This window comes from Neltuma alba, unplaced genomic scaffold, assembly GCF_004799145.2.
Source record: "Neltuma alba isolate B1F8T4 unplaced genomic scaffold, ASM479914v2 tig00002462_pilon, whole genome shotgun sequence".
Classification (NCBI taxonomy): Eukaryota; Viridiplantae; Streptophyta; class Magnoliopsida; order Fabales; family Fabaceae; genus Neltuma; species Neltuma alba.
Window position 1 is genome coordinate 1 of NW_021632871.1, and position 68,908 is coordinate 68,908.

At 34.5% G+C, this 68,908-nt stretch overlaps 8 protein-coding genes across 17 annotated transcripts; 5 read left to right on the forward strand and 3 right to left on the reverse strand.

The window, feature by feature from the left end:
* Positions 1–6: 6 nt before the first annotated feature.
* On the forward strand, positions 7–1,173 carry LOC114729156 (O-fucosyltransferase 1; the record flags this gene model as incomplete). Its single annotated transcript, XM_028916133.1, has 2 exons — positions 7–126; positions 251–1,173. Coding segments are annotated over 2 exons (648 nt in total), but the record flags the coding sequence as incomplete, so codon positions are not given.
* Positions 1,174–1,700: 527 nt separating this feature from the next.
* On the reverse strand, positions 1,701–6,448 carry LOC114729138 (putative tRNA pseudouridine synthase). 3 transcript variants are annotated; one of them, XM_028916124.1, is made up of 8 exons: positions 6,136–6,448; positions 6,020–6,055; positions 5,566–5,678; positions 4,677–4,825; positions 4,224–4,368; positions 3,337–3,756; positions 2,170–2,588; positions 1,701–2,084 (listed from the first exon to the last, which is right to left on the reverse strand). In XM_028916124.1, the coding sequence occupies exons 1-7, from the start codon at positions 6,383–6,385 to the stop codon at positions 2,175–2,177; spliced, it is 1,527 nt and encodes a 508-aa protein (XP_028771957.1). In that variant the 5' UTR covers positions 6,386–6,448; the 3' UTR covers positions 1,701–2,084; positions 2,170–2,174. The 3 variants fall into 3 exon arrangements, with proteins under 3 accessions (XP_028771957.1, XP_028771951.1, XP_028771942.1); XM_028916118.1 differs by having other exon boundaries at positions 2,157–2,588; XM_028916109.1 differs by having other exon boundaries at positions 1,701–2,588.
* Positions 6,449–16,349: 9,901 nt separating this feature from the next.
* Positions 16,350–22,096, forward strand: LOC114729167 (histone acetyltransferase MCC1-like). 4 transcript variants are annotated; one of them, XM_028916160.1, is made up of 7 exons: positions 16,462–16,596; positions 18,958–19,203; positions 19,299–19,443; positions 19,993–20,092; positions 20,171–20,399; positions 21,441–21,533; positions 21,788–22,096. In XM_028916160.1, exons 2-7 carry the CDS (start codon positions 19,085–19,087, stop codon positions 21,789–21,791), a joined length of 690 nt encoding a protein of 229 aa, XP_028771993.1. In that variant the 5' UTR covers positions 16,462–16,596; positions 18,958–19,084; the 3' UTR covers positions 21,792–22,096. The 4 variants fall into 4 exon arrangements, with proteins under 4 accessions (XP_028771976.1, XP_028771993.1, XP_028771987.1 ...); XM_028916154.1 differs by having other exon boundaries at positions 21,703–22,000; XM_028916143.1 differs by adding an exon at positions 16,350–16,445 and having other exon boundaries at positions 16,542–16,596; positions 19,993–20,399; positions 21,441–22,000.
* A 3,438-nt stretch (positions 22,097–25,534) lies between these two features.
* LOC114729237 (uncharacterized) lies at positions 25,535–29,403 on the forward strand. 2 transcript variants are annotated; one of them, XM_028916227.1, is made up of 4 exons: positions 25,535–25,674; positions 26,255–26,308; positions 27,195–27,298; positions 28,641–29,403. In XM_028916227.1, exons 1-4 carry the CDS (start codon positions 25,599–25,601, stop codon positions 28,749–28,751), a joined length of 345 nt encoding a protein of 114 aa, XP_028772060.1. In that variant the 5' UTR covers positions 25,535–25,598; the 3' UTR covers positions 28,752–29,403. The 2 variants fall into 2 exon arrangements, with proteins under 2 accessions (XP_028772060.1, XP_028772069.1); XM_028916236.1 differs by lacking the exon at positions 28,641–29,403 and adding an exon at positions 27,733–28,108.
* Positions 29,404–30,421: 1,018 nt separating this feature from the next.
* LOC114729212 (cell division control protein 48 homolog C-like) lies at positions 30,422–37,185 on the reverse strand. 2 transcript variants are annotated; one of them, XM_028916207.1, is made up of 11 exons: positions 36,942–37,185; positions 36,049–36,843; positions 34,770–35,374; positions 34,254–34,406; positions 32,713–32,829; positions 32,497–32,601; positions 32,072–32,137; positions 31,897–31,961; positions 31,454–31,655; positions 30,757–30,891; positions 30,422–30,575 (listed from the first exon to the last, which is right to left on the reverse strand). In XM_028916207.1, the coding sequence occupies exons 1-11, from the start codon at positions 36,997–36,999 to the stop codon at positions 30,528–30,530; spliced, it is 2,349 nt and encodes a 782-aa protein (XP_028772040.1). In that variant the 5' UTR covers positions 37,000–37,185; the 3' UTR covers positions 30,422–30,527. The 2 variants fall into 2 exon arrangements, with proteins under 2 accessions (XP_028772040.1, XP_028772032.1); XM_028916199.1 differs by having other exon boundaries at positions 36,049–37,185.
* Positions 37,186–38,318: 1,133 nt separating this feature from the next.
* Positions 38,319–41,915, reverse strand: LOC114729228 (protein KRI1 homolog). The gene is given in 4 exon segments (XM_028916217.1): positions 38,319–38,429; positions 38,605–38,833; positions 38,835–40,565; positions 41,746–41,915. Coding segments are annotated over 2 exon segments (1,947 nt in total). The 5' UTR covers positions 40,563–40,565; positions 41,746–41,915; the 3' UTR covers positions 38,319–38,429; positions 38,605–38,614.
* Positions 41,916–48,521: 6,606 nt separating this feature from the next.
* LOC114729189 (stromal processing peptidase, chloroplastic) lies at positions 48,522–64,995 on the forward strand. 3 transcript variants are annotated; one of them, XR_003738716.1, is made up of 26 exons: positions 48,523–48,773; positions 49,199–49,442; positions 50,118–50,344; positions 51,170–51,368; positions 51,578–51,625; positions 52,135–52,242; positions 52,331–52,519; positions 52,620–52,916; positions 53,221–53,322; positions 53,810–53,944; positions 54,300–54,524; positions 55,085–55,288; positions 55,609–55,779; positions 57,366–57,515; positions 58,647–58,784; positions 58,970–59,197; positions 59,292–59,444; positions 59,593–59,719; positions 59,820–59,934; positions 60,655–60,775; positions 60,900–60,980; positions 61,156–61,257; positions 61,471–61,621; positions 62,713–62,850; positions 64,135–64,313; positions 64,701–64,995. XR_003738716.1 is itself a non-coding variant. In XM_028916176.1 (25 exons), exons 1-24 carry the CDS (start codon positions 48,577–48,579, stop codon positions 62,802–62,804), a joined length of 3,804 nt encoding a protein of 1,267 aa, XP_028772009.1. In that variant the 5' UTR covers positions 48,522–48,576; the 3' UTR covers positions 62,805–62,850; positions 64,701–64,995. The 3 variants fall into 3 exon arrangements, 2 of the variants coding, with proteins under 2 accessions (XP_028772009.1, XP_028771998.1); XM_028916176.1 differs by lacking the exon at positions 64,135–64,313 and having other exon boundaries at positions 48,522–48,773; XM_028916165.1 differs by lacking the exon at positions 64,701–64,995 and having other exon boundaries at positions 64,135–64,699.
* A 1,800-nt stretch (positions 64,996–66,795) lies between these two features.
* LOC114729205 (S-norcoclaurine synthase 2-like) lies at positions 66,796–68,870 on the forward strand. The gene is made up of 2 exons (XM_028916188.1): positions 66,796–66,979; positions 68,692–68,870. The coding sequence occupies exons 1-2, from the start codon at positions 66,796–66,798 to the stop codon at positions 68,868–68,870; spliced, it is 363 nt and encodes a 120-aa protein (XP_028772021.1).
* Positions 68,871–68,908: the final 38 nt, after the last annotated feature.

A 68,908-nucleotide genomic window follows, 5' to 3' on the forward strand; every position in this document is an offset into this window, starting at 1 on the left:
TTGGATATATTTTCTTCTGACGAACAACAGATATTGAGAAAATATCGAGAAGAAAATTTTGCACCCAAAAGACTTGTCTACAATGAAAGAAGAGCCATTGGGAAGTGCCCATTGACCCCGGAAGAGGTAAGACAGTTATGCTTATTGCCGTTTAATTTGTGTCTGGTGATTATACTTTTCAGACATATCTCATGAATATAATATTAACAATATTAGTTGGCCGACCCCATCAATATATCTCTCATGTTAGGTGGGCCTTATTCTGCGTTCAATGGGTTTTGACAATGCTACCAAGATATATTTAGCAGCTGGTGAACTATTTGGTGGGGAACGGTTTATGAAGCCATTTCGAAGTCTGTTTCCACACCTTGAAAATCATAGTTCCGTAGAACCTTCTGATGAACTTGCTGAGAACACTAGAGGCTTGGCAGGGTCTGCTGTGGATTACATGGTCTGTCTTCATTCTGACATTTTTATGCCAACATATGATGGCCCTAGCAACTTTGCCAACAACCTCCTTGGACATCGCCTCTATGAGGGCTTCCGGACCACGATCAGACCCGACAGAAAAGCTCTTGCTCCTATTTTCGTTGATAGAGAGAATGGGAAGACTGCTGGCTTTGAGGAAGCTATCAAGAGAGTCATGCTTGCAACAAACTTTGGCGGACCTCACAAGCGCATCACACCAGAGTCTTTCTATACAAATTCTTGGCCAGAATGCTTCTGCAAATTATCTCCTGATAACCCTGCTGACCGATGTCCATCAAATGATAGTTAATTATTTAGAACGATCAGATGCAGAACGAAGCATTTAATTACTAAAATGCGGCAATGTCTTCAGCAGAAAGATGAGAGTTGCTTCTCTACTTGAGCTAATGTTTATATTATTCCCAGTGATGAGCTGCTTTGCGCCAAGTTGAAAAGTAATGGATTCTTGTGATCAGATCCAGAATGTCAGGTTGTCTTCTCTTTCTTTTTTAGTCTCAGAAATTACACATTAATGCGAGAGATGCTGATTTGTTTATTGGTCTGAGTTTCACTTGGAACATGAAAGGAAGATCAGAAGACACTAGTTCCTCGTGCGTTAAAATGCTATCAGTGTCGCCGTTGGTACTTATTGTACTGCTAATTTATTAGCCAAACTTTCTCATGAAGTTTTGGATAATTTTTGTACTTTTGATCATTCCCCACCTTGTTGTAGGAAAGTGGCGAAGGACGAAAGTGTGATAAGAAATACTAGTGTAAGATTGTTGGTTGTGAGTCTTTTTTAATTCCCCCGAGTGACATTGCCTCTTTCCGTGCAAAAAATTGACATGAGAGTTTTTCTTCACCATCATTCTTATGGTCAATCTCTTATTTCTCCATATCCGCTTACTTTACCATTCGTACCAGGATACACATTATACTAAATCTCTCACCAATTCAGGTCTTGCTTTAGCATTATTTAACTAGACATTCAAATGACGCTTAATTCACAAAAATGTAATAGGAAAAGAGGGGGGAAAAACTATGAGAATATCACAATTTTACTCGAAAATAAAGGTGCCTCGGCAACTTTTCCCCAGATTCTCATGTTACGTAGTAACCAATACTGATAATGAATGTAATACATAATTTATAACTGGAAAACTATCGAACACACACGTCCACGTGCATTAAGATCAAATTAATCGCATTAAGATCAAAACCATTTATCCAGGAAGAGTATTCATTCCATAAAATAAATCAGTCTACTAACAGACAGAAACTCTCTAGACGAAGCACCCTGGGTATAAATACAATTATACATCATGTATAAATCAATAGCACTTGAAACTAGATTACCACTACCTGTGTTGCGTGTTAACAGACGAAAGTAGCAAATTACATCACCTTGTGTTAAGATATCCTTTTCACCAGTTTGGAGAAAGAAGAGTGCTTAATACCTGCTGGTACTATTTTCATAATATGCAGTTAACAGTTAGATTAAGAACTGTCTTCCGCCAAGCCCAGGCAAATACAAAGATCTACAAACAGGTGAGTCTACTCATCCAGATGACCAGATCATATTCTGCATTATCTTCAATGTCTGAGCTCTGAAGACTCTGCGAGTGACAATAGCAACCTTCAATGCCATTAACTTGCAAGCAACAATAGATAGGTTGGAAGATATATACCTCAATTACATACATTTACTATGAATCTAGTGCAGCATTTGATCTCTTTTCCTTCCATGTTTTCCAAGCTTTTCTGACTTCATCTAGTTCAGAATGTGGAATGCTTGAGTTCCTATCCAATTTCTCAACCCAATCTGTCCAAGGAGAATTTGATGAATCTAGGAACATTGAAACTTTAGGCAGCATAACAGATAAATAGAAGTCATCAACTGCCTGAAGAATTTGTTCCGATTCAACCATAGACACCATTTCTGGCCTTGTCATGTTTCCAGCACTTGCTCTCATTCTAAATGTGTTTCCCCTTAAAATTAAAACTTCTGCTGGGGCAAGAGGGAGGACAATTCGAGAAAATTTAACCAGCGACAATGCAAGGATGTCTCTAGGAAGCAAGTCCCGCTTTACTGCCACTGCAGTTCCAATCATTTTGCGGATCTGATGAGTTACCGAGTTAGTTTGTATATGATTAATCATTAATGTCATAAGTTTGAGCATTTAACTCTCTACAAAGGAATCCATTAAGCTATTTCATTCCATCCTATAAAAGAGAAGCAACCAGTTACCAAATGGCAGTTACAACCTAAAGTAAAGCAACTAGGCACCCAATGTGGACAGTTGATCATAATCATGTGAAACGAAGCATGCAAGCGTATTAACCACTGTTCACTGCTATGTCATGTGAAAAGGACCTCTGCAAAAGTTTCAAAGGGTCCAGTCTCAATGAGGCAGACTCTAAAAACCAGGTGATAAGCCACACAATTGCGTTAAATAAAGGCATTCAAATATCTTTAAATTCCTCCAATTACATAACTTTTAATTGTGGGTCAGTTATTCTGTTATCCCAACAGCCACTAAGAAAAATGTCGTGCAATGAACCACTGAGCATTAGAAGACTGCTAACTGCTGTCATGCTTAATTTTACGCACCACCTGAAAGGATAAGCATAAATAGACAGATCGATTCAAGCTGTCATAATACAATGGTTGCTGCTGGGGTTAAATCAGTTTTTTTCCACTTTTCTTTCCACTACTCATGGATGATGTGAAGCAAACCAAACAACTGATTTTTATCTTTTGGTTGGGGGGAGAGGGATTAGCAACTAGAGTGAGATATGAAAACAACATAAACCAGCCTCGAAATATCCAAAGAGTATGAATAGAATCTAGTCGCAATAAAGACATACTTGATGCAACATGAATGACTCCCCCCATATGTTGATCTCAACATAACCATATCCGAGTGAATTTTCCAAGTTCCCACAAGAACAATGAAAAACCCTTCTGAAATGGGAAGCATTTAATCTATCAGTCTCATCAGGCTCATATAACCATCTTGCATAGACAGCTGAACGGGAGTTTTTATAATTTAAATTAGAAGCGTCAACATCTAAAGATTTCTCCTCCTGTTCCCTGTTGCTTGAAGTGGATGGTTCACAACCGTCAAAATCCTCTCCATCACTTTCCTCAGATTCTGATCCAGAAGCTGAGATCATACCAAGAGAGTCTCTTCTGCTTGACATGCCAACATTTCCAGGTGATTGCCTTACCTTCAATTTTTTCCTGTACTTTGACCTGACAGTATAATTATGGAAAGGATGTTCTCCCTACAACAAAGCATAACAGATGAAAAAATAACTATAGGGGTAGCTATCAAAATGTTACCCTTACATCGTTCTTTTTTTCAGTTAACAATAAAATGATAGTGATGGCTGGTGAGTCACCAGTAACTATGCCTCGTACGTGCACAGCAACAAACAAAGAAAGGGTTAGAATTTCTGAACATGAATGGGACAATTTGCTTAAATAAAGATTCCAGCTTGGTGATGGAGATTTGGTGACATTTACCATGTATTTCTTCAATGTCTAGTAATTTTTTTTCACCTTCATAAATATAATTTTAAGAAAAAAAAAAAACAGAGCAATTCGGAACTACAGGAGGTTAATAATGAAATAAGTCTTTTACCCTATGCAACAAATAAATCTACTATCGTCATGGTTATGTTAACTACATTAGGTAGATAAGGCAAATGGGATCTTCACGTTATATGAAGTGAAAACTAAAATAATATACCTCAAAGGCGCTAAGTATAGTGTTGAAGTCCGAAATATGATATTGAATTTCATTCTCACTAAGATGACTTTGGATTCCTATAATATCAGCAGGGAGGAGGTAAGAGTACTTTCTCAGATTGCACTCTCTTCTAGGATCAAATCTCCTGAGACAAACCAAAGCCATGCGGTCAGGGAACAGGGTGAGAGAGGGCATTGAATAACAAGGAAGTATGCCGCTTTTTACTTAACATGAAGAAACGAAACAGAACAATTCTTTAAAAAAAAAAAAAAAAACTCTTATAATTGCAATCTCTCCTCCCAGTGGATACTTGTTTTCTCATGGATAACAATTTTAACTTGAATGAATCTAGGGTCTTTCATATATTAGTTGCATAATATACGAAATCAATTTTAGATTTTGATGCTACAACAGATTAGTAATAGTTGTAACACGTGAGACTAATGATCTTACTTTTTCGAAGGCAGAATACTAAAGACTTTGATAGTATGAGGAAGATAAGAGTTAATACAATTAGCAAGCAAAATGCCATAAGGGTCTCCTTGCCATGCATTCTCAGGAATCTCCATCTTTAAGGAGATCATAGTTGCCAAAGAGTGGACCTAGCACATCCGTCACATCAGACAGTTATGAAGTCAAATAAAGTGTATGTCCCCTCATGTGCAGGCATGCAAAAAGAAAAGAAACAGGGGGAAATTGCTCAAAAGTCCCTAATTAGAAAATTAATTGTGCACAAGTACCTGGAATCCAGTTAAGGACTAAGGTCCTTTAGGAGAAATAGATATGCATAAGAAATGGCAATCTACCCTTAAAGTAAACATTCCAAAAAAAAAAAAAACAAACATAAACGAAGCTGAAGGGAAAACAAGGATGAAGGCACAGGTGAAGAGCGAAGGTGCAAGGATGGAGTAGACGAGTGAGCAAGGAGGGGACAGTGACTAAGCGTGATTCCAACGATAGAGGTGGCAGAAATGATGGGGGCAAGCTATTCCGGAGAAGGAAATGCCTTTTAAGTATTATTTATTCATAACTCCTTTTGAAAATTTCACTCCATTTTTGTGATCTATGAAACCAATAAGTTTCCATGGCAAGTAACAAAGATTCTTCCAATTTCAGTTTGTATTGTAGCTGAGTGCTGGTTTAACCTTTTCCTTTTTCATTTAATGCCCTTGATTTATCGTCATTTGCCGTGTTTTCTTCTTGTTGAAGCTTGGAATGTATGGATAGTCCTTAACATGATTCCAAGTACTTTGCACAATTAATTTCCTAAGCAGGGACTTTTGAGCAATTTTGCCAAGAAATAGCCAATTTATAAATTCACAGATGAAAATAATAAGATTACTCCTTTGTCAGTTCTGCTACTTCGACCCCAAGCAACTTTGTACAGATCCCCATAATTGCTATCAAGGATGCCACCGGCCTTGAAAATAGCAGTTTCCAGTTCTTTCTCAATAGCTTCATGTCAAATTTGCAATGCTTTAGCAAGACGCCATCTGATTTATGAATGCCAGAAGCCACTTTTTGTTTTTTAATTTGAAAAGAAGTAAATATGTAAGGCTTGTACTCATTAAAACTTCTTACATAATCATTTCACATTAAACCAGCTTTTACTCAATGCAGCTACTCACATAAATGTACATGGAACACTGATGTACAGCCAAATACATTACCGTTCCGGAAAAATACATTGAATAAATATATAGAAGTTAAATTTCCAACGTATTTACTTCACGAGCTAGCATAATCATTTCTTATTTTCCAGCATAACCGAGGGAAAATAAGCAGAAGTAGCTTACTGGATAATCTGTGTTCATCTCGTTGCATTTGCAGACCTGAAAATAGCCATGTGAGATCACGCCATTCCGAACATTTCAAAACACATGCGAAATCCGAAAGATGGGAAATAGGGAACCTCTATAATCGGTGCCGACGTATCCGACACGCATTACGACTTTTTTCTTCATAAAAGGATGCCATTTGTTAGGAGAAAGGAGAGGCGAAGGGTTTGGAGGCAATTGGGCAGAGGTTTCAGTTTCAGTGGAAGAACAATAGCATCTAAACAGTGTAGGAGGCAGAAATGGAAACTTCGCGATAGGGTTTGGGTTCGGGTTCGGGTTTGGACATGGAGATAGTGGGAATCGCAGAGCATATGAGACCACCATTGCTAATCTTCATGAAGCTTCTGAATGTTAAGGAAGCGCTCAGTTGCTTATCAGCTCGAAGTCTTCCAGGGATTATCCCATCAGCACTAACTGCCGACCAACGGTTACTTACGGAAGATAAATCTTGTTATCAAGAAGAAAAAAGATAATTTTAGACTGGGAAAAAAAATTAAATTAAAATTATAAATGATACCGCTCGATTTAACCCACCAAACACCATCTATCTAATCAAACAGAGAAAAATATCAAATGAAAATTGAAAAATAGACAAGATATAATATAATAAGAATCATTTAGTAAAATCATATGCTGCTGATCTTAATTAAGTCATTATTATGATTATTATTATTATTTTGATAATATAAGAAATGCACGCAAAGGTGCATTGGGAGAAATTTGACAGAAAGGGTGTTTGGATACCCCAATAATCACTTTTCATAAGTATTTTTTTGTAAATCGAGACAAATTCTTCTATATATTTATCTCGTATACCTTAAAAGCATGTCTAAAACTATGATTTTAATCTTACCCAAACACGCCCTAATCATATTTCCAATTCCTTGATGGTATAACGAGAAGAAACGAGATGGCTACTAATTTGATTATTACTATTAGAGTTCTTTTCCATGCTATGATAAATCTTATTCTATCAATAACTACTTCATCATATTAAAAAAAATTAGTTAAATTAATTATTTAAAAAATATTTGTTAACTTTTTAAGCTAACTTTTTTCAATTATTTATCATTTGTATTAACACTATTTGTGATAAAAATTCTTTTACTATATACATACAATAGGAATAGTTTGAAAAAAAATTATAAATTTAAGAAATAAAATAACCTTAAAACTTATATTTAAAATTGAATAGGATGAAAATAACTATTTGGTTTATTAAGAACATCTTGTCAGAGATAAGAATATTATTATGAATTACTACAATCAATGAATATTCAAATTGGTTTGCTAAATCAATTACTACCTCCTGTCCTTCATATAAGACCTTGTTTGACTTTTATGTTGGTCTTAAATAGAATACCCTAATATATTTTATCTCTCATATTTATGCATTTTTTCTTAAGATAGTCATTTTAATAATGGTAGTTCTAGCCAATATAGTTGATTAAAAATGATATTTTAGAAAAAATAACACATATTTATTACAAATAACTAATTTAACTTATTTTTTTAATCTCCTCAAATTAATTAACTGGGTCTTATAATTAGGATCGGAGGTAATACGAGTTCATGAATCATGATGGTGTGGTCATGTCGAGATTTTGTATTTCATTAACCCCTCGTTGGCTATAGCAGATTGGTCGAATTAGATAAACATACGTTCTCAGGGTCATTGCATAGATTCATTAAATAGAATGTTTCCTTTATTTTTTTTTAAAAAAAAAAAAGAATAAATGCATGTCATAAGATGACGACTTTATTTCTTGGAAAAAAGATTTAACTTGATTAAAATGGGCCAAAAAAAAGATTCATGACACCGATGTAACTACATTAAAAATATTTATTTTCCAAGCAAAAATATGTTTATTTGAATTATAATTTTTGTTGTATTTTATTAAGAATTAGACACTTTTTTCATTTGATGAGGATTTTTAATTCGTAGTATTCATCATTTATATATATGTTGTAACTTTATATAATTTTTAGATATTATATTAATATTAAATGATTTAAAAAACCATGTGAAAATGCCAAAAATTTACTTATTAAAAAAAACCTAGGATTAGAATTTTAAAGCTAGCCTGTAAAAGAGAACAAGCTTGGATAAGTGAAAAACCTGCTAGAGCCTGAACTATTTTCACCCTAGACTATATTGAGTGTGCAGGTTGGCTAGCTAATCAATCCTTCTTCTCATGACCCACTTAACCTTCAAAATTTCAAACCTTACCCTACTTAAGTTAAAACCCCACTCACATACCCTACTTAAGTTAACACCCAACACACACCAAAAAAACTAACCCATAAACCAAAGCCTAATTAATCAATTTTCAATGTAAAATTTAATTTATTTATTGATTTTTTTGAAAAAGCCATGTCCTTGCTTGAATGTATGGGGAAAAAACAGATTTTTTTTTTTTAAAAAAAAATTATAGGCGAGTTGGCGGGCTCAAGTTGGTATTTTACTAACCTGTCAAGGTATAAACTATTGACCAACAAGTATTAGTCCAAATAGAAGGGATTTGGGTACCTTAAATATCATATCCTGAGTTTAATCCTTGTGGCGGTATGTATGAAAAAAAACATTGTTAGGAGGAGTCTCCGCTGCGGCACCTGATAGTACCATGAGAGATTAGTCTCTTACCATTCAAGTGGAGGGATACTCTATACAACAACAAAAAAAATACAAACTACTTTAGTCCACATCATAATAGGCCAATCCGCAACCTATAGGTTGGCCTTTTTTACCAACTCTACATATAATGATTTTTGTTGTTTTTTTTTTTTGGGTATACAGGAGGGCTGGAGTCCAAAATAAACACAACTAATTAATCAAGGGATTAAATCCCAGCAAATCATTTTCGCAAATGTTCTTCAAGTGAGTAGGACACGTGCTGAACAAGGAAGAACACGAGAGCCCATCTTTAGCAAGTGAATCGGTAAGCATATTCGACCTTCTGGGTATATATAGCAAGACCAGATCCCATGCATATCTCATTAATGACCGAGTTTGCATAAACACGAGGCTGCTTGAAGACGACATTTCCACCTTTTGTAAAGCATCAATAGTAACTTTCAAATCCGATTCTAAAACAACTTTTCTAAAACCAAATTCTCAGGCTAAATTTAACCCCTTTAAGATTGCCCATTCTTCAGTCTCTATAACACTACAGTCCCCTATGAAATGAGAAAAAAACAACAATCCAAGAGCCATTAGTGTCTCTAATCATTCCACCACATCATGCTTTCTTAGAGGACAAAGAAACAGCCGCATCAACATTGATTTTAACCCAACCACTAACTGGAGGTTGCCATCCCCATATATGATTAGATAAACCTTTTAAAATTAAAGTAATCGGTTCTGAGGATTGTGCATAATTTTTCCAAGTATTCAAAACAACTATGGCAGGTTCGTTTGGCTTTTGAAAATCTTCTTGAAAAACATGTTTATTTCTCCAGTTCCATAGCAACCAAATTGAGACTCCCCATATGAAATTCAAATCCATGGTCACAGCAACTCCCACATCATTAGAGAGATTCTAGGCCACCCATTCAGTTAAAAAAATGAGAAGAAATGAGATAAATACCTTGGATGAACAAGGTGCAGCCACACTTCTTTGGCATACAAACAATCCCATGAAATATGAAAAGCAGTCTCAATCCCATCATTACAATGAGAACAATTAGGAGAGCTTATAGACTATCTACTCTTCCATTCTCTAGTAGGCAATCTGTTATGAAAAGTAATCCATAAGAAGACTCTTATTTTCTCAGCCCCATGCCACTTCCAAATATGCTTAAAAACAAAATTATAAGCATGAGAGTTGGTTTTCTCAATCATTTGATAAGCACTCTTAACAGGAAAGTTTTCCATGAGTAGAGTTTTTCCATGTCATAACATCATTTCCTGCATTGTCAAAGGGAGGGATTTGAGTAATCAATCTCTGCATCACTTCCTGGTTAACCACATTCTGCAAGCAATCATAATCCCAAGTTCTAAACTTGGTCCAATCGGCCACATTTGAATTTTTTTTTCATGGGAGTTAGCGGGTGCTGACACATATCTTTAATCTTCTTTTGCTGGAACAGCCTAATATCATGAAGAAACTTATATGCTCACCATTTCTAAGCTTCCACTTAATTCCACTATTAACAAAATTACTTTGCTGACAAATAAAATGCCACAAACGAGAATCACCCTTCTGCACATTGAGTATTTCTTCTTCACTCCTCAACATATACTTATGTATTAAAACATCAGTCCATAGAGCTTTTAAGCCAATGATCAACTTCCATGCATGTTTAGCACCAAAAGCCTGATTCACTGAGCACAGTTTCTTAAACCCGAGTCCTCCATGGCTCCTTGGCTGAGTGATTTTGTCCCAGCTAATTGGATGGTAACCACAGTGTTCCTTCTTCGCCCAAATAAAATTCTGCTGCAGCCTTTCCACCTCATGACAAATACTCTTTGGAATCATGGTGACCTGCATCAGATACAAGGGAACTAAACTAAGGACTAATCTTGCTAACGTGATCCTACATACTATTAAGAGACAATTAGCCTTCCAAGTAGCCAATTTAGAGTTCACTCTATCAACTATATATTGAAAAGTATCTCTTCTTCTTTTATCTCTAGTTAAGGGAAAGCCTAAATATTTGCCAATCTCTGTTGTGATTTTCATTCCAATGATATCCATAACTAATCTTCTCATTGTAGTATGAACTCTCGGAGAAAAGAAAATGGATGACTTTGTTGTGCTAACCTTTTCGCAAGCGGCTAAATAAAATTGATTCCAGCACTGTGTAACATCCTAAGTTTTATCGGGTTTTAATAGCCTCTTTTTGGTTGATTTTGAGGATAGATTAGTGATTTGATGTTGATCTTGGTGTTCGGGGTGGAATTGAGATATGTTGGAAGAATAGGTGAACATACCCCTTTCAGGGTATGTTCGCCGCGGCGAAGCGAACCGGGAGTTCCAAGGGGGTTTGTCTTTTCGGGAAGGTTTGGCCGCGACGAAGTCATAGGGATGCCGCGGTGAAGTTGTTCAGGTGAGCGAGGTTTCCCTCTCGGGAAGGTTTCGCCACGGCGAAGGTTTTCTAGGTGAGCGAGAGTTTCCTCCCGGGAAGCGTTCGCCGCGGTGAAGTCAGGTTTTCAGGCGAGTAATCCCTCTCGGGATTAGTTCGCCGCGACAAAGTTCTGGGTTCGCCGTGGCGAAAGGTGCGGAATCTATATAGTCGCGGGAGGGTCTGTTGGTGCGAAAATTAGAAAATCTAAAGGAGGAGAGAGAAGCTCTGCTAGGGTTTCGGTGTTGTGGCTTGGGAAAGGCATTTCTAAGGATCCATTACCTCAAGTAAGTGATTTTAACCTCTAATCTACTTTCTTTCTTGGGATTTCTGAGGATTTATGGTGAAACTCTAGAGTTTTCTAGGTTGTTATGGAATGAAGGTTTTTGACCAATTGTTTTGAGTTTAATTGATTGCTTTAGATTAGTCTAAGTATTTAATCGGTGTAGTTTTCTTGGATTTAAAGAACTTTGAGTTTTTGAAATTGGGGTTTATGGAAATGGGAGGTTTGTGATTGAGGATGATAATGTGGAGGTTGATTTTGAGTTTTGTGATTTGGGTTATGTTAAGGAGGGTTAAATTGGATGTTTAATCGGTTTAGAATGTTGTTAAGACTTCAATTGTTCAAATGGGATGTTTGGGTGTTGAATTCCTATAGTGGGTCCTTGAGATTATGAGTTTTAATTGATGTTTGGAAAGGAATTAAGGTTTTAAATGGATTTTATGACCTTGGAGTGTTGCCTTGATAGTTATACCCTTTGAGTTGGGTAGAGTTCGGTTGGAGTTAGGAATTTTTGTGTCCCCAAGTGTTGTTTTGGCCACATTATTAGTTGAAAGCTAATACATGATGGTTGTGTGTTTGTGTGCTTGTGTAGACCGGTTGTGAGCCTTGTTGGTGCACGTGGCCGTATTGTCGGTTTGTTATTCCTTGCTCAGGTGAGAGGTAACCACTTTCCAATCCTTTGTACATGCTTTTGTGGTATTGTGAGTGAATTTATGTTTTGTACTCCGAGTAACAACTGTGTTCAAAGTGTATGTTGTATATTAAAAAGAAAAACCGTCTTGTGGGGTTTCCGTTGATATTGAATGAATTTGGAACTTGTGAAAGATAGGCCACTGAAAGAAGTTATTTGTGAAGTGATTATTTACTCTTGATTACAGATTGAGCATGATGCATGAATTGGGAATTGGTGAGAGTTTTGATTGTTACTACCACGTGGTAAGGTCTCCATTAATGCATGATGGTTAGCTCTTTACGTCCCTCATAGTGAGGGATAGGCCTTTTATGGCTCCTTACGTCCCCCATAGTAATGGATAGGCCGGGTTCGGCTCTTGAAAATCCCCCAAAGTGAGGGATATAGTTATTGGGATTGCATCATTGCACTTGCATGACTTGTGTGGCTATCATTTATCATATTACTTGTGAACTGCCCCACTTGACACCTCACGAGCACCTATTTAGTAGTACCTTGAATTGGAAAGATTGGTTACTGGAACGTTTGTCTCACCCCGTGGTTTACAATGTTTTCAGGTGAGGGTTCCGAGCGTGTGCCATCGGGAAGAGACGCAGAGGCTTAAGCTTGGTTAGCTTTAGGCCTCTAACCCTTGTATATGTATGGCTAGTATATATTGCCATATTTAGGACCCCTTTTGAAATATTTTGATTACCCGGCCTTGTTGTAAACTGGAGAGAATGTTATCTCCTTATTTTGGTTGGCCAGAGGCCATTTCTAGTGCTTTGTGAAACTTTGATATACATGGTTGAAAACTAATTGGATGGGCTGATTTTGATGTTTTTTGTTACCCGAGCCGGAGGCTCAGAGGCTCAGTGGTTGTTAATGAATGATTTTAGTTGTATGCAACAGAGTTCGAGTTTGAACCGAGTTTAAATGTTAATTTCTAAAGTTATGCAATTTCTTTCTACTATGGTAGTTTGTTGTAACAGCTTTCCTTTCCTATCATAGTAGTGAATTTTATGACGAGTTTATAATGTTTTTAGAAAAGGGTTTTACACACTGCATCACATACTCTGCTTGTTCTTTAGTTGCTCCCCCAAAGAGCAATAAATCATCAACAAAGAGCACATGTGAAATTTGTGGCCCATTCTTACTCACTCTTATTGACTTCCATCTATTTGGGTTTATTGCATCATTAATGATGTGTGAAAGCCTATCCATACAAAGAATAAACAAATACAATGAAATAGGATCCCCTTGCCGTAAACCCCTCTTTGGAGAAAAATATTCAGTCAAGGATCCATTCCATAAAACATTATAGGAAGTGTTGGAAATACAACACATGACTAGATTATTGAAATTGTCATCAATTTTTTCATCTATCATAACTTCTCTCATGTAGAGCTCTATTTGATTTTATCATAAGCTTTCTCCAAATCATTCTTTAGAGTCAGAAACCCTTTTCTCCCCCTAGCTTTATTTTATCCAATTCACCTAAACTTTTTGTTTAAAAAAAAATATTATCCATAAAAACAAACGTAAAGGAACAAGGCACCACAGTTCCTATACTCTAGGTTCACAAAGGAGACTAACCACGATTTGGGCTTTCACAAAACTCTGAGAGCTCCTATTTTCTCCTAGGTCTAAAGCTTCAATTCCTAGCTCACTTGGGTCCAAAGGAGTAGTAGAGGAAGGGACATTCTCTAACATCACCTTATCACAGGCATCCCTCGAACATCCACCTCTTTTTTCTCCCTCTAAAATCATTCTCCCATCATCTTCACAATCAGTATTTTGTCCCATTGTAATCATAAGAACATCCCCTTTTGTTCTCCTATCCAAACCCGACTTTTCTCTTGTCCGTTTCTCAACACTCCTCGTACATTGTCTTTTGGTACGGTGGGCACCACTCTCTTCACAGTCTCGGCAGTAGTTGTTGCTCCATTTTGCTTGCCTTTTGAAGGTTGTACATGAGCTTTTTTTTGCTGCACATTTCGTACTAGAGTTGTCTCTGTCATGGTCAGTTCGCTAATCACTTCATTAACCTCATTATTTTTGCCTTCTTCATTTGCTAATACACGTAATCTTGTTCTCCTTGTTTCTCCTTGTTTTTTCATGGTCTTCTAGTCTTTTAGACTACTCTCCATTGCTCCTTGTTCCACCCAGCATTATTAGCTTCCTGCACATTAATTTCACAATGACTAGGACCATTATGATTCGTCTCCTCAGTTTGCTAAGTTTTTTTTTTTTCCCCGTATAGAGAGCATATATCATGTCTATGCCCATATACGCCACAACTGGTATAGAGCAGATGCAAGCCTTCATATTCGAAATAATCTTCCTCCCCATCAAGCTTGAAGCCCGGCATCATCTGTAGCTCTACCAAGATACAAATTCTCGCAAAGTGACCCCTTAGTTGATGGGAAACATGTAATGATTTTAACGGAGCAAAACAACAGCTTCACTTGACATGTGAGATTGAAAATAAAATATGTCAAATATGGGCCACCACATGATGCCACCAAATGTATTCTTTTGTGGGTTCGATATCAGAATCCAGCCCATGTGAAATAATTCGGGCCAAATTCAAATTGGAGCCCACAATAAAAAGAAAAAAGCTAAATAAGGTCTCACTTAAAAAAATTAAATACAAAAAATCTCTTGAAGTTATCAAATTATTTTGAAATCTTGAGGAATCTTGTTGTAATAAATTTTTTTATTTAATTACCAAATTTTTTTTTTTTAAAGTATGTATTGACAACTAAAAAAAAATCGTCAACAACTTAAAGTATAAGAATTAGCAACTATCGCGACAAGTATTAACAGCATATTTTCTCAAAGCATTACAAAAATATAATACATGAGTTGTCAATATCTGTGTTATAGTTGTTAATCTTTACACTTTAAGTTATTAATGATAGTACTTTAAGTTGTTAATGCATACTTTAAAAGAAAAATAAGGACAATTTAATAATTAAACAAATAAAACCTCTTGCAAACGAGGTTCTTTAAGATTTCAAAATAATTTGATGAATTTAAAGAATATTTTTGTACTTAATTCTCTTAGATGAGAACTTATTGCAATTTTCCCCTTTCAAATCAAGCGCTATTATTCACCGTTAACTAATTAACTTGATATAATTATTTTGTATTATTTTGTATCATTAATTTCCTTAATTTAGTAATAAAATTAAATTAGAAGAAATATTTGGAATAAAAATGAAATGAAATTAATGACTAAATTTTCAAGATAAAACTAAAAATAAATAATATAATAAGAATATAATAAGTAAAACTTTTCATGCTTTGTATAAAATTGGAGATCAACATTTATTATGAGTTATGAATAGTGCTTTTTTTTCCTCTTGAGAGTCTGCTGTTGTTGGTTTTTTTTTTTTTTTTTGGGTAATGGGGATTTGCTGTTTTATGTTTATATAGATTTTCGACCTTCATAGTAATGATTATGTTGATAACTTAATATTGATAATTTTATATAAATGAACTTAATATTGGTATTGATAATATTTTGATTGAAAAATAAACATTAAATCATTAAATTAAGGGATAATTATTTTAACTCGTTTGCAACTCAGTTTTTATATTTTAACTCGACGCAACTTAATTTTTATAGTTTTTACTCGGTTCACTTCTTAAAGTTTGATATGTTGTAACTCATCCCCATGCTTTTAATCATTTTATACTTTAGTTCATCTCTTTATTAGATATATAATTTTATTTAAAACACAAAGATTAAATTATAAAATAAGTAAAATTTTGAGGATCGAGTTGTAGTAAGTCAAATTTCAAGAACTAAATTACAACTAAATCAAAATTATAAGGATTAAGTTATGTTGAGTTAAAATATAGGAACTGACTTACAAACGAATTATAACTATACAGGCCAAAAGATTAATTCTTTCTTAAATTAAAATTAAGCAAAAATATGCATTTGGTTATGTTTATACAATATTTCAATTTAATCTCTTAATTTTAAGAAATATATTTTTGATTCTTTAATTCTCAAATTATTAGTCTCAAATGATATTTTTTATAATAATCATAATTATTTTGAAAATTAAACTCAATATATTAGTATTGGAGAATGTTTTATTATCACTCAAGATCTTAATATTAGTTTTTTTAAAATAGTTTTAGAATTAAAAAAATAAAAATATAACTTTAAAAATTAAAGGAGTAAATTAAAACAAAGACTAAAGTATACCTTAAAATTAAACCTTAAAAAAACATGACAAATTGTACAGAGACAGAGGAGGAGAAGTAAGCTCGGTTGTTGATGCAGATTCGTTGTCCAGAATCAAGATCGAAGGCATTCCTTTCCAGGCATCTTCTAACTTGCTGTTTAGGTATAATCTTTCTCTACAATTACGCTATCTGCTCTGTGATCTTTCGTAAATTCACCGATTTATTATAGCATTTAAGAAATTCTTCTCTGAAATCAGATGCCTTGCAATCCTTGACGAGTTTTCGGTGAAGATTGGGATTTTTCATGTCCTGGTCAGTTTTTTTTTTTTTTTTTTCATTCTCTCTATTATTCTAATATATATGATCCTGCGTCTTTTCCTTTTTTTCCTGGGTTAAATTCATATTAGTCGTTAACGGGTTTTCTCATTTCATCTCTGCCCAAGCTGTGATTTTTATCAGTTTAACAATTTGATTTGATTATTTGGCCTCCCTCCTGTGCAAACTCGGAGAGGAAGCGTATAAAAGATGAGGTTAATTTCCATGTTAATAAGGATTCTTAGAATTATACGTCTCAAGAACTATTTGAATTGTCCTAATAATTAAGACTTCTAACAGAAGCATTATGAGGGCCTCAGAGGTGATTTAGACGTGAAATGCAGCTGGAAGATAGAACAATGCTCTGTTAATCCTTTTTGAAGCGAACAAAAGAACTCATTACTAAGTTACGTTAAGGGAAACGCAAATTTTCAAGGTTTGTGTGTCCAAATTCGGCCTGAACCCTGGCATCCGATGCATTTTGCTGATCAACTTTGAAGGTTCTGTTTTATGGGTGCCATGGTAATTTTCCTGTAACAGTCAATTTTAGCTACTAAATTACCAATATCAAAGCGACCTTCCTTCTAAAAGAAGCAAAAATTCCTACAAGTACTCTTTCCTTTACCTAAACATGGACTTTGCCTCTCTCCAATGTTTCTGTTACCCTTTGCAAATGATTGCAACAAAGGTAAAAATAGAAAGTTTATACAACAGCACGACTCACAAGAGCTGATTAAAGTAATACTGATAGAATTACAACAAACTGATTGGTATATTTCCCCTTCAAGAGACTATCTATTTATCAAATTTTTTCTCCAATGAATTTCATCCACCCATTTAATTGCATTAAAATATACTGAACAGATTAATTTTTTAAATTCATTACTCATATGCAGTATTAGATGAAAAATACAAACCGCATGGACGTTGAGCGTCTTTGTAGTTAGAAATTTATACTGTTAGTTATTGGTTATTTACTGCATCATTAAAGTTTAGTGATGCATACATTGCTTCTTCTTCAAAGCAAACCGTTAGTCATTTCTTCTATTGGTTTCAACTTTAATGTGTTATTTTGGAAGTCTGGGATTTTGTTGAGGTTGCCCAATAGCTATATTACAGAGATTGACTAAATTGTTATCACTACGAATACAGATGCTACTTCAATGCATAGAAACAACTATTTCATTTGTACCACTCATTTTTGTGGCTTTAGATCCTAATCTTTCTTTCTTACACAACATCTGACTTCCAACAATTGCATATGTTAGTGCTTTTTATACTTTAAGAGGTAACACTGAAGTTCACTATTGGGCTTATCAGCTTTCTGTTCTTTTACTTACTGATCCTTGCTTGTTCCTCACGCCAAATGCTAGAATTTCCTTACTTAAATTACTCAAAGATTCTCCCGCCTTTTCCATTCTTCTTCGAATCTCTCCATTTCCCCCTCTTTCCATATCTGAGGAAGTGCATGTGTTGCTTTTAGTTTAGACAACTAGTTTTTCAGTCTCTTTTAAGGGAGAGCATGTCCCTAGTTTATAAGCCTACAGCTGTTAGATAGGCTTGTCTCTGATCTTTCCACTTTCAATTTTATCCACTCGTTTTATTTGGCATAGGATCGTTTGCCTAGGATCTTTATGGGTTTATTCTAACAGTCGTCATTTTTGAATGAATTACTATTAATTCCCTGAAGTTCTTATGACATTCAGCATCATACATCACTGGTAGTGGTGAGCAAAAAAAATCCACATTACTTCACCAGCACACAAAGTTTTCCCCTTGCTCTGTTTTCTGTAGTTTATATAAAACACACTACCTCCCTTTCTGGCCTGTTTTCTCTGTGTAACCTATGGGATAGACAGCCTTCTTCCCCAACTCTGTTTCCTTCAGTTGAGAAGAAAATGCTTGTGTGGATAGGTTTAACTTGTATTATTTGAGTAAGGATTTAATGCATCTGAATCTTGAGGGAGTAAAATGTTTGTTTTTGAAACTTGAAGGGGCTAAACTGTGAGATTTAAAACTTGATGTACTGAGTTTGATTTTCAGGAAAACTTTAGGGGGTGAAGTGTGATCTATTCTTATTTTATTTAGGGCAATGCCTACTTGACTTGCAGGGCGTTGAGTCAGTTTCCTGTTCGCTGCACTTGATTCTTTGGCTTTATTTCTTCTACCTTTCTTTGTGCTAGTTTCTGTTTTTGAGAAAAGATCTAGTACTGTCGTATTAGCTTGCTTGATGGAAATAATTAAATCTCTGGTTGTCATACTCTTGGAAAAAACATATCCCCATCATGATTTGAGTCAGTATTGCTAACATAGTTTATTATATGTTTAAAAGTTCTCAAATTTCTGTTTAATTTGCAGTGGTAACAAGTATTCAATGGCGTTTGTCATTCTGCCGTAGTGTTAATGAAAGGAGCTGCGGTTGGACAAATTTTACACTTATATCAGATATTTAATGGGGATCAACTGAAGTTCCAAATAGTACTCAATGCCAATGGTAAACCCTAAATCAAAAGTGTCTGGTCGTCCAAAAATATGCTACAGACCTATACTACCATCTGACCTTGACACTATAGAGCATTTACATGGAAAGCTCTTTCCTATCAGGTGAGATCTCTTTTAATATATTTATATTTTCCAACTGTCTTTATGATGAGCCACAGGAATTGTGCTAACGTAGAAAAGGATATTTCAAATTTTAGGTATGAGTCATTATTTTTCCAAGATGTAGTAAATGGGCATGACATTGTGTCATGGGGAGCCGTGGACCGTAGTCGGCCTGAGGGCCAAAAGGATGAACTTATTGGATTTGTAACAGCACGGATTGTTCTTGCAAAAGAAAGCGAGGTCGGTCCTATTATGTACAATTGTATGCCTTTTCCTAATTGCTTGAAGCATTTTCAGAAGAAGTTAAATTGTGAATTGGCAGCACACTAACACCCCAGCTGGATAGAAAAACTGAGATTTTTTGGTCTTCTCTTACTCTCTGTAAAGGAATCTTGTAGTTGGAATGTGACTTAACCAGCTCTTTGCTTGCATTCATTTAGTTGGTGGCAATATATGTTGTGTCAGAAATTGTTGTTAGAAATCTTAGTTATGGTGCACTCAACCTATCATTTTATCTAAAGATAAGAAATCTAAATATAAGCCATGGTTATGCACAGAGAGAAACTTTAAAAAAAAAAAAAAAAAGATATTCCCTTAACATTCTAAACCTAAGCTTGGCCTAATGTTTATGAATCTTGTGCGTTTAAAAATTTGATTATGTGTCACTTCGGTATCAAAATTTTATAATTCATTATAGAGTACATTTTCCTTAGGGTACAACTGTTTGAAAGCTGAAGGTTTGACTGATTCTAAATTTACGTTTTTTACCAAGGAATATTATTTATGCAGATAGTGGATATTCTTGGATATGACTCATCCAAATCAGATCAAACTTTAATTTATATTCTGACGCTGGGTGTGGTAGAAGCATATAGAAATCTCGGAATAGGTATGAAATTCTGTCACTTTAATCTAGTTTATGTTCTTGGTGGTATAATCTGTGGTCCAATTTCTGCTTCATCTGCAGCTTCTTCACTGATTCGGGAGGTCACAAAATATGCTTCAAGCATTCCAACCTGCCGAGCTGTTTACTTGCATGTAATTTCTTACAATAACCCAGCAATCTTTCTATACAAGAAGATGTCTTTCAAGTGTGTGAGAAGACTGCAAGGATTTTATTTCATCAATGGACAACATCATGATTCTTATCTATTTGTGTACTATGTGAATGGGGGCCGATCTCCTTGCTCACCATTGTAAGTACACAACATCCTTTACGCCTTGACTTGCTTAAACTGACCTTGCAGTTTTCATCTGAACCCTTTGATATGGATAGTGTAAAAGAAGTTGCCCATTTTTGTGTCTGATTGAAACATAAGTTTCTGGAGTTTGAACCATTCTGGTCCAAACCAATTAAGTTGGGCTAGTAAGGGCTTTGTGTATGCTTTATTGATTTATTAATGTTTAGACTTGAATGTTTTCCGAGCACATGTTATATTCATGTACTAAAATGTTTTTTTGGCATGGTATAGTAACATGTGATTCATTTCAGAAGGAAAGCCATTCCAAAGTCTTCTCATTAACCTTTTTTAGGAATATGTGATCTACGACATGGGAAAGAGGGGTAGGGAGAAGAAGGAGGCAGCTTAAGAATGGAGGAAGAAATGAGGGAACTGGGAGAGAGCGTGACGGGGAAAAAAATCTCGATATTATTTGACAGGCAAAGTGGTTCCACATCAAAATAACCCTAGGATATTTATAAAGCTCTAACTACAATTATGGAAATAATAATAATAATTTAACCAATTTAATCGTAGATAAAAGATGAGATGAAGCATTATAAATTAAAGAAAACCTAACTTTTAAGATAGATATAATTACTAATCATAAGATTACTAAAACTTGATATCTGCAAAGGCCAAAATATGATGATTATATCTTCAATCTTTAGGGCTTACTTGGGAGTCAAAATGTTATGCACAGGAAGGAAAAAGGGATGGTAAATGTTACATGTGTCTCTGGACCAAAAAACTATCACTGTTGGGTAATATTAACTAAGGTATAATAGACATTGTCTATCTCATGTTTCATTCGAGAAAAGGATATACTTTGGAATAGGTATTAAGGAGGAAATTGTCCCGAGGCAGATTATTGACTGGCTTCCAAAGTAGTAAGTTCATATAATGATGGTGTGTATGTTGTGTCTTGTAACAACTACCTGTCCTGGAAACTGGTTAGGATTTTATATGAGTACTTATATCCCTTAGAGAATTGTATTATCATATTTCACTTTTCAGGGAGTTCCTCACTGGAATAGCAAGCTACATGAGGAGTGGCTTCAAGTTAATTGCTGCGAGGCTACGCAGGAATGATGAGAGGAAGATTTCAAGGTGGGCAAAATGTAAAGAAAGTCATTCTCTTGTATCATCAACGCATAACAAGAAAAACATGGCAACTGAGTGTACTAGATATGAGTGTGTTTGATTTTTCTTAATTATATTGTTGGGTCTGTCTGTTGTTCCATGTATAATAATATATCCTTACCTTCTTTTCCTCTAGGAAATGTCATATTGAAACGTAGAATAACACCTTCTTATTGAACGACCATGTCCTGTCAATAAAGTTCCCCGTGTTCTGTTAAAAGGTGATGCTGATTATCTGTTAAGTGCTGCAACCAATTACACTTGTGATCCGGTGGACCATTCCAAAATTGTCGACTGGTGATCAAGAGCTTCCGATTTAGTTTAGCTGTAACTGTAATTGTTGTATTATACACAGGACTGGTACCCACTTGATAATTCAAGGGTTTCCTTGGCAGATTATTTTTTGGTCTGTTCAATGCAGTTTGTTACCTGTATGTCTGTAGGTGGATGGGATCAACATTCATTATCAGGCGACCAAAGCCACAGTAAACAGGTCATAAGATCTTAAGATTTAATTCTTTAGCATAAAATTTTAATTTCTGGCCTTTTAAGACTGTTTTGCTCGGTTTTAGGCCTTCCGAACGTGAAGAAAATGCATATAAACCCAAGATTATAAGGATGATCCAGACCAAATATACACAAAAAATGAATGCTTCCTTTATCTAGAAATGAGCTTGTTTGATCTCGCACACTTGCACGCAAGTTGACGTGTAAAGTATATTCTACTATGGCTAGTTCTCAATATAAGATTTATTTTGTAGTATATATTACATTACAAAATAGATCTTGTATTTAAGAGTGGAGGTAGCATTATTTATGTAATCTATTTATCCACATGATTCAATATAAAATAGTGAAGATGATGACTTGAGCATTAGGAGATGCAGCCCACTTGATAATTTTAAAGAAGATAACATGACACTTATGCGATTATTAGATAATGCAGACCCCTTGAAATTGATGCATGATGAAGATGGAGGCTCTCTCTCATCAAATTGCAATATTGGTTCACCAATTAAGGCCATTGAACATGAGAAAAACTGAAAGAAATCTAAGCAAAAATTGAGTAAGAACAGAGAGAATCAAATAGGTTAAGGGTGAGAAGTTGAGAGAAACCTGATTCAGACAATGCCTTGTATATCCTGCAATGGTACTAAGCCTCAATCTACTCTTCCTTGTAGGTAAAGAGCTTCCAAGCAAGCAACTTCTCCCACAACCCTAACAGGCTCATTAAACTACTTGTTTTATGGGCCATTCTGAAACATTTTAAAAAAGTTGAACCACCATATTTTACGATGTGAAATCCACGTACATGTGAGCAATCCCCCCCCCCCTCAAAAGGACTGTCTGTATCATACTACATTCAGTTTAAAGTATAAGATCTAGTTTATAGTGTAATTTATAATGCAAATTATATCTTATATTTAGGATCGAAAATAGTATAATTTATCCGATAAAGTTTGGAAACAAAACAACAATGAAACAAATAAACAACAAAATTATTCAACTCCTACTCTAACTAATTACAAGAGTTGGCGGGCATAGAGCCCAACCCAAAAGACACACCTATTTGAGAGTAGTTTTGGCAAATTTGACTTCGTTTGTGAATATTATGTGGATCCGTGTGAAACTGAGAACTCTAATTTTTAAAAATAAGTATGGTGGTTATTAGTACTCATTTTAATCAGAAATATAACTATGTTTTAAAAGTAATGTTTAGCTGAAAATGTAGGTCATCTTATAATGTGAGCTCAATTTTTTTAACTCTACCCTTGTTTCATATAGTTGACTTAATCAAGAACTAAGGGTAAGATTAGAAGCAACTGATTTTTTTCTTAAGAAAATTAAGGATAAACTAACTTCTCTTGATATGTGTAAATTATCTTTTTAATAAAAAAATAACTTATATTCTCACTAGTCCATAATGTAAGACACTTTCTACAAATTATTATTGATCCAAAATGTATTCCATTTTGTAGTTTTAAGAAATACTAGTGAGAATATAAGTATATTTTTATTTTTGTTCCTGCGTCGGTTAATGTGCGTTGAGTAATTATGCATTAAGCGCTGTGAGCGTTACTTGTAGATAAGGGCAAATTAACCAAAAAAAAAAGTCAATTTTTCATGAGCTTAAAAAATTAAATTTTTTAATATACGCGATAGATATCGGAAGTGTACTATAAATTATAAATTGTGAGTATATTGAAACATGAGGGAATGAAAGCCATGCGCATTAAGACTATTTATAAGAGGGCCTACAATGAGGGTTTGGGAGTGAGATCCAACAATAATGATTAAGGGAGAATTTTATTATACTCCCATAAAAAAGATTTAATTTCAATTTATTCTTAATAAAGTCTGAAATTTCACTCATTATTAAAGAATCAAATTGAAATTATGCATTGATGGTAAATAATTAAATTATTAAAATATCCACATGTTGCTAAAGAATAAATGTTTCAACAAAATGGGCGTAGAGGGATTTAAACCTATGATCACTTTAGCTCCCCGACACACTTTTGACCACCAAAGGATTAAACCTATTTAATTATATAATATACCTCCGATCCTTAATATAAAAGTCAATTAACTAATTTGAGTAGATTAATAAAATTTGTTAAGTTAATTTTTTGTAATAAATAAGTATTATTTTTTCTAGAATACCTTTACTAATTATGTGTATTAGCAAGAACTATCGTTTGATAGAATCTTTAACATGTACACCTATTACAAAGACTAGTTTAAAATAAATAGATAAATATAAGCTTGTTAGGATTGTGAGACAAAGTGGATTTTGGTTTTATATTTAGAACCAAATTAAAAATCAAACTAGCTCTTATAATTAGGACCAGAAATAGTATAAGACATAATTAAATAATTTGAGTATATTAAAGATATTAGTTCAATTAGTTAATATGCTATTTGTTTTATAAAAAATCATAACCATCTTCTTTAATTTTCTCACTTCTTCTCCTACTTGATTATTATTGGAGAAATATCAATGAGGTTAATTTAAAAAAAATAATAAACATATAAAATAAGTTTTATATATAGAACCAATATTAATTCCATAACTAGGCATATTAATTACTATATAATAAACTTTGCTTCAAAACCACTTACTTATCAAAAGATGATGTGATTTGTCAAAACAATAAAATAACTTGTCATTTCAAAAGCTTGCCTGTCAATTTTTTATGGGAATTTGTTGGCTATACCCTTCACATATTTGATCTTATTTGTTACAATATGAAGTACATTTGTTGAAATTCTAATGGTAACAATAATACACTCTACATATTCAATCTTGTTTGTTATAGCATGAAATGAACATGTTTAAACTTAACTCAATGCAACTTGTCAATTCTCTTTGGTAATTTGTTGACAACACATTTGGCATATTTATTGTTTTTTATTGTCAACAATCTTGTTGAAAATATTATCGATTAAACACGAGTACTATCTTAATAGGATTTAAACTTTGGTTCAGATGAGATTAATTATTTCTCTTATACTACCTCATTGGTTAACAAGTTTTACTATTTATAAGACTTAATATAATTATAAATAATCATGTATGATATCTATGAAGAAAATTTTCATAGTTGAAATTTGGGAAAATGACAAAAACTGTTTATTAAATTTTAAAAAAATAAATAGGTTATGTTTACTACTTTTGTAATAGTCTTGAATGTCAAAATCTATCAAAATTACCTACCTGTTATTTTCAAATTTAACAGTATTTTTTGTCTTTTTTTTTTTGAACTATCGAGATAATAAAAAATTCATAAATAAATCACTAAATATATTTGGCCAAAAAAGTCTGTTTTTCGTCCATTTTTTTCAAATCAGACACAGAAGATTAGAACGGGAAGCTCGGACCACTGTCAATTAAATGCAATGCAATTTGCTATTAAATGAGCATTGTGCCGTCTCTGTTCATTTAATTACTGCCTCATTTCCTTCTCTTGACTCTCCGTCTTCTTCTTCTTCTTCTTCTTCTGCAAGTTCAAGAATAACCACCACCAAACGATGCTACCGGAGCAGTGGGTGCCGCCGTGCGGCAACCGATGTACCCAGAAATATGCAGCCCTTACCCAGCTTCCATGTAATCGTCTTCTACCCATTCCATCCAAGTCTCCTATGTTCTATTGTTGTTTTTGTCGTCCGCTTTTTATTTTTCTCTATAATTTCTTGCACTTCTGTATTTTCTTGTTTTCAAGATATTTAATCTTGGTAATGTATGCTTATAAGCATCATTTTATTGATTTGTGTAACCGCGCGGCGTAGCCCATTTCATTGACTCATAACATGCCTGGCTGGTGGTTTGATAATTTGAGTACGTGACATGGGCGAAAATCGGTATCTTTGTTTATAAACATTGCTGGTATCTTCCATGGATTACTCTATCATGCGAATTTTTTGTGTGGTTAATTGAGAGAAGTTGTCATGAAACCCGTCTCTGCTCGGAGGAGTATCATTTATGCAGGTAGGTGGGTTGCATTTCGGATATTATTCTGCGAAGTGAACAAGGCAATTCTTGCGTGTCTAACGTATCTTGTTGGTTGGTTGGTTGGTTTTTTTTTTTTTTTTTTTAACTCCAGAAAAATAGAAAAGATTGGAGATTCATCGTTTGAGTTTGTTGTATAACCCGAATGACTGTTGCCTTACTTGTGACAATACTTTAGGGCGAGTGTTCTGCAAGAAGGGATGCAACTCAGATGAAGAGACATGGGAAGAATGTGAGACTTCTATGCTGCTTCTTTACTTTTTTTCTACATATTGAATGATATGCATATGAATTCTTATATATTTTATTTATTCAGACTCTAGGCTGTAAAGCGTATTGGATTAAGGAGAATGGGGAGGGGAAATTTTCGTTTAGGCGTTTTCTTTGAATTAGATTCAGATCTAACATTCTTTTCCTGAGAACATGTTCATATTGATTTTAATGAATGGGAAGGGAAGGAAATGTGTGTAAGTCTAAGAAAATTTCCTAATCAAAGTATAAGGACAAAGCTGGTGTTCCATCCTTAATCCAAACATATCCTATATAGTTTTCAGTTTCTAGTATTTCTGCATTTGTACTGGCATTATGAGGAAAAAGCTGCTGTTCCTTCCTATCACTAAATATTTTTAAGTATTAGTAGAATTTGTTTTGATTTATTAATTCCAGTGAAACGTAACTATGACGCGGGACCAGAAGGATTTCAGTGATGAGAAGAGAGAAGAGAGTGAGAAAATTCATGAATTAATCAATTTATTCTGTGATCAAATAAGGGCCTAAAATATATTAAAAACATAAGAAATAATTGTTAAAAAATAAAGAGGAAAAAAAAAAAAAGAATAATCACCACAAAGCATAGAATATTGCAGAAATATATATATATATAGTTGACCTCTTACATTTCTTATGCCCATATCTATAAAGTGATTTCCTTTGATTAGACAAATAAATTCATTTTAAGTTGCTTGACTGAAGGGTTTAAAATCTGACAATTAGGCTATTGCTTTAGGTTTTGGCACTGTTTTCTTTAACCTTCAAACTTCCTGAGAACATGCTGACTTTGATCGTCTTGGAGAATTGCATCCAGAAAACTCACATGGTTTGGAGTACTGTTGAAACAGGTTTGGAGGACTGCAATCAAATTTGCTACAAGGACCCTGTCATAAAGGACCAGCAATGGAGTGCATATATTGACCGTTCTCCTGGATCAGCCTCTTATTCAGAGGTATTCTCTGATCTTATCCAGTTACTATTGCTTGCTTGCTTGCTATGCTACTGGTTACATTATTGCAGCATACATTGATGTTTCAGTCTTTAAATGGTTTCTCTTTCACTTTTACTCAATTTTTTTAGAAGTTTGATTCTGCTACCTTGAAGGTAAGGCTGTCTGTATGTCAGCTAGTTGTAATGTAAGAATAAATTATTTGGTTATTGCTATTCTAGCTTTTACATGTTTAAGCAATATCATTGATCTCGTATAAACTATGACTGAGGATACTGCATACCGTAATCATTTTCTAATAACCATTTTTGAATTCAGTTAAATATTGTTCATGGTGCCCATAGGCCTATCGGTAGTTTTCTACCTTGTGTTCATTGATGTGATGGCACCACTTTAGATTAATTCTAAATCTAAGTTGGAACCTTTTATTTTTACAGGTGATTTAAAGGAGTTGCTAGAAGGCATTTATGGGTTATTTTTTCCTTTTGTGGCCGTGTTTGTGGATTAGTTACAGGAGTCGGTTGTGAACTATTTTATGTAGCAGCAAGTTATAATGGAATAATTATGTTCTAAAGCATCATAGACATTACTTACTCTGTCTAGAAGGTAATGAGGGCACTACCACGTCAGGGGTTTAGGTCCTGTTTTGGTGTAGGAGAAACTGACTGAGACGAGATTAGTAGCTAGTTCTTGGTCAAAGCCTTTTTTAATTCAATGTCTTAATTAACGGAAGGTCAATCTGATATGAGATTAATGTGAGAATGATTTAATGAAACAGTAAGTTTTAACGACTTTGCTGTTTGTTTCCTAGAATAATCAGAGTCTTGGTTGAGGAAATTGAGAGCAATTATGTAGGAATGACTATCATTTGAGATGCAGTTCAATTTATGTGGACACCTGGGTTCTTCTGATTAGAGTTTTCTTTTGGTGATGACTGCCACCCTCTTAGAACCTTATAAATTCATGGTTGTTTATCAAGAAAGAGAATGGGGGGCATGACTTATAGGAAGAAAGGTCTGTTACGGCATGATTCCCCTCATTGGCCCATGAGCAGCTTTACCTTAAGGTGAAATTATGTCAACTTTCTGAAGTGAGTTACGTGGTAACATGCGAGTGGTCAGATTGATTATTCACTTGGAGGGCCATGATTTATTTATATGACCTTTTGCTCACTTAAGCCAAGCATATCTCCTTCTATTCTTTGTTTTTGTGCATTGCTCTGCTATGAGTTTATGAGAATAAAATGCTCTCATTTAAAATATTATAAGCAGGGTGCTAATATGTTGCGCAGTGTGCTGCTAAGAGTTTTAGAAAAATAATGTTGATCCCTTCCCTTCATTTGCAGGAATGCTTCCATGCATGTGCATCCGGCTGTGGTTTCAAGGTTAATATGATGTTTAATTATCTTACTTTTAGTAAGTCCTCTACGGTGAGATGCATAACAGTTTCCTTTTAAGGTTATATGGTAAGATGGACTCTTAGGCTTGAGAATGTTGCCAGCGACTGCGAGCTCCTGAGGGAATAATACTAGTGGGCACTATGTCTAATCATACTTGTGTCATATAAGTTTCATTTTTCTACCACAGTGATCTGCTAAAATAATTGCTACTGTGCATCTTTCTTTTTCACGTAAAGAGTCTGCTAGTCTTCAACATTTTGATTTTACTTTTAATGATATCTTTGCATTTTACAGTTCGACATCAAAGAGGAAGAAGTTAATAAGGCTTGTCCTAACAGGCCATCATATTCTCATCCTGATCAAAAGCAAGGGCCACAACATGTACAACCTACCAACCAGTCAACTGCTAAGCCTGGCTCTTCTGCGTAGTGCTAGAGATAGGTTGATATACAACAAACCCAGAACCCTGTAACGATTCTTTCTGGCCATTTTTTGCGGGAACTAGCCTGACATCATATTTTTTTGTCAGCATGGTTTTGGATCACTTGTCAATAGATTTAGTTTCTTTCTTCCTTGAGGGTCTAGAAGTTTTTTGTTGCCGAAAAGGCTTGGAACTTGGGTTTTTTTCTTTTTTTGGAATGGATATACTGTGACTTCAACTATCATAATGGTCAGAAGTTAAAAAGCTGGAATTTTGCAGTTTTGCATACGCTTTTTTCCCTATCAAGTTGACTGAGGAAATTTGCATAGTGTTCTTATCTAAATGGAATTTTAAGCAGGATGTCATATTTCACAGTTGTTACTTGGTAATGCACGCCATTGCCATTGCAATTGTTGGTTGTTTCGGTTCAAGTTATATTGTAGAATTGATGCCAAGTGCCCATTTTTTATCATTCGCTGGTGTTCAAAGATATGCATGAAAAATTACCACTCAAGTTTGATGCTTTTGTGAGACTTGGGCACTGTAGTTCCATCAAAATTAACTTTTCTCTTTAATCGACAATTGACAAAATTATGCCTGATATTAGTTTGTTGACAAGAGCATGATAGTTATTTTTTAATTATTTATTTTGTTGGTTACTGAGATGAGATGGGGAACTAGCTTGCTTGAACTTCTCTGCCCACAAAAAAAGAAAAAACATCAGCAATCCCAAGGTTTTTACCGAAAAGCCAACATTATTATTAGGAACACATTACCCAATTCTCTTGTTCCAGCTTCTATGCATCAAAATCCCTGTAAATGGTGACGTTCCGGATTTTTTTTAATTCTGTACTATGTTGGAAGTTAATTTTTTTATTAAAAAAAGTTTTTGTGCGTCTTCACTTTTGAGAAAGTTTTTTTCCTTAAAAGTTCATTTTCTTTCTAGGGCAAAATTGCGAGCAATATTAAAGCCTCCCACAAAAACTTGCCAAAATCTGCATCCTAGTAATCGGTATAATCTATATGAAGGCCAGCATGCTTCCCAGCTCTTTGATTAAATAAATAAATAAATTTAAATACAAGAATTGATACCCATTCAGGCTTAAAAAGAAAATAAAAATAAATAAACATTTATAGAATAATAATGATAACAAATACATAACAAAAATTTTATATCCTAATTTCTCTGCAACTCCTTGTACCGTGCTTCATTATCTTCATATTTTCCTCTGCGCCGTTTTCCTGAAAACAATGCAACCGCCAACTCCACAATTTGCCATAATTATCTCTTCCTCTCTTTTGGGGAAAAACAAAAAAAACAAAATTCCGGACAAACTACTTAGCATCAATCGATCAATCCATACACCAACCAAGGCCCCATTGGAGGACAATTCTCCCAACATAATTTTTTCTCATGCAGCCTTAAAAGTATCTGCTAATCGTTGATAGTATTGCTTTTGCTGCTCCAAAAAACAAAAGAAACCATTGTCACAAAAAACAAAAAACAAAATAAACAATTTTAAGCATAACAAAATAAACCATTTTAAGCATATAAAGTATAAACCTCAATCTAATCTATACATACACACACACACACACACATATATATACACACAGTATTAAAATTCCAATATCACATACCATGTCTGACACCGAGGGAGAAATTTTAGTGAGAGCAGTCTCAAAATGGCTTAATTTGATGGTCAATGCATCTGAAGTTCTCTCTGCTGTTGATGCCGACTTCTCTTCAGCAGCAGCCAGAGCTGCTTCGTTCATCTATATGTTAATCAAAGTCAGCAAGCTCCCCAGAATCGTTACCACATTTACACATGTATGTTGTTATTGTGATAAAGATCGGACTAGACTAGCCGATTTGACCACCATGTGGGGAAAAAACAACGAAAAAAAAACTTGCTGGTCTACTATCTTATTTGATTTGCTTAAAAAATCAATCAGTCCAAAGAAAACACCAAACAGATAAAAATTCAATCAAAACTACCTTCTTTTTTTTTGTTTTAAAATTTTAAGAGTTCGTATCTTCGTAACTAATCCATTGCTGTGAGTGACTAATCACTTTTTACTATATCAACAAAAACATTTTTTTTCCTACATCAATCAACATAAGTTTAATATGATATGATTTTTTATAAATAAAATTAATATATCATTATCCACAATTCAGCAACAGTTGGACCAATAAATTGTGTATATGCATACAGCACCCACATGATACACTCATGCAATGATGCTACGAGAAGAGGGCATGAGGGCTTTTAAAATATCATTTCATATCAGCTCTGGCATAGGATAACCATATACATAAAAAGCAGATACATACCAATGCAGCAAGATCAGCACCACTAAGATTTTCACAAGCTTCCATTCTTCCAATGGCACACAAATCCACTGTGTCATCAATTGGCTTCTTCCTTGCAAGAGCTTTTAAGATCAAGCCTCGCTCATCTGAGTTTGGCAGAGGAACAAACAGAAGTTTACCTAACCTACCGGGCCGAAGGACTGCACGGTCCATCACTTCAGGTCTGCATAAGAGAAACACACGGTATACAGAATTGTCAGGTGCAGATAAAAAAGGAAGTGACAATGAAAATGTAAACAAGCCTCATATTCTTACTTAAACAAGAGATGCTATTAAATAATGATGAGGAAAGCATAACAGATATTACATTAAGAAATAATACTTTTATGCTTTCATTTTCAAGTTCCTTTTCCCAAACCAAATAGGTGTATATGAAATGTGATTAGAGATGGCAAACAAGTTACCTGTTTGTAGCACCAATGACAAAAACACCTTGCCTTTGCTCTGCACCGTCTAATTCAATAAGTAGCTGCAATCGCCAATATTTGTCAATTTTTTATCCATGCTGAAAATAGGAGTTATCCTTATAGCATGTTAGCATTAAGTGATTCCTTCCAAAGATTTAAGAAATTGTTTGACCTGGTTCAATAGTCGCTCTACAACCCATCCACCTTCTTTACCACGTTTAGTTGTCAGTGCATCCACCTAAAGATGATTCAAAACATAACAGGTAAATTTTACAAATTGCAGATAAATTAGAAGGTTCCCTCTACTGAAACAAATTCAGTTTCAGTTTACTTAGTAAATATAATTTTATATGCTGTTTGTAGGCCAAAAAATTAACAAACAAGTGAACAGGTCTTTCATATTTTTAATTTTGATATTTTTTTATTTCAAACGATTCGATACAAAAAAAAAAATCAGACTTATAAGGATGATTTAAATGAAAAAAAAAAACTGAAATTAGGACCATTGAGATTTTAGACGTTTCTCCGCTGCTCCTTGCAAAAGGGCAAAAATTGGGTCCATAATAAACATTATTCAAAAGTAAAATAGCCACAAACCTCATCAAAGAAAAGAATGCAAGGTGAACATGTTCTTGCCCGACTAAACAATGTCCGCACTGCTAGCTCACTTTCTCCAACATATTTATTTAGAAGTTCAGGGCCCTGCAACAAAAGCGATTAAGACAATTCATTAAGATGCTTCATTTCAGACAGGAGGATCCTGTAACTCAACCAGAACTTAAGAGACAATGGTGCTGTAGCTGTTAAACAGACCTTGATATGAATAAAATTGGCTCCCGCCTCATTGGCAACAGCTTTAGCGATCAGTGTTTTACCACACCCTGGTGGTCCATAAAGCAAAAATCCTGTCTCAAGATCCACCCCAAATTCCTGAAAAATAAAATTTCAAGAAATTAAAAATCATGTGAGACAGTGTATAATGATTTTTCATGACATAGCGTGTACAAAAGTCTATTGATCCATTATAGATTAATAAGATGATTTTAGAAAGAGAATTAGAAAGTGAATCATTGAGGAGTAAGCTAGTTATAAAATCAATATTTAATAAATACAATACATGGTTCTGGGATCTCCAATAATAGTAATTTTTGTTGAATTAGATTCAGACACATGGCTAATATCACAAGCATAACGTAAACAGAATTTGCGGGCCACAGTACAGTTGAAAAAGTGACTACATTACAGAAGACAGCATAAAAACAATATCAAATTGACAATGCAGATTTACTATCTTGTTACTTAACAAAAATACACTGAGCCCCAAAATATTCCAAAAAGTAAATCCTTTTGTAAAGTATAATCCCCACTTCAAATCTCTAACACTAAAACCCATTGAATGAAATTGATTACCTTAATAAATATCAATATCAATATATATAATAAAATCCATAGTAAGCGACACTATTCACAAACCATATGTTTAGTTACCATCTATTCAAACATGAGGGAAGGAAGGGAGAAGGAAAGAAGAGAAGAGGAGACGAGAGAATGAGAAAACAGAGAACTCAGAATTTGGTAATTCACAAAGATTCATCTGTGTCTGTTACAATATCTTGATATCTATTTATAGACCCTATCCTCACCTATCAACTAACTAACCAACTGTTCACTGCAACGTTATGATTATACAACATATTACCCTTGACTGCTAGATCGATGAGGGATTCAATGACACGACAATAGACAAAGTCTTTCCTGCATTTCAAGCAAACGCATGGCCAATTATCAATTTATGAATTCTTTCACACATATCAGCTACAGCCTACCCATTTAAGAGCTACAACGGCACACAGAGAGAGAGAGAGAGAGAGCTCTAAACACCATGAATTTAGAACTTTCACCAGCCCATCAGACCCCTTGATTTTGTAAAGGATAGATCCTATGTTAAGTTTCAAAATGAAGGAAGAAAAAAAAAAAAATCAAGGAAACATACCAGCATTAAAAAAATTGGCAGGCTAAATATATTTTATCCAACATAGGACTAATATTCATCTTCAACTCATTTAATAATCATGCATTCTGCCAACAGAAGCACTTTCCTCTTGTAATCAATTGCACCCCAAATTAATCATTAACAATGGTTTTCAAAAATGTATCAGTGATCCCCTTACTATAATGTGATAACAAGCACCCAATCACCCCAAAACCTTAGGGTAGAAAAAAAGGTACAATCTAAAAGATGAAAAAATGCATATAAAGTTCAGCTAATTTAATGATTTTCCCCAAACAAAAGCTGCCTACTTTACACATCCATCTCTGCCACAAGTCAATAAAACAATTCCAGCCAAAACTACCTCATAATCCTCTGGATACTTTATGCGTCTGACAATATAACGCTCAAACTCTTGTCTTAGAAGATCAAGCCCCCCAATATCTGCCCATTTTACATTAGGAATGGAAGAGAACCCTTCTCTTCTTGATGAAGGTTGCACTAATTTGACTGCTTCCTGCAAAAGTACCCCGAAGATTATAATGGTTTTCCATGTTATTAAAAAATATTACATAAACCATAAAGGTAAATCTTTCTAAACATTCATCAATTTATTGACATGGAAAAATTATTGAAATGAAAAATGTTGATGTAAAACTTATTCTAATCAAACAATTGAGATGCTCATAACCATAAATAAATGGAAACACACAAAGACATACACGCTTCATTACGACCATTCTGAGAATAAAACTTGGTTTAATAAATAGCTGTAATAATGTATGATATAATTCTAGAGGCAAGAAGAAAAAAACCTTGGAGGTAATTAGAAAAGGAAGGAACAAATAAGAATATGAGGATATAAATCAATCTAAGGCACCTCAAAATCTGACATTTTGATGACAAGCTTATCCATCTCTTCTGGTAACCAAGGTTCCCTCCACCAATCTTCATCATGCTCATCTAAAAGATCTTGGGATAATTCATGTTTCCTGTCGTGAATAATTCTTTTCATTGCTAGGTTACCCGCCTTATCAGCTAGAGCTGCCAAATCTGCTCCAACAAAACCTGGTGTAGACCTGGCTATTTTTCTAAGGTCAAATGAGCCCTCCAGATTCAGATTGCGAGTAAGCACAGACAAGATCTCCTCCCTAGCATATTCATCAGGGACACCAAGGAAAATTTCACGATCAAATCGCCCAGGCCTTCTCAGGGCAGGGTCAACAGCATCAGGCCTATTCGTAGCTCCAATAACAAGAATATAGCCAGGAAGGGCATCAGAACTTTCTGAGCTATCAGCTGGCTGTAAGAGCCTGCTTGATTGATCCATTGAAGTCATTAACTGTGTTACAATTCGTCTCTCCATCTCACGTTGTAAATTTTCTCTTTTTGAAGCAATTGCATCAATCTCATCGATAAAGACAATTGATGGGGCAGTCTTGTATGCTTTAGAAAAAAGCTCTCTAATGTTTTCTTCAGAAGCCCCTAAAGTATTTATCAAACGATTGGTTAAGAAAAATTATCTATCAAAAAGAAAGGCTTAATGGTAGCAGCAATCAAACTAGTTTCAACTCCCAAATTCCGACCAATTAACTGGAAATATCACTTAAAGGTTATGTTCTTTACAACTAAGACAAGTAAAATAGAACATAACAATCCAGAGCTTTAACTTCCTGAGGTCAAGTTGTCGACCATCCAAGAAAATGACAACTCACTCTAAGCAGCCATATCAATATCAGGATAACCGTAACAGTAACAAGTTGTAATCACTAACCACGTTCCAAAGATCCTAATTGCTACTTAATATCAACCTTGCAGGCTGCACAAACAATCTTTTCTTTTTTTTTGGCCACTGCACCAGTAAGTTTATCATAAAGTTGCAATGAACAGGAATTTTTGTCACCACGGACTCAACTTATTCCAATCAGCATTGTTCATCATTAGCAATTATAAAGCACTGACGACATCAGTTCTTTACATAATTCACTTCAAACATCAACTATCTTCAGATAATGCCAATCAATATAAGCTTTGAAGTTTTCCCCTAACAAGTAACTACATTGATATAAGACGGTCAAGCATGGGAAAAATCAGGATCACCAAAGAACAAAAACAAAATTTCAAAGATAAATAAATAATTGGAATGGTAACATTCATACCTGAAACTCCGGAAACCACTTCTGTTGCTGATATCTGATAGAATGGAAAACCGGTCTCATTAGCTATAGCAAGAGCCAGAGTGGTTTTGCCACACCCTGGGGGTCCATGTAACAAAATCCCTGCCATAGGCCTCACCCCTAGCTTTCTTGGCAACTGTGGATGATAAAGTGGAACAATTACTTCCATCTTCAATTCCTCCAGCACCTTCTTCATCCCACCCAAATCTTTGAATCTAGGTCCACCCTTCCCCTTGACCTCAACATCACCATTGCCATTCGGAACTGAACCCCTCAATTGCCTTTTTGGTTCCAAATCATCGTTCATGTTACCTCCAACCGCATTCATAGCATCAACCTTAGTTGCCTTCTTATTATTAGCCACCTCCAGTTCAATGTTTTTCTCCTCTACTGTGGATTTCACATTCTTTGTTTCCGAGTATGAAGCCCGCAACATTGTTTTCATTAAGTCAAAGGCTGGTTCCACTTTCTCCCCATAAATTGCATCCTCTGACGTAGACACAGTCCCATCTTCGCCGTCTGATGACACTGATGTACTAGAAGTTGAGGCAAAAGAGGTTGATAGAATGCCCCGATCCCTTTGCAACCTTTGAAGGTGTAAATCCTCCATTTTTTGCAATCTCTCTTCGCTTTCATCAACTTTCTTGCGCCTCTTTCGAGATGCACTTCGACCCTCTTCTTCGTCTTCATCATTATCTTCTACGGTGTCAGGCTTCAATATGGGAGTATTAGGCTTTCTGTTCAACTGCCTGTTCCCATGCTTGGATGACTCCAAAGCTTCTTGAACAAATCGAGTCAAAGTTTGTTGTTTTGTTCGCTGATAATCAGGGTAATTTGCACGAAGATGATTCACAATTTCATCCATAGTTGAGTACCTGGATTTGCAGGACTCGAGGCGACGACGAAGAATTTCGTGCAGTGACCTTCCTCCATTTCTTCTTCCCATCTCCGTAGATTCTGTAAAGCACCGACTCAAACTTTCTTTGTTGTTGGTTTAATATGCTTCAAAAACCAATGTACAGAGCAGGCGACACGATCACGACCATGAAGACGCAGTACGAGGCTCTGAGCATGACGCAGCAGCAGAGCAAACCCGGAGCGGAAACTGAAGAAAACCTAACTAGAGACCGTTTTTTCGGCAACCATTCATATTGAAAAAAATTGAGTTAATACAATTTTTTAGCTCAACTCTTTTTCTATTTTTAGTTTTACCTCAACTTATTTTTCAAACTTATCCCTCAATTTTCAATTCATAAATTTTGATTTTTTAAATATATTTTTTATTTAAAATATTGATTCTTATAATTTAATAAAGATCTGAATTATTTTGTCTTTTTAAAGAACTAAAATTTTTTAAAACTTGAGCAATTATAATAGAAATTAGTGCAAACTTAAAAAATCAAATATTTTATTAACTCTTTGGTTCAATATTTGATTTAAACTTTTATTTTTTATTAAAATATTTATAATTACATTTTTATACTTTTATTTGTGATAATTCGCATAAAATTTCAATATTGTAATTGTAGAAATTATGAGGACGAAAAAAATAAAGATATGAACGATAAAATTATAAAAATTAATCTATCAGCCTTGTCATTCTATTGTATTTAAATGTTAAAATAGAATGTGAATTTCTACCATTACTATTATTAAAATTTAATTTTGTCTCGTAACACGTAAAAATATTATTCTGTTGTACTTTACACATTCTTAATAAAACTAAAATGTTTTCCCTTTTGATAATTTGGAAAAAAAAAAAAAACTTCAAAACATCACAAAAGACATAAGTTTTCTGTTTTGAGAATAAAAATAATTGTTACGGATGCTGATATAATTTAAACATTTAAAATATTCCATTTGCCTAAAAGAAGATAATAACCATTTCAATGTCATCGTCTTAATTGGCTAGACAAGGTTTTTAAAAAAATCATATGTAAATAAATAGGATATTCCATCACTTAAATATCACCAACACAGCAGCACTGGGTAATTCCCTTGAGTTGGTAATAACGGCAAGAACCACAAACAGGTGAAAGGGATTTAATAACAATTTTAAATATATCTGTTGGCAAGAAATTCAGTCGAAAATTGCTGCACTCATTGTATTAATAAAAATTATGACATGAGGAAACGGTCAAAAATGAAGTGTGAATCCCACTAGAAGTTCTGGTCATGATGAAGAAATTCCTTCTACCCTAAGCTACCCAACAAAGATTTAAGAGAAGGACAAGCACAAACAAATCCCATCGAGAACTTGAATAAAAATCAACTGAAATTTGGGCCTTGTAAACTGCAATGTCAATCTCCAGCTCTATAATTTCATATCCAGCAAACGAGGTTTCTTGTATGGTTGGTTCCTCCTACAAAATTACAAACACAAGTTCCAACAAAACCTTGTCAAGAAAGGGGGAACAGTAAGGATAATAAATTCATCAAAATGAAAATTTTGTTAGTGATATAATCAACCATTTGCTGATATTAGTGATGAACATTGTTTATTTATATTTGATTAAAAAGGTTCAGGAAAAGAATTACCTGCCAGCATCTATTGCTTTCTTTTATCCTTTGATTTAGAGTGTTGCTGCCCATAATATGCTTTGTGCCTAGCCAATGAAAACTTAAGATGAGCCGTGTTTTGCTTTCTCCTGGCTTTTCGAGATAAACTTTTTGTCTCGACATTTGACTCCTCTGCAGATGGTTTATCTCTGTCTCCCAATCTATCTGATGAACTTGACTTGCTGGCATCATCTCTTGATTTTTTTTTTGTTCTTCTTGTCCAAACTTTTTGAATGAAGGAGCTCTTTAGTCTTCTGCTTCAGCTCGTACCTCTTCCGTTTGCTTAACTTCCATTCCTCCTCCCTATAAGGAGCAAGTTTCTTCAAGGAAATATATTGATTCAACTCTTTTTCGTCCATCATCAGTAATTCTGAGGCACTCAAGCCGAATCTGTTTGGCTTTGTTTTGGCATACTTGAATCTTGTCTTCAAGTCCCCAATGGTATCCTCATAATCTAATTTATAATACTCATCCATCATTGCCTGTCTTGCTTTCTCCAACAGAGCTGTTTTACGCTTCCTCTTCCGCTTACCTTCCTCATGAACTTGTTCTTCATTGTTTTCTTCCTCCTCTTGGAGTTCATGATCACTGCCATTCTCCATATTCTGCCTCAATGCTCGTTCCCTTGCAGCAAGAAACCCATCATCAGACCCACACGCGTCCCAGTCTTTAGGAAGTCCAAGCAATTCATCCTCCTTCGCAAAATCAGGCTTCTCCATTTCATCATTATCACCACAAAAATCTGAGTCAGCATCTTCTGCATTATAATATTTTTCATCAAATGCCGCCTTCATCATCTTATCATACTCCTCAGGGTCAAATTCCTCTTCTATTTCTGCGACAGACAATGGGATAAGATCGTCATCATGAATTCCTGCAGTCTTCATTATCTTCTTAACCTTCTCCTGCATCTCTTGCTTCTTCAAATTCTTCAGATGTTTCAACTCCTCCTCCCTCTCCTTCTGTGCTATTGCCATTCTCTCCTCTTTGCTCTTCCTCTGCTCCTTCCTTGCATTTGTCTTCTTCCTCACTGACCCTTCCACATTCCGAGCATGACCCAACACCCTGTCTCCTTGATTTTCTTGATATCTGAATTCGTACTCTTCCTGTCGTTCGAGATCACTCTCCTCTGATTCTGATACCCATTCCAAGTTTTCCTTATCAACACCCAAATTCTCCCCCTTTTTGTCAATCCACATCTCGTTCATGAAATAGTTTTTCAGAAACTTGGAATTTTCATCTTCATTTGTATCTTCGCTAAAGTACTTCTCCAATTCCTTCCCATATTCCTCATCATCACTTTCTCTTTTATTGTCACCTGCCTTCTCCTTCACTACAAAAAAATCCCCTTCATGATCATTTAAACCTTCCTTTTCTGATGCATTAAGAAAAGCCCTTTTCAATTCTTCTTGCTCATCAACATAAGTCTTTTTCCCCTCTTTATTTTCTGATATACTATTCTCCTTCCCACCACTTTTCTCTTCTATATCCCCAAAATCTGGTCCCTCCTCAATCAAATGCTTTGCCATCACATCCTTCAGATACATCGGGTTTCTACCACTTTTATTTTTAGAATAAACTTTCTCCATTTCATTGCTTTCCTCTTCACTGCTATCATCTGACTCAAAAAGCTTAACATCTTTTTGCATGAGACAAGGGTCCTTCTTCTTCACCTTATTTAAGCAGTCAAAAAACTTCTTATTATCCCTTCTAGACATTTTTAGCTTCTCATCATCAGATGATTCAGATTCTTCATCACTATCAGAGGATGAGGATGAAGATGAAGAGATAAGACCCTTCTTTTTTAACTCCTCAAGACGCTGGAGGTCCTCCCGCTTCTTGTTGTATTCAAATCTGCGAGCATACTCCTCATTTATCTTGACTTCTGATATGTCATCATTTTCTGAGTCACTACCATCAAAGAGTTGGAGAGCCATACTCTGTCGGCCAACACAGAAACGAGAACATTAAACAGAAATTCCCTTAAAGATGCATATTATTTGAAATTGGAAAATTATCATGACTCACAAATATGTTATAAGAGAAAGCAGCAGTAGCAACCAATAAAAATGGAGATAGACCCTATGACAAATATAAAACTAAGCTCTGATCTCAAAGGAAAGGGAGACAAAAAGGCTACTATAGGAAAGCCCTTTTACCCATATAATTGTTTTTCAGCAAACACTATTTTTCAACTAACAGAACTTACTAACCTTTACTAAACACAAAACTAACTACCATGTAAAGTTTTAAACAGAATACCATGAAGGAAAACCACCTAAATGAAACAAATAAAACTTTAAACTTCACATCACAATAAATAATGTTAGTGAAAGATAGTATTTATACTGGACAGATCTAAAAATTGAGGTTATTTGCTCTCTATGTCAGCGAATACTTTTAATCCATATCAGTAACGGACTTCGCCTATCACACTTGATACTTTAAGCCAAAAAAGCATGCAAAGCACAAAATCTTGCACTCAATGATAGATACTAAAGACCTAAACAAAACTGAGTTGGGCAACAGCTAAAATGCAGAATTTTGGACACACATTCGTCCAGGTTAAATTAAGACTTCTGAGCTTGAAATTGAGAGTTTGTTAAAGGTAATGCTTACAAAGTACCCCACAAAAAAAAAAAAGCAAAACAAAACAAAAGATGAAGACAGCTGAAAGATTGGAAAAGAAATCCGTGCCTATTTATCCCAGCAAAATACAAACAGTTCTAAACACTGATGACTGAATAAGACTAATCAAAGGGAATATGATAGAACTGAAGCACCTTTCGAGGGAGAAACGAAGTGAAGAAGAGTGATTATTAACGTAACTAATTTCTATTGCTCCCTCTTGTCTTTGAAATTGAAAGCTAATAGTTATGGCGACAGTGCAATTCAAATCAGCATTTCAATAGTGCATTCGAGAATCACTTAAGAGGTCGATGTACTTAATTCGACGATTTAGAACCTCTAGAGCAACCATTGCAAGCAAACAATAAAGATGCGCAAAGTGAGGATTGAAAATCAATAATCAAACATGGAGGACAGAGCAGAAACACCAAGCATGCTTCAACATCTTCGAAATGAAGAAAAGGCCAATCAATGTTGAAAATCTATAAATACCTCTTGAAAAGACTGCTAGAGAGAGGTCGTCGTCAACGGTAAAAAAGAGAAAAGAAGATGTTATCGGTATTTGCTGAAGCGGCAGGACGACGGACTCGGAGCTCGCGGAGACTGAAGGTACGGCACTACGGCGGCTCAAGTAGGCAGAAGGAGGGATTGATGGAAGAGGGAACTGGAACTGGGAAACTGGCGAACGGGGATATTTTTCTGGACTAGGGAATCAATTAGGGAAAATTATAATAAAAACCCGAGAATTAAATACAAAAAGATTCTCAAAATTATCAAATTATTCAAAATCCTAAGGGATCTTATTACTAAAGACTTTATTTGTTTAATTACCAAATTATCACTTTTTTAAGTATATACTGACAACTGAAAGAACAATCATTGATAATTTAAAGTACAACGATTAACAACTATCATGCGTATTAGCAACACATTTTCTCAGTGCATTACAAAAATGTAATGTTTGAGTTGTCAATATTTGCTGCGATAATTGTTAAATATTACACCTTAAGTTATTAAGAACTGTACTTTTCAGTTATTAATGGATTCTTAAAAAAAAAAAAAGATAAGAGCAATTTGATAATTAAACAAATAGAATTTCTTGCAATAAAATTCCCGAAGACTTCTGATTGATTAGATATGTTAAGGGATTTTTTAATATTTAATTCTTTTATATTGGACCTTATTGTAAGGAAAAAAGACAGAAAAATGACATGTTAACTTTATAATGCCCAAAACATCTGCTAAATTTAAGAAATCCCATTTTGGTCTCTCGAGACCAAATTGGGATTATCATGTAAAATGAAAAGACCAAATTGTCTTTCATTTTATTTATTGTTTTTAAAATACCAAAGCCCCCATTTGGCTGTCAGTCACTGGATCTTCGTCGGCGGCAGTTACCGAAGCTCTGGCGACCGGCTAACAATTGGTCACCGGAGCTTTAACAGTCGGAAACAATTTTTTTGAAAATTTTTATAATTTCAGTATAACTGTTAACAACTTTTGTAACGCTATTAACAACTTCAGTATAGCAGTTAACAACAGGTTTTCTGGAAAATTCAACAAGTTTCAGTAGCCGAAAACAATTTTTTAGAAAATTTTTACAACTTCAGTATAACAGTTGACAACTTTTGTAACGCTATTAACAACTTCACTATAACATTTAATAATAGATTTTTTGGAAAATTCAATAAGCTCCGGCAACCAGAAACAATTTTTTTGAAAATTTTTACAACGTCAGTATAACAATTAACAACTTTTATAATGCTATTAACAACAGGTTTTTTGAGAAATTCAAAAAGTAGCATTTTTACAACTTTAATAATGCCATTAACAAGTCCGTAACTCTATTAACAACTTCAGTATAGCATTTAACAATATGTTTTCTTAAAAATTAAAAAAAATGGTATTTTTACAACTTTAACAACTACTTTTTTTTTTTGAAAATTTGTACAACTTCAGTATAATGGTTAATAACTTTTGTAATGTTATTAACAATTTTAGAATAGCAGTTAACAACAAGTTTTTTGAAAAAATTCAAAAAGTGGCATTTTTACAACTTCAGTAATGTTGTTAACAAGTTCCGTAACTCTATTAACAACTTCGATATAGCATTTAACAACAGATTTTCTTAAAAATTTTAAAAAATGGCATTTTTATAACTTTAACAACTACTTTTTTTAAAAAATTTTACAACTTCAGTATAATGGTTAACAACTTTTGTAACTCTATTAACAATTTCCATATAGCAGTTAACAACAGGTTTTTAGACAAATTTAAAAAGTAGCATTTTTACAACTTTAGTAATACTGTTAACAAACTCGAAAACCTATTGTTAACCGTTATACTGAAGTTGTTAATAACGTTAGAAAAGTTGCTAACCGTTATACTGAAGTTGTAAAAATTTTCAAAAAAAATTGTTTCCGCTACTAGAGCCCTGACGACCAATTGTTGAATTTCCCAAAAAACCTATTGTTAACTGATATACTGAAATTGTTAATAGCGTTACAAAAATTGTTAACTGCTATACTGAAGTTGTACAAATTTTCAAAAAAATTGTTTCTGGCCACCGGAGCTTGTTGAATTTCCCAGAAAACTTATTGTTAACTGTTATACTGAAATTGTTAATAGCAACCGTTATACTGAAGTCGTAAAAATTTTCAAAAAAATTGTTTCTTACTAACAGAGCTTCAAGGACCAATTGTCAGCTAGTCCCCGGAGCTCCGGTGATTCCCGCCGCGAAAGTTCCGATGACTTGCCGACCAGTAGAGGCTTTGGTATTTTAAAAACAATAAATAAAATGAAAGGTAATTTGGTCTTTTCATTTAACATGATAATTCCAATTTGGTCTCTTAAGACCAAAATGAGATTTCTTAAATTAAGTAGATGTTTTCGGCATTATGAAGTTAATATGTCATTTTTTGTCTTTTTCCTTATTGCAATGTTCTCAATCAGTTTTCAGTTTTTCCCCCAAAATCCATTATCGCCTTTTTTTTTTTGTGCAAGATTACAAACTTGTACTTTTTTTTTTGCCACAGCAAACTTATACATTTTTTAATGAGTAGAAATAACAATATCAATTATAAAATCAAAAAGCTGTATCTTGTGATATATTCACAATTTTGAGCTTATAATTGAAATAATTTAAAAAATTGATTAATAATAATTGATTTTGAAATACTCTTCTAAGTTAAATAGCTTGTAACTAAATCTATATTTTGGCTCAACAATAAATTCAGTATTCTTGGATTTTGGATTGCTTTCAATAAAATCAGGACTTTGCCATATAATTAAAATTAAAATTGAATTTATATCATGAATTAATGAATCTAGTGGGTTAAACTTCACTGGTTAAATCAAAATCATACATAAGTTAAATATATTTTTTTTTTAAAAACTGCAAATGATATTAATAGAAAATTACAAAGATAATTTACACCCTGAAAAAAGAAAGAGAACACATAAATACGTAATGATGAAAATATACTATGAGGTGTTCAATATGGAGGTTTTAAAGCTTAAAAAGCATTCATCTAGTTAGAGGCCTGACAAGCCTTTTAAAGTATTCAAGGGATTTTTAACTTAAAGAATGTTTACGTGGAAGAGGATATAGATTATTACTAAGCTTGACGTAACACATGGCATGGCAGCTCCAAAACCATCATGACACGTGATTTATTGGTGTATGCTCACTTTGACATTGAAAAAGATAAGAACAGGTTCTAAGAATCTAAAAGGAACTCTTAAACCTAATTTTCACATTATTAAATGCTCAATACAACAATATACATATGGAGGAGTCCAATGGAGGTTCAACACTTCAACCTATTAAATTAGGACCCAAATGCATTATGAGATAGGCTATGAGAGTTTCAAAAGGTCATTCAATCATATTCAAATCTAAAAAGATATCTAAAAGGTCCATATATATTTATGAACATGAATAGTATTTATAAAAATTTATTTAAAAAGTCCAATAAGATTTAAGAAACAATAAACATGGTTTTATACAGCATTAATTAGAATTCTATTTGTTTTAATTAGTTTTTTATTTTATATCGATTGCTTTCTTAAAGACAAAGACTTACATATTTTGTATTACATGAATTAACAGAGTCAAATAAAGATCTTTTCGTTAATGGTATGATCCTATGACCTTTCTCATTAATGATGAGATGCTCTTAAATAGTGTGTGATTTAGATTATTTTATCTTAACTAGCAAGTTAGAGTATGCTAGAAAATCTTTTAATTTTTTCTATTTTTGATACATTTTCTCATTTATTTTTGATATATTTTATTTAGTTAGTATTATAGGCTCTGATAGTTTATAATGAGCTTTAAGGCTTATGTTATCAATTAAAGTTTTAAAAAGTCCAATCTTATAAATATTTCAGTATGTACTCTACTCAAGAGTAGATTTGAATGATTAATAATATGATAATTTTATTTCTCTGCTAAGAGCATTGCACACATATCGTATTCTCGTGAGAATACTTTCATAATATTAAGGAAGTTTTCATAGCTAGGATTATAAAAGACTGGTTCTTTTAAGTTCCTATTTTGATCATTTTTTTTAGTTTCTTATGTTTAGAGTTACAAGCAACAAGTTTTTTTGGGGTCTTAATTCTAATTCTTATCACATAAACAAATAAGAGAAAGAAAATTTGCAGAGAAGGCACGAGGGAGAAAGATTGTAGAAAGATCATAATATCTTGACCTTTTCTGTTGTGGCTATGATACCAAGTTAGTTATCCAACTGAGAGCATCTTGAAAACATTGCAGTATGAAGATTTGACTATCGGCAATTTCTTTTCCCATATAAAATGCTGTAGTGGTAGACTCAAATAACAGATAACCAGATGAAAATATTAATGCTCATGCCACTTCCATTTTCCAAGTATCACTGCGCCCACCCCTTTCTTTATTTATTCATCATGAATGCAAGTATCACCAATGGGTAGACTACTCTTCAAATTGCTTCGTGAAAATTGAAAAGGAGACATAATGATGAATCTCTACGATGATTGAGTTTGGTGATCAATCTGACCTCGATGTAAAGCAATATTTTGTCAGAATTGTACTCCTCCAATCCATTAATATATAACCCAATTCTTAAGTTGATTATAATCCTAAATATAAGACTTATTTATTATATTTATTAATTTTTTAAAATTATCTCTATTAATATTCTCTTAACTATAATCAAATAGGAGAGAGGGGAAAAATATTATGAAGATGATAATAGTGTTTTAGGAAAAATACATCGTATTTCTTATAATTAACTACTCCCTCCGTTCCTTATTATAAGAGACAAATAACCAAATTACGTTAATAAAAAAAACAGTTAAATTAGTTGAGGATAATTAATGTGTAAAAACTATAATATTTTTTCCAACAATGCCCCCATTAATAAGGAGAGAGAGTATGAGAAAGAACAATTAAATTATTAAAAGAAAGAGAAGTGGGAGGGAGAGAGAGTATGAGTTGAAAACAAAATAAATAGGGGTAAAATAGGAAATCAATATAAAAAAATAGAGACAACTTTTAAGCGTCTCTTATATATGGGAACATGCCATAAGCATTAAATGTCTCTTATAATAAGAAATGGAGGGAGTAATTTACCTAAGACCTTTAATTTAATTAAATTAGTTAAAGTGATTATTCTTTGGATTTGGATGATACGGCGACCATTGGTCTAGTTGACTAAGCATGTTCTTTAACTATAGGCCAAAATTAACAGAGTCACCTTGAGAAAACCTGATCAATATGATGCCCAAACCCAATTGCTATGGTGTACAGACACAAAATAAGTGTTCCCTTGATTATTCAATTTGACAACCAGAGAGACAGGTTTGTCACATTCAAATGACGTTGTCTTAAAATATCACTAGTTGGTAAGACATGGTTAAGTAATTTCCAGACTAGGAATGGTTGCTTCGCCGTGAGGGAAACGGACTGGAGAAATTTCTAGAAAGAATCCGCTGCCATAGAAGCTATAGAAGAAACTTGAAGGAGGAGTTCATTGCACCCGTCTTTAACTGAATAGATACCAGAAGTATTGCCTTCCCATAAAAGCCAATCCAGGAGTCTAATACGAGAGAGGAGTGTTGAGAATTAGACGAGCATTTGCCGAAGAGTGTACTGTGCGCACCAATAGAGCATTTCATTAAATAGGTTTCTTGTTAAAAGGAACATGCAATAAGAGTTCTGCCCCATGTGTGAAATATTAACTCTGGTTCTTAATATAAAAACTACTTAACTAATTTAAATAGATTAAGAAAATTAGTTATTTGTAATAAGTATGAGTTGATTTTTTTTTTAAAATATCATTTTAGAGATCAAAATTTATAATTGAAAATTTAAGGGAGTAAAACCAAAATAATAGCAAACATGAGATATCAAAAATTATGTTAACTCTTACTTTTATGAGTAGGACGAAAGAGAATATTTCCTAAGCAAATATATTTCTTTTCTATCTCGTTTTAATTACTTCCCAGAAAAAAAAAGTTTATACATCTAGAATCCAATCACAAATGTGTTTTGGATAATTGGATGCAAGAGAGAAGATAGGGATTGACATCAAATAGGACCGACTTAATAAGTATTACCTTCGCTCTTTAATATAAAAAATTAGTTACGGATTTTGATTTGATTTTAAATAAAGATTTTAATATACTTTGTTTTCTAAATTTATAATTTATTTTTTAAAGTATCCATATTGATTATGCATATTAAGGAAGTTTTCATCCAAGAATAATTATAATGAAAAGGATATTTTAGAAAAATTAACTTATTTTGTTAAAAATAATTAATTTAACTAATTTTTATAACCTATCTAAATTAATTAAATAACTCTTATGTTAAGAATAGAAGATAGTACTACAAGAAGCATGGAAGCAAGTTTTCCTTTGAATTGAGCATCCTTGAATGTCATTATACTTCTAAACAGGTCCTTTCCGAAAAATCAAATGTGCAAGGACACAGGGCATCATCCCGTGGCTCGTAGCCTGGACGGTGCAGATCAAAGCCGTATTCACAAATGGATCATCGGTTGCTGGGGCATCTTCTTCCTCAATCGGAGGGTCAGCAGAGGCAGTATCCCTTGTTATTTGGGCAACGCCAATAAACGCAATTCTGATATCAGGCAGGGAGCCATTCCACGTGACAGTTCAACGAACGAAAGACTGAAAGATGGGAAGAGAGAACAAGCCAAAAAGGGAGGCAAAAAAAAAAAAAAAAAAGAAAGAATAAAAAAATCTGTGTGTCGCATTCTATATAGCTCTTCCTAGCTCGTCTCGTGTTCTCTCTTTCTCTCTTGCGGAGCCATGGCTGCTTCAACGTCCCTCGTTGGAAGTGCCTTCACTCAACTTCCTCCTTCATTTCACTCCAGAGATGATGCTCCTTCCAATTCGAAATCCACCTCAAATTGCTGTCGTTTCCCCACTCGATTGCGGAATAACCGATCATCGTTACTTACAACTCCTGTTTCTTCTTCTACTTCGCTTCGTTTCTCTTCCAGAAGGTGCTTCTTATATGCTGTTAGCGATTGCTTTTATTTATATATTTTCATTTGGAATTGTTTGTGTGTGCTTTGCTTGACATAAACAGCCATGGAATTATTTTTCCATGTTTCTAGCTTACTTATCTTTCAGGTTTTAATTTTTTGTACTTGGTAAAAATGCTTTTATGGAATTTCCAATTGGAAGCTCGAATTGGTATATTATCTTGTATGAATGAACTGATTAAAGAGACTCCTTGCTAATTCTCATTTCAAAGCTGAGAAGTGTCTGAAGCTACGAATTATCGTGGAAAGTATATCTTACGGTGTTCTGATATTTCGCATCTCAACATTATTTATGCCCATAATTAGACTGATTTGTTTTTAAGTTATTGAATTCCTGTATTGAATTCTGCAATTCTTATTTTGTGTCTCACTATTGTTGAAAGGGCTTCACATTATGCTGCTAAAGGTGGACTGAGTTTCCGAAGGAAGAATGATGGTGCTTGGAAGCAGTATACCTCCATGCTCGGTGAGCCAGTGACAGAAGGACTTTCATCCCCACAGTATCACTTAACTTCTTGCTGTCTTGCCGGAAATAGTCGAGCAGCCAATCTTAGAAGATTTGTTCCCAGAGTCTTTGTTGATAAATCCACTTTCCCATTGTTTAAGAATAAACTCGGTCATGCCCTTGTAAGTACTCCTACTTCACTTTCGGCTGTATGTTCCTGCACCTGGAACTATGCAACTATATTGTAAACAAGTTGTTTATTGTTCGATTTTTTTATGAATTTTTTCCCTTAATACAAAGCGCTTATCTTATTTTTCCCCCCTATGATGAGTAGCCTGTTTTGTGAAGTACAAGTTCTTTTTCCAATTGCCATTGCATTTTTATTTGTTCCTTGCTTTCAAAGATCAGTTTCTGTACGGACATTCCACATTCTTGATTTTTAACTTTTAATTATATTTTCTTTTGCCTTTATTTTCATATTTACTTGTGAATCCTCATCATACTTGAGTCCTAAATACAAACAGTATGTGTTTTGTCAATTTTTACTTTGTTCCAGATTTTAGATAACATGTTTATTGGACACTCTCAATTTTATTTGCTAGAAGCGATTTACATGCTATCAATTTTTGCAGCAATCTGATGCTTAAAAGTTGAAGATGTATGTTTTATTTTAATACTCCCAGTAGACATGTTAAATTTGGAGATTATCCTTCAGATGCCTATGTTTGTTTCATATCTGCTTTTATAATGAATGGTTATGGCGTGATAGCCTTCTAGGTGCAATCTTATTTCTTTTCCTTTGAAAATTATATTGATTTGGTCATTGAATTTTTTTTTTTTTTTCATGGGTTGATCAGGTTCAAATTCCTCATGCTACTGTTGGTCCAGATGAGCCACATGCAGCAAGTACAGCCTGGCCAGATGGCGTTACTGAGAAACAAGATTTAGGCATATTGGATTCTGAGCTTGAGCAGATACAAGCATTTTTGAGTTCTGAACTTCCATCTCATCCAAAGTTGCATCGAGGTCAACTGAAGAATGGGCTGCGCTACCTGATTCTGCCGAATAAGGTTCCGCCAAAAAGGTTGGTTTTAGATGATGATGGTAGATATATAAGCTGTGATATATGGGCAGTGAGTTCAGATTTATCAAGCATGAATTTGCATCTATCCATGAACTACATCCTAAACTTGGATATAATAATTCAGGCTTTTTTGATTATCCTACCCGCTACAATGAGTTTGTATGTCACATTCTTTAGTCAGTGTCAAGGAGGGCATGCTAGAGGACTTTTGATGGTTATGGGCAACAGGGACTGAGCAAAGGCAAATTGCTTTACCTCATTGACCCTGACTGAAAATAAGGAGAGTAGATTTCAAGTTTCATGCCTATTTATCCTACATATGCTGGACTAAGTGTATTTGGCTAGCTGCTATGTGATATAAGTGCTTTATCCTCTATTTTCTGAGCCTTCTGTACTCCTTTTCTCCCCTCATTTTTTCTCCACATAATTTAGGTACCATCTGATACTTCAGTGCTATGTTGGTGAAGCTTGTTAACTGTGTCCTAGAATAAATACTATATCTAAATGGTTAAGTTTAAGGAAGCAAGCTCAGTACAGGAGGAAAAGTTCGGATAAATGATTAAATTTGAGAAATGTTCTTTTATCATAAGCAAGAGCCCCTGAAGTGGTTCAAGGGGCCTGCGTGGTCCATTCCTTGTTTGTTAGAACTTTTGTGTGCTTCATTGATGGCAGCTCCGGAAGGTATACTAAAACTTTATATCAACCTGTGAGGAGGTTTGAGGGGACTGCATGGTCCACCCCTTGTTGGTTAGAACTTTCATGTGCTACATTGATGAAGGTTCCGGTAGGCATACTAATGCTGTCTGCTAATTTGTTGGATTTTAGGTTTGAAGCACACTTGGAAGTTCACGTAGGCTCAATTGATGAAGAAGATGATGAGCAAGGCATTGCACATATGATTGAGCATGTTGCTTTCCTTGGAAGTAAAAAACGTGAGAAGCTTTTGGGGACAGGAGCACGTTCTAATGCTTACACTGATTTCCACCACACAGTATTTCATATCCATGCTCCTACCAGTACCAAGGTTTGGAATGTTTGACTTGCAATTCTCTATGATTTTTTCCTGAAACTGAGATTTGTTAGTTTAAGAGAATTGTTGTACTGAAGCGTCATAGGCTCACAGCTGTCACTGCAGACCATCACTTTGAATCGGAGCAAGTGTCATCTCTTGTATTGTATAGTATATCTGTATTTCTGTATTGTATTTGATTACAAATTGATGTCATTTGTCAGGATTCTGAAGATGATCTACTTCCATCTGTGCTGGATGCCTTGGATGAGGTATGCTTTATTTTATTTTGCTTTACTCTTTGCTATGCAGTCTGCTTCTGGTCTCCCAAATGTAAAGCATGTGTATGAAGTTGTAATGCGTCTAATCTTTATATCTAAATGAATGGCCTGATGCTTTGGTTTGAACCCTGTCGGTTGTTGGCTTTTGGGATGGATATGAGGGGTAAGAAAGAAAGGAAAGATAGTATGGATATGGGATAGCTTCTAAATAGATCATGAAGTGCAGGGAAGGAAGAAGAGAGAAGAGGAAAAAAGGAGAGATGTCGGTGGAAAATGGCTTACGGAAGGGGTTAAAATTATCAATTTTTAGCTTCATTGGGGTTAAATTTATCCTTAAAAAAATTTGCACGGGTTTCCGGTTATTCTTGTAATAGCTTTCATATGGATTTTTCAGTTTGATTCTTTTAAAACAAAATTTGCATTTAAAGTAAGCCCATTCAAGTTTGCTAATGGTACTTTTCAGATCGCATCTATACACTTACACCTCTTGATGTTTTCAGATAGCATTCCATCCGAAGTTCCTTGCTTCTAGAATTGAAAAGGAACGACGTGCTATACTCTCAGAGCTTCAAATGATGAATACAATAGAGTATCGGGTTGATTGCCAGGTGCGTATTAGAAACCCTAAGGATTTTGGCTGTTGATATGTTGACATTTGTGCAAAACATTGACCTTCTGTAATTTCTACAATCACAGTTATTGCAGCATCTGCATTCTGAAAACAAGCTGAGCAAAAGGTTTCCAATTGGATTAGAAGAACAGATAAAGAAATGGGATGCAGACAAAATAAGGAAATTTCATGAGCGTTGGTATTTCCCTGCTAATGCTACTTTGTACATTGTGGGGGATATTGATAACATCTCAAAGACAGTTCATCATATTGAAGTATGTTGAACAGCTTTTTAATCATTTTCGAAGCACTTCTTCCTGGCAAGCTTATTTTTCTGACATGTAAGATTCTTACAAAGTTACTATTGTCACACAGGCTGTTTTTGGACAAACTGGTGTGGACAATGAGAAGGCTTCTGCGGCCACTCCAAGTGCATTTGGTGCAATGGCCAGTTTTCTTGTCCCTAAGCACTCTATTGGGCTGGGTGGAAATTCTATTGAAAAGCCATCAAATTCAGTAGATCAATCCAAAATTTTTCTTAAGGAAAGACAGGCAGTTCGTCCTCCAGTGAATCATAATTGGTCACTTCCTGGAATCCACACTGATGTGAAGCCACCACAGATATTTCAACACGAACTACTTCAAAATTTTTCAATTAATATGTTTTGCAAGGTACTAATTCTTGTAGTGACTCTAATTGCTTGAATCGTGCTATTAGTGAATATTTGGTAGTTTTGTATGTGTGATTCCTTAGTAAGTAAATAAGGAGCATGAATTTGAGACAAACTGATTCATTAAGATGTAATGATAGCAGAAATGATACTATAATGTCTGTATGAACTTCTTAAACTCACCTACTTGATTGCAGTCTTGATTTACTACAATACTTATTATTACATGCTTTTAGTTATTATATGCAGTTAAACTTTGTAAATCACTCTCTCTTCATTAAATGACTAATAATTATCATGTGCAGGTTCCTGTGAACAAGGTTCGAACATATGGTGATTTGCGAAATGTGTTGATGAAAAGAATATTTCTATCTGCTATGCATTTTCGTATCAACACAAGATATAAGGTGTGGCAAAATCTATCGAATCTGCTATTTCCTTATTTCTCCTTTGTAAATGGTCATCGCCTCTGCTGTTACTTAGTGGTTTTTCTTTTTTAATTTTCTTTTGTATCTTTGAGTTTCAATAATTTGATTATAAGTGGCTTAGCTGCTCAAGGTCATGCTATAGTTTTCTGTGTTTTCAGTTGTATATTGATAGATTTTATGTCAGAATTTCAGAACTTTTGACTATAAATCTTAAGAATAATAATAACTAGAGGTTTGAGAATTTAGGGATGTAAATTTTCTATAAATATGTCGAGTTATTGACAGATAGCTACGTTCCTTTTATACTGTTGTATATATAGAGTGACATTTTTGGGACTTCATTTCTTCAGTTTATATAATTTTAGTTTCTCAATGTTTAAATCAATAATTTCATAAATTTTTTGCTTGTGGAAAAATAGTGCATTCCATGGTACAAATGTGTGTCTAACTGCAAACAAATTTCCAGAGTTCAAATCCACCGTTCACCTCAGTTGAATTGGATCATAGCGATTCTGGAAGGGAAGGATGTACTGTGACCACCCTTACCATAAATGCAGAACCAAATAATTGGCAAAGTGCCATTAGAGTTGCTGTTCAAGAGGTTTGTCTCTTTCCTGCTCCTTTTTTCCCTTTTAAGGGGTACAATTATCAATTTTCTTTTTGCTTGTTGTTTCTATTGTTCTTTCTACTACTTTCGTTGATATGCCATAGTTATCATATTTTTTTAACCTTTGATCTATACTAATATAATTGCTGTGAGGGCAAGATGCTCAGTTTTTCAGTTTTAGGTGTCATTATGGTATGTTTTAGTAATCTGTTTCAGATTGGACAAGTTTTAGTAATCTCTTTCAGAAAGAAAACCTCTTTTGATTTGTGATTTCAAATTACCTGGATGATGGCTTACCTGTACTCATGATGCAGATCTAATGGGTTATGACATATACCACATAATGCAGGTTCGGAGGCTCAAGGAATTTGGTGTTACCCAGGGTGAATTAACACGATACTTGGATGCACTTTTGAAGGATAGCGAACACCTTGCAGCTATGATTGATAATGTACCTTCCGTTGATAATTTGGATTTTATCATGGAAAGTGATGCACTTGGCCACAAAGTTATGGATCAGATGCAAGGACATGAAAGCTTACTTGCGGTTGCTGGGACAGTGACCCTTGAGGAGGTATTTTCATGGCCAGCCATTGGACGCTGTGCATTCTCTTCTATTAAAACCTTCTACTTTGACCCTCCTGGCCATTATTTTGTTGTAATAATACTTTAAAAACAAATCCTGTTATGGTTTGTAAGTGCCTTTCTGAGACATAACTAGTACTTAGGCATACCTCTCTTCGTTTTGAGGAATAATTTTTATGATATTGGAATCTTCTCATCTATCCTTAGAGTGGGGATTTTCTACTTCTTTAAGATTCCATACTCCTTGGATCACTGGAGATGATGCTTCCCTACCATCTCAAATTTGTTTTCTTACAGCTTGTAACAATTTTACATATAAGAAGGAAAGTATTAAAAAAATGCGTCTTGGGTCAACAGTCTTGATATGTACATTACGGAAGTATTAGGTTGTCTGTACCTGTACTCTCTTATATTTTGGCTAACTGTTTGCATTTGATCATTTATTTTCTCCCTTATATTTCTACTATAATTTAGAGCTATTTTAATTTTTGTTTAGTGAAAGTGCATTTCAACTTTTTGGTTGATTACGTTTGTAATCTTTTGGTGTAGGTTAATTCTGTTGGTGCAGAGGTGTTAGAGTTCATTGCTGATTTTGGAAAGGCTACAGCACCCCTTCCTGCAGCAATTGTTGCTTGTGTTCCTAAGAAAGTTCATGTTGAGGGAATTGGTGAAACAGAATTTAAGATATCCTCAAGTGAAATTACAGATGCTATCAAAGCTGGATTGGAGGAGCCTATCGAGCCTGAGCCTGAGGTGTTTTTAACTTCATTCCCTGCTCGTATGCCTTAGTTAAAATTAGAAGTATATGGTTTCATCCAACATCTAAGGATTTTGTGTCCGGACATTGAATATTTATTTTTCATCTATTGTGTTTCCTAAAAGATAGTCCCAATATGATTGGCAGCTTTACAATTCATTTGCTATGATATGAATTAAACACCTCAATCTGAAATCCCTAGATGATGAAAATTAATAGAGGAAGGCCATTTTCAGTTTTTGCCCAATTGCAACTTAGATGCTGTATGTCTGGGATATTTAATTTCTGATAAACTAATAATTGCAAATTTTTGTAGCTTGAGGTGCCAAAAGAATTAATATCTTTGGCAAAGCTTGAAGAGTTGAAGGTGCAACGTAAGCCTGTCTTTATTCCTGTAAGTCCCAGAACAGATGGAACAAAAATTCACGATGAGGAAACAGGGATCATTCAACGTCGTCTTGCAAATGGCATTCCTGTCAACTATAAGGTATGGAAGTATGCCATTAGCTTTTTATGATGCCAGTGCATCTCTTGAGTTTCTATCGGTTATCCTATCCATTTGTGTTATGCTGTAAGTATTCCTTGAATTTGTGAGTAGAAATTTCTGCCCTGCTCAAGGTGGGCAAAGGCACAGGAATTGGTGGTGAGTCAGCAGGTATATCTGCAGGATTTGTAGTGATAGATATTAGAGTTTAGAGGGTGTCAACTATAGACTTGGATGGAAGGAGAACGAGAAGAGCCTCAGGGAACTTGGTGAGCTGTGGAGTTTTAAGAGTGTAGGGAAAGGTTTGAAGTAAAGCACTAAAATCAATCAGATTTAACAATGAAATCAGTAAAAATGTACGAGAAAAGAGAGTAAAAAAAAGTATGAAAACCCAGCCACAATTAATAGTGACTAAGAAAATGGGTACTTTGCTCTATGGGTAAAGGTGATGTTGCACCAAGTTAACAGGAATCACGTTCTAAAGAAGGTAAGAAATAAAATACCAAAAAAAGGTCAAGAGGCAGGAGTTGGAATCATCTTTTGACGCTTAGATGGATTAGTATGATCCAGATGGTTGTGAAGAAGTTCAGGTGAATAAGTGGAAGTGCGAATGACTGAGGATGTTTGGATAGTAAGATGATACAAACCTTTTTGTCTCACACCTGATTATAATAATCTGCCTCAGCCTGATCCTGTACTAGAACAGAATTATTTGATCAAGGAATGGAGGAATTAAGCAATTAAGCCAGTTTGCTTATAGAGACAAAATTAAACAGCAACGGATTGCTAAAAAAGGAGGGTCTATATGGATGCATGAAGACCTGTGCCAGCTTGGTGTTAATTGGTTTGCTGTTCTTGGGCTGGCCAAAGGCTCCCCAGAGCCCACATGATATCACCTTAAAGTTGAATGGCATGTGGTTAGCCAGAATGTGACTGGACTTGATAGTCTGGTTGGTTGACACTGAAAAATTTTAAACACCATAAAATACATTCTCATTGGAGCACTAGGTTTGGCGCTCTAGGCTATGCTCCATGTAAAGAGTAAAAGAAGAAGAAACCCTTCAAGGGAAGTGTATTTAGTGCCTACTGATTAGAATGGAAATTTTCACTTATAGCTTCCACAGCACAAGTAATTAAACTCTACTAATTTTAGAGATAGTACAACAGCTCTATATACAGCAAGCATGCAGTCAGCATACTTCTGGTATTTACCCTATGCATTGATTCCAACAAGGAGAAATTAGCTTAAGAGAAGAAGAGAAATTAAATGAGGAAAATAAATTCTCTTACTGAAATGGACAAGGTGAACGTTTGAAATAAAGAAATTCAATCCCCCTTCAAGTCAACAATAGGATCTCTCACTCAACCCGCCCATCCCTACCCCAAAAAAATTTGTCCCACCTGGAAGCTGAGAAAGCAATTGTATTTGCATTAATTTTTATACTTCCACTTGCCTTTGGGGAGACAATACTGAAGACAACTGTAAGATTTGCAAATAGAAGTTAGAATTTCAGTTTTTTCTTCTTAAATTAAGAGGGATTTGTAATAGGATTTTTCATATGATTTAACCCTTCGCTTTATGTCTGCAGATATCAAAAACAGAGACACAAAGTGGTGTTATGAGGTTGATTGTTGGCGGCGGACGGGCAGCTGAAAGTCCTGATTCTAGAGGATCGGTGATTGTGGGTGTTCGGACACTTAGTGAGGGGGGACGTGTAGGCAACTTTTCGAGAGAGCAGGTAATTTATCCTACTAATTTTTGTCTGAACATTGATGCGTGAAAAATGTTTCTAATTTCTGGTTACAGGAAATGTTACATTTCTTGGATATTTCAAAGGAGAAGGCTTTCCTGCCTCGTCTTAATTATAGTTTATCTGTTATTGCTTCATAACTTAATTTATTTTTCTATCCTGCATTGAATTTTTTCCAATATTCATGTGTGGTTAGATATGCTTTTTTTTTGGGGGGGGGGGCAGGGGAGGGAGATGAGGGTAACTTTTTTTTCCCACTTTTTTGTTAAATTTATTTGTGGCATTGACTGGGGAAACATTATTATATTACCTGTTAAAAATATGATAGACAAGTTATTCATTCTAAAATAAATTTCTAGAAAATGCTGATGAGGATAATATGGAAGAAAGGAACTTATTATGAAAATGCACACCGAAACATATTGCATGAGCACATTTATATGATTGTGTTATGGGCATATATCTAGTTGTCTGAAATTTAATTTGATAACAAGGATAGCATAGGTCTATTGCATTTATTGAAAGAAACTATGCTGCTGAAGGAAAAGGTGTCCTTATTGTGATGGATGACTTGGGAACACATTATCCTATTGTGTGGGGTGTTCCTTTATGTGGGATGCTAATGGCTCATTTTGTACAAAAATGGAATGGAATGAAAATAAACTGGAAAAAGGTAATGTTTTGAGGATGTACGATGACCTTTTTGCCCAAAAAGTAATAAAAAGAGATAGAAACCATTGAATCATGATTATGAGTTTATAATAGACATTACAACATAGGGAGGGAATGTGAATCCCATTCTCTTGAACAAACCAACTGGGGCATTGATGTGCAATGTTACTGTTATCTCCTTCATATGAGAAATTACAATGCTGAATGTACTTTATCTCAAAAGGCTTTTACCTATAAAATATTAAGATCTATGCCATTTGAGCACCATGAATGCAAAGATATTATTGACACTAAGCAGCATCTCATTATGTAGACAAAGGCTAATATTGTTGGACCCTTGCATTTGTCAGTTTTTAAGAGCTCAAAAAAAATGCTGGTTGGTGTTCATGACCACAGATTTGAGACTTCATCTTTGCTGATTGTTGTATATTTTACTGATAATACCAGGTTGAACTTTTCTGTGTGAATCACCTGATAAATTGCTCGTTGGAGTCTACAGAGGAATTCATAGCCATGGAATTTCGTTTTACTTTAAGAGAGAATGGGATGCGTGCAGCTTTTCAGTTGCTTCATATGGTGCTTGAGGTAATAGTCTTACTAAATATTACATGTTTTTTGGCTATTAAGCCTGTCCTCAGCCACTTGTTTTGCGTCTGTAAATGCTGGCTGTAGTTCTTGAACTGCATTGTAGGTGCTGAGTTATAATGATTATGAGAATTATTGCTTTGTTTTCCTCTGTTGTATGCCTTATGTGGGTTTTCTATGTGCAGCATAGCGTCTGGCTAGATGATGCTTTTGATAGAGCTAGGCAATTGTACCTGTCATATTACCGATCCATACCTAAAAGCTTGGAACGCTCAACTGCCCATAAACTCATGGTGGCAATGATGGATGGAGATGAGCGATTTATTGAGCCTACACCAAAATCTCTAGAAAATTTAAGTTTGCAATGTGTTAAGGATGCGGTGATGAATCAATTTGTCGGTGATAACATGGAGGTCTGCCATTAACAACCTCAGGGTGCTGTCCTGAAGGAATTATATCCCAACACTAAATACCATATTTGATAAATTTATCTTGTTTGTTCTGCAGGTAAGCATCGTAGGGGACTTCACTGAGGAGGAAATTGAATCTTGTATTCTTGATTACCTTGGGACAGCACACTTCACCAGAGATTGTGAAGCAGATAAAAAATTAATCCCACCTGTATTTCGGCCATCTCCATCTGATGTGCAGTTTCAAGAAGTGAGAGTTTAGGGATATTATTTCATTGCCACCCCCCCGGGGGGGGGTGACTTTGTAGAACCATGTTAAGTTTCATAGGTTTTCGAACTGATTGGCTATGGTTTTATGTTTTAGGCTTGTGACACGTGTACTTTTTGCTTTTGGACAGGTATTCTTGAAGGACACTGATGAGAGGGCTTGTGCATACATTGCTGGGCCAGCACCAAACCGTTGGGGTTTTACTGTTGATGGAGAAGATCTGTTAGAGTCAATTAATAATACGTTAACAAGTGATAGTGGGTTTCTGCTTGATGTCATACATTATATTAACAAATTAATTTTTTTCAGAATAACTGTTCAGATTTTTTATCTTCAAATGCTCAAATTCTTGTGCAGTTGCTCAGTCTACATCTGGTTCTCTAAAGATGGGTGATTTGCAAAGAAATCTTCGTGGTCATCCTCTTTTCTTTGGCATAACTATGGGGCTGATGGCTGAGATTATAAATTCTAGGTACACTGTCCTCCACGCATACAGTCAGCTTGGATTGAAAGCTAGACCCTAGACAAAGCTTGAGCAATGCCATTACTATTTTGTCCAATTTAAATATTTAATCGTCCCTATAATTTTTCCTCTGATCTAGATGGAAACTGGCTAATCTTCAATAGTACTACAGTTTGCTCATTTAAAAACTCCTCATAGCCACCAAAAAAAAAAGAAAAAGAAAAAAGAAACAAGAAAAAAACTTACAGCTTAAATCTCTTGTTAAACTGAAAAGCCTTATTCATGAATGAATTGATGGAGAACTTGTCCGGCTCTGCTAGTGGAAGATGTTCTGCTAGTTGTGCATTAGATAAGATGAATATTTTGTAAATGGAAGTTACAAGACTTGAACTTGTGTTTTTGACTACTAAAAGTTTGATTAAGATTAGAAACACGTTTTAGAGATTGGTGGATATATGCAAAGCATATTTAAAAAAGCTTGATAGCATATATTCCCGCAATTAGTTAAAAATGTCTAAAATTTTGGAAATGTGAGGCAACATAGGGATATTTCATTATTTTACTGGGTGGTAGAGATATAAGCCATGAGATATAAGCCATCAGCATCAGGCTTTTATATTTATATTGATGGTCAGTATGTTTTCTGGTTGCCTGCATGCATGATAGCATTCTTTTTTCATGCTTGTAACTTTGCTTACAACCTGACACATTACATATTTCGCTGAATAGGCTTTTCACAACTGTTAGAGATTCATTGGGCTTGACTTATGATGTGTCATTTGAACTAAACCTGTTCGATAGACTTAAACTTGGATGGTATGTGGTATCAGTGACGTCAACCCCAGGCAAGGTGTGGGTTTCATTCTTATTCGCACTTGCTCTCTCTCTCTCTCTCTCTCTCTCTCTCTTTTGGCATCTAAGTTGTTATTGCCTGTTGCAATTTGTTTATTGGTGGTAACTCAAATTTTATTCAGGTGCACAAAGCTGTTGATGCATGCAAAAATGTTCTTAGAGGTCTGCATAGTAACAAAATTACCGAGAGGGAATTGGACAGGGTTAGTCATTGGATTTGTTTGTGTTGTGCTTACATTACGTTTCAGCATCGACATTTGTCTTTTGGATACAAGTCAAACTAAGAGAACTGGGAAAGCTTAGCCACCTGCTACATCCGTCTAATGTCAATCGGACCCTAAATTCCTGAATATCTTTGGGTGCTTTTGTTTATTGTAGGCTAAGCGGACCCTTCTTATGAGACATGAAGCTGAAATTAAGTCAAATGCCTATTGGCTGGGATTGATGGCTCACTTGCAAGCTTCTTCTGTTCCAAGAAAGGTGAGATGAAACTGTTTGAATCTTGATATCCAGTTATAATGATCAAATCTTTAATCTTTTGCAAATAAAAAGTAGACTTAGTTTTATTTTGAACAAGTGGAAATTCTGTTTTCTGTATAACCAAATTTAAACTGAAAACGTTGATTTAATCTAATCTTTCATATTCATGCTTGTTTTTGATGCATTGATGTCTACGTTGAATGTGTCATTCAGGACATATCATGTATCAAGGATCTGACATTTCTTTATGAAGCCGCAACAATTGAGGATGTATACCTTGCCTATGAGCAGTTAAAAGTAGATGACAATTCTCTATATTCATGCATTGGGGTTGCTGGCGTTCAGGCCGGGCAAGATAATGCAGGTGCACAAGCATTCTCAATTTAACTCGTAGTAGATCCTGCTTTACTCTTTCTTAATATTTCATTTTAAGCTCGTTAACCACCCCCCCAACCAAAAAAAAAAAAAAAACCGCTGGAATTAAATTGAAACCTGCACCAAACTCCAGTTGTAATTTAAACTGAACTGTAAATAAATTGGAATCCTTACTTTTGTGTGACGGACAGATTGCCTATAGTTGTAGTTGAAGCATTTTGTTTTCAAAACTAGTCTCTGATGGTGATGCTTGTCTCTTGTTAACAATTTGTTGCATAAGTGGTGGTCGAGCCCAAACTGAGACAGTATTGCTTATTCTGTGAAAAGATACCTCAACAAATAATGATAAAAAAGTAGTAACAATCATCAATTGATGTAAATATTTTTTCTTGGGTAAAGTAAGGTGCCATTGCACTATAATCCTTGCAAGATTTTTCATTAACCTTTCAAAGCATTAACTATGCTAAATTAAGCATAATATTAACTAATACAGGTCGGAGTTCTAATGTTCCTGAGTCTATTCACCTGTGTAATGACTTTCTCATTTCCTAGGTATCCGGCAATGAGTTGTTACTCTTGAAACGTACTTAAATTCAGAGGAGTTTGATGAAAACCCTAGGGTTGCTTCTGAAATAACAGTTCAAGCAATGTGAAAAAATAGAAGATATTCTAGCTCTCCTAGATTGCTAGAGGTCTTTACCAAAATTCATCCCAAATTTCTCTTTCTCCGTCCTCACCCCTTTGATTTTTCTTCCCCCAGATAAACTCCTGGAATTTCCTCTGCATGTATTTTCCCAAGGAATTATTCAGCACCTTGCTGCCAAATATTCCCTTAACAGCCTTTATTGGGATTCCAATTCCAGCTTTGGCCTTATAGATTCCAAGATTGTTTCCATGTAATAAAACAAGCACATGCTCATGCCAAAATAGAAAAAGGGACCTGTGTCTCCCTCAGGCAGAAGTTGGAATAATAAATACTAGAAGAGTCTGTTGTGTCAGAACAAGTACAATTTTGTGTTTCTGGTTGCTTATATACATGTGTGTGTATTCTTTAACCATATTTTTGTGTCAATCTCGCAGCTACTTTAGAAGAGGAAGAAGCATCTGATGCTTATCCAGGAGTTATTCCTGTTGGACGTGGTTTGTCTACAATGACTCGGCCGACAACATGATTTTTCTAGATGGTTTGTCATGGCCTGGTTACTATGAAATTTGGAGGTACAGTTTGATTTCGCTTATGTATAGGCCTTCTTTTCTTCTGCAAAATTAAATTTTTATGCCTTAAATCTTTTGTTTCATTGGAGGGTGAATAACCATTAGAAGGGAATTTTCCATGACATAGGCTTTTTATGGTCTCCATGTGTGCACTCGTGCGTGTGTTCTCCATTTACTTTGTGTTTTATACAGCAGATAGGAGTAAATGCATGTTTTAAGAATTGCAAATACACTTTCTTACATTATTCAATTTTTATGTTGTAATTCCTATTAAATTTATGCTCAGAAAAGTTAAATATGATTTTAGTCCTGTAATTTTCCCCTTCATCTTTGTTATGATGTTTTTTTTCCCTTTATGTGGTTAATGTTAGTTGTTTACTCAGTTAGGCTTAGGATGAGTTGCCCGGAGTTGTTAAAAGCAAGTTTAGTTTTTAATGCATGTTAGTCGGTTTATTAGTATATTATAGTAATATATTTGCTTTTTTATTTTTGGCTAATTTGTATTATACTGTTACTCAGAAGTCTGAATTATATACTACCTCTAATCCTTAATATAAGAGCTAGTTAGAGATTCAATTTGGTTCTAGGTATAAGACCTCAATCCACTTTGTATCCAGTATTTATCTATTTTGCCCTCTAAGTATAATCCCTATGGTAATTGCACATATCAGGAGTTTTTATCAAATGGTAGTTCTAATATCTATGATTAACAAGGGTATTTTAGAAAAAACAATATCCATTTGTTACAAATAACTAACTTAACTAATTTTTTTAATATTCGCAAATTAGTTATCTAGCTCTTATATTAAGAATTGGAGGTAGTATTTAATATGGTATTGTTACATTTCAATTTGGCGGTAATAAAGCTATGCTTTGTAGCACTTGGGACTAGTGGAAAAGGATTCCTGGTCATGCAATAGCTATCTGTGAAGTATACAGGTGCAATTGAGTCGCTTTTTTCCTAGGTGTAACAGAGTGGTGTGTTTACTATATTCAATCTTAAAATGTGGTCATGAAGTATTGTGGAAGTGAACGAGTCGCTTTTCTCCTAGGTGTAACATACTGCTTACTTTGCCCTTCTAATTGACTACTCCTCCAGTCTTAAAGACCCTTATACACACTAGTATAAAGGTCTTATATTTAGTGTGTATAAGGGTCTTATATTTAGAACCAGAGGAGTATTTCAACAATTATATGTTGCTACAAAACCTGTTCATTTATCTCATCTATGATTATGTGTGCTTTGGTGGTGGTGAGGGCTGCACTAATTTTTGCATATCCTGGCAGGAGTCATGTTCGGAAATTTAAAGGATTAGGAGCATACATAATGGAGCTTGCCTCATCGACTTTCTCACAAATCAACTATCAAGCTGTTTGACATCCAATGATTAATGATTAACCCTTTTCAAGTGCAAAAATAGCAAAGTGCCCATAAGTATACACTAAAAAAGCGGATATTTTAGGTGGTAAAATTCTTTGACACCTTATTTTGTTTTAATTCCACGGGCTCCTTCTGCGCCAGTAATTTCTGATTGAGGAACTATTGCCTTGTACCCAATTCATTTCCTCATTTTTGGAGGTTTTTATATTCTTGGCCTTCAACTGAACCACCTATAGCATATCATTGCTACCCATAAATTTGTACGAGTTAAGAATGGAGAGAAGAAATAGAGAATCCGCCACTAAGATGTATAGCTGCCGTATTTTTGGCCCTTGGCCTTATTATTTTTAGGTACATTTCTTTGGCCACATCTTAGCATGGGAAAGTGGTGTTAGCTCTACAAACTGTAAATTGTTGTATAACCTATGTAACATGAATTTGTTAATCTGAAATGAATAATTGTCTCCTGCAGGGGTACGGCTTTTTGACTCTTGCTGGTTTGTTGATCGTTACTCAATAGAATGGGATGGTCTTTGTATACGCTTACAACCGGTGAGAATTTAGTGTTAGAAATAAGAAAAATAAATCTCTCAAGGTACCAAAACACCAGCAAATTTGAACAATTAGATCAACCAGAAATATATAATCAGACAGAGTCTTTGGCCTTCTAGACCTAATTTTGTTAATCTGACAGAATAAGAGCATATGGTGATGGGGGTTTAGTTTTCCAAGACAATTTAATAATGCAACAGAAAAGGAGTGGTAAATTCTTGTTCTTAATGTTTATGATGATTTTTATTTCCCCAAAAATAGACCATTGAAAAGGATTGGAGAAATTGCTCTATATCATACTGTGACACTATCGTGCATGAGAGACACTCTCCAGCTCTTTTGGTGGGAGCTAATTTTCAATCTTGCATAGAGAATTCCAAAAGATGAAGTTGCCCATGGAAAACAACTCAGATTTGTTGGTTAATTGCATCCTTGAGCTTCAACAATGTTGTCTCGGGCCCTGATTCAACAGCGGGGGTGGGGGAAAGCGTTCTTCCACCGGACAAGGAAATCCTTTGTGACCCTTGCTCTGTTTTCAAAATAACATGCAAAATATGTAGAGTCAGTGAATCGACATCAGAAACTAGACTTAGAGAGTGAGTTTTGCGATAATGGGCTGAGTTGGATTTAAGTTGCTTTTATCATGTCCAGCGCTAGTTAAGCTTTAATTGGGCAAGGGAGGGAGCAAATTTGAATTTGCAAGGCAAATTAAGATCTGATGGGCCCTTTCTTGCCTCATCAATTAAAGTTCAGTTTCCATTCAACAGAACCTTTTCGATTTAAATTCAAATTGGGCATGACCTATCGTTGGAATGCTTTTTTGAGTATAGTTTCTAGTGTAATAAGATCCATTCAAAAAATTTTCATATTTTTAAAGTTATGATCAAAAGATTGAGCAATTGTTAGAAAAATGTTTGTGTACACATTGTGGCGGATAGAACTGGGAAAACAAGCTAATCCTATGAGACTGGCGGGTTTAAAAGGACTGGCTTTACAGAGTCGAAATTTTAAAAATATCTCAATTTGTTAGACTCGGCTTTTAAGTAGATGGGCTGAGGGCCAGCCTGTAGCCTTTCGGCTTGTTTAAATTTTTTTTCTATTTGTCATATTTTTCACATGTTTTATCAAAAAATGAAAGTAAACCAATGAAATTACTAGTAAAAGATATAAATATGAATAAAATTAAGTCATAAATACAAAATATCATCATATCTAAATGTTCATCAACATATTAAAAACCTACAGGGTTGGCCCATTTATTTTTAAGCCCTACAGGATTGGTCCTTTTAAATCTAAGTTCTCTTTGAAGACCCCAAATTACAAGATCAGCCATCAACCTAAACGGCACAGCTTAACGGGTTCGGTCTGTTTTTCCGGCTCTAATACTGGCGGATAAGGTCACAGTCATGACATTTTTACATTATTTTGAAAATTTTATATGTATTACTATTTTTCTCACTAACATGTTTGCTAAATGGTTAATGTTAGTTTTTTTTCCCCCCAACAAACGATTAATGTTAATTGACTTACCTATCATGGCATTTTGATCATGATTTTAAAAACTTCATATGTATTTTTATATCAAAGTAAAGTATATAGTGTGAGGTGCCTATGACAGTATGGTTTATGGCTGGATTTGCACCTTAACTTTTTATAAAATATGGCAAAAATGTTGAATATGTTGATGGTGGTCAGGAATCTTAACTCACGTCGATAGTATACTTTAAATCGGACAAGAAGTTTGAAGAAAATTAAAGGAAATTCATATAACCATTCTTGTGCATCCTTAACAATGTAGCATATTTGCCGAACTCTATAATGTGGAATCTTCGTTAGTTGTTACAAAGTGTTTCACACGCAAGGTAAAATATCATTAACAGTCGATGAGGCCAATATCTGACGAGAAACTCGAAACCTAGGGTTTTGTCCGGCCATGCAGGTGGCACTCATATATAAACCAGAGAGAAATACAGAACAATGAATTGAAGAAAGTGAAGGAGGAAATATCAGAAGCAATGTTTGGAAAAGTTGAGCATGAAGCAGAGTTGAACGTGCCGGCAATCGAGGCGTGGGATCTCTTCAGTTCGCTTCGGATCGGAAAAATTCTGGAAAAAGAGCTCTCCATTTTGCAGAAGGTCGAAGTCCTTGAAGGTGATGGAGGAGTTGGAACCATCCAGAAACTTACATTTAAACCAGGTGATACTAGGCCAACGAATAGATTTCTACGTACTGATTTTCATCTGTGGGCAAAATCTAATAATAATTGCATACTAGTCAAAGATTTTACCAATAAAACTTCATATTAGTTTGGGTTCAGTAACATTCAGTACCGTTAAGTATTATTCCAGTAGCATTAATCAATATTTTAAACTAATTTTTGATGCATTCAATATCTTAAAATATTTTATAGCATTCATTGTCGTGCCTCTTGGTACTGAGAAAACTATTTGAAAGGTAAAATTACACTAAACATTACATTAAGATACTAAATACTATCGAAAAAATATTTTAGATTACTAAATTGTATTAAAAATTAGTTTAAGATAATGGATGTTATTGGAAAAATACTTCAAAATAATGGATGTATCTTAATCCTATGAATTTTATAAATTAAAGGAGTTTATAATTATATTGAATGGAAGGGAGTCGAAGTGATAGTTAAAATTTTGATAAATTGAAAAAAGAAATCATGTTAAGAATTATGTTCATGTGTATATATATGAGTGCCAGATACAATACATAATAATAGAAGAAAAATTACTATTTAATTTTTGAATGTAGGGGGCTGCTATAGATAATTTTTGAATGTAGGGGGCTGCTATAGATAATTTATGAGCGATCAACAACTTTCCTTATATAAAATGACAACTACCATCTCAAAATTCAGAGTATAATAAAGTGTTGGTAAATCAATGACACTAAATCACTAAGAAATGACTTTAATCATATGAAATAATCATAACTACTTCACATTAACAAATAACAACTTTAGTTATATAAAATGAGGTCACTTCATTGGTAACAATTCTAAAAGCCAAAGATAATACTCCTCCAGTCCTTAATATAAGACTCATTTAATTAATTTGATTAGATTAAGAAAGTTAAATAAGTTAGTTAATTATAAGAAATATGACACGTTTTTTCCTAAAATACCATAATCATCTTTCTCAATACTCTCTTCCTCTTTTACTTGATTATGTTGAGGAAGTATCTATAGGGTAATTTAGAGAAAATTGATAAACATGAGAAATGAGTCCTATATTTAGGACTAAAACTAACTCAACAATTGGGTCTTATATTAAGGACCGAAGGAATAGTTGTCATTGATTAATGTGGTGTTGTGATTTCACACACACACACACATATATATTACGTTGTTAATCCTTAAAGTGAAGTAGTCATTCCATCTATGTTGAAAAACTTGGTTGGCTTTAGAGGGTGTTTGGAACACCCCATAATCACTTTTCAGAAGTACTTTTTCGCAAATCTAGATAAACTCATCCACATATTTACTTCGTATACCGTAAAAGTACTTCTAAAATATAGTTTTGTTCTTACCCAAACACCTCCTTAGTGGCCTAACAATAACATAACTTTAACATTTAGAAACCAAAAGTAGGGGAATCATATCCCACCTTTGACTATCCCAACCCCAAAATTATCCAGTCATTGGTCAGTAGGGATTGGCGGCAGGCAGTGGAAGGATTTTTTAACATGAGGGCACTTAGGTCATTTCACAAAAATTTGTTTCCTATAGATCTCATTGGAATTATGTATGTAATTAATTTCACACTATCATTTTAAGATTTTACATATTTTGGTGGCAATGATATTTCATGCTCTCTACAAATTAAGTGAACATTCATGTATTATAATTGATCTCTGTTTCTTTTTTGAGTTGGATATCAGGTTTGAAGGACCGGCAGGCTACAAAGAGAAATTCACAAAGATAGACAACGACAGACGGATCAAAGAAGTAGAGATAGTGGAAGGAGGATACTTGGAGTTAGGGTTTTCTGCGTTTAGGGTTCGATTAGAAGTGATAGAGAAAGGAAAAAATTCAAGCTCTGTCAATCAACATGGAGTATGAGTTCAACGAGGAGGCTGCGCTGTTGCTTCTCTCATCAA

Bases quoted from the DNA above. Each gene is read 5' to 3' on its own strand.
- LOC114729138 (XM_028916124.1), bottom strand. From the start codon at position 6,385: ATGGTGGTCTCATATGCTCTGCGATTCCCACTATCTCCATGTCCAAAC. The intron at 3,757-4,223 runs GTATATTATTTT...GCTTTGTTGTAG, and splicing joins CTATACTTAGCGCCTTTGAG to GGAGAACATCCTTTCCATAA. The intron at 2,589-3,336 runs GTATGTCTTTAT...GTAACTCATCAG, and splicing joins AGTCATTCATGTTGCATCAA to ATCCGCAAAATGATTGGAAC.
- LOC114729167 (XM_028916143.1), top strand. From the start codon at position 19,085: ATGCCAATGGTAAACCCTAAATCAAAAGTGTCTGGTCGTCCAAAAATA. The intron at 19,444-19,992 runs GTCGGTCCTATT...TTATTTATGCAG, and splicing joins TTCTTGCAAAAGAAAGCGAG to ATAGTGGATATTCTTGGATA. The intron at 20,400-21,440 runs GTAAGTACACAA...TTCACTTTTCAG, and splicing joins CGATCTCCTTGCTCACCATT to GGAGTTCCTCACTGGAATAG.
- LOC114729237 (XM_028916227.1), top strand. From the start codon at position 25,599: ATGCTACCGGAGCAGTGGGTGCCGCCGTGCGGCAACCGATGTACCCAG. The intron at 25,675-26,254 runs GTAATCGTCTTC...ACAATACTTTAG, and splicing joins AGCCCTTACCCAGCTTCCAT to GGCGAGTGTTCTGCAAGAAG. The intron at 26,309-27,194 runs GTGAGACTTCTA...CTGTTGAAACAG, and splicing joins TGAAGAGACATGGGAAGAAT to GTTTGGAGGACTGCAATCAA.
- LOC114729212 (XM_028916199.1), bottom strand. From the start codon at position 37,012: ATGGGAAGAAGAAATGGAGGAAGGTCACTGCACGAAATTCTTCGTCGT. The intron at 31,962-32,071 runs GTCAAACAATTT...TGGCGATTGCAG, and splicing joins TAGAGCGACTATTGAACCAG to CTACTTATTGAATTAGACGG. The intron at 31,656-31,896 runs GTAACTTGTTTG...TCTCTTATGCAG, and splicing joins GTCATTGGTGCTACAAACAG to ACCTGAAGTGATGGACCGTG.
- LOC114729189 (XM_028916176.1), top strand. From the start codon at position 48,577: ATGGCTGCTTCAACGTCCCTCGTTGGAAGTGCCTTCACTCAACTTCCT. The intron at 53,323-53,809 runs GTGTGGCAAAAT...ACAAATTTCCAG, and splicing joins GTATCAACACAAGATATAAG to AGTTCAAATCCACCGTTCAC. The intron at 60,981-61,155 runs GTTAGTCATTGG...TGTTTATTGTAG, and splicing joins CCGAGAGGGAATTGGACAGG to GCTAAGCGGACCCTTCTTAT.
- LOC114729205 (XM_028916188.1), top strand. From the start codon at position 66,796: ATGTTTGGAAAAGTTGAGCATGAAGCAGAGTTGAACGTGCCGGCAATC. The intron at 66,980-68,691 runs ATACTAGGCCAA...TGGATATCAGGT, and splicing joins ACTTACATTTAAACCAGGTG to TTGAAGGACCGGCAGGCTAC.